The sequence below is a fragment of the Suncus etruscus genome, chromosome 11 (assembly GCF_024139225.1).
Source record: "Suncus etruscus isolate mSunEtr1 chromosome 11, mSunEtr1.pri.cur, whole genome shotgun sequence".
Taxonomy (NCBI): Eukaryota; Metazoa; Chordata; class Mammalia; order Eulipotyphla; family Soricidae; genus Suncus; species Suncus etruscus.
Genome location: NC_064858.1, coordinates 45,292,136 through 45,364,224, shown reverse-complemented (window position 1 = coordinate 45,364,224; position 72,089 = coordinate 45,292,136). Strand labels below are relative to the sequence as shown.

At 34.9% G+C, this 72,089-nt stretch overlaps 2 protein-coding genes across 2 annotated transcripts; both read left to right on the top strand.

The window, feature by feature from the left end:
• The first annotated feature begins 32,451 nt into the window (after positions 1-32,451).
• EPYC (epiphycan) lies at positions 32,452-60,227 on the top strand. The gene is made up of 6 exons (XM_049782933.1): positions 32,452-32,616; positions 46,955-47,123; positions 50,630-50,788; positions 51,689-51,891; positions 53,059-53,154; positions 59,878-60,227. The coding sequence occupies exons 1-6, from the start codon at positions 32,452-32,454 to the stop codon at positions 60,046-60,048; spliced, it is 963 nt and encodes a 320-aa protein (XP_049638890.1). The 3' UTR covers positions 60,049-60,227.
• Positions 60,228-68,643: 8,416 nt separating this feature from the next.
• Positions 68,644-69,897, top strand: CCER1 (coiled-coil glutamate rich protein 1). The gene has a single exon (XM_049782932.1). The coding sequence runs from the start codon at positions 68,644-68,646 to the stop codon at positions 69,895-69,897; it is 1,254 nt and encodes a 417-aa protein (XP_049638889.1).
• The last annotated feature ends 2,192 nt before the right edge of the window (positions 69,898-72,089 follow it).

The window sequence follows — 72,089 nt, the reverse complement described above, 5'->3', positions numbered from 1 at the left end:
GAGCAATTTCTAAGTGCATAGCCAGAAGTAACCCCTGAGTATCACCTGGTGTGGCGCAAAAGAAGGAAGGAAGGAAGGAAGGAAGGAAGGAAGGAAGGAAGGAAGGAAGGAAGGAAGGAAGGAAGGAAGGAAGGAAGGAAGGAAGGAAGGAAGGAAGGAAGGAAGGAAGGAAGGAAGGAAGGAAGGAAGGAAGGAAGGAAAGAAGGAAGGAAGGAAGGAAGGAGAGATAGAATGAAAGAAAGAAAAAGAGAGAAAGAAAGAAAAAGAGAGAGAAAGAGAGAAGGAAGGAAGGAAGGAAGGAAGAAGAAAGAGAGAAAGAAAGAAGGAAGGAAGGAAAGAAGGAAAGAAACTCACATTAAAGGTTTATTTTAACTTATTTCAAAAACTTATTTACAAAAGCAAAGATTCTAATTCAATAAAAGAATGTGAATAAATACAATTTGATCCATAACAGTTGTCAGTTTGAAACTTAGTATTTTATATTATTTAGTAGTTTGGTATTTTTAATAACATAAACTACAATAAAATAATAAAATACACCACAATAAATCTATGAGTAATTTTAAAATTTTAGTAGATGATTCCTGATGAAGATTGCACACAGATATTTCTTTTAAGAACATTTATTAATTAGTTTGAAATAATTACATTAATTCATATCAAATTATTCTATTCACACTGGTTCTTTTTCTTTTTTTCTTTTTTTCTTCTTCTTTTTTTTTTTTTTTTTGGTTTTTCGGGCCACACCTGTTTGATGCTTAGGGGTTACTCCTGGCTAAGTGCTCAGAAATTGCCCCTGGCTTGTGGGGACCATATGTGACGCCTGGGTATCGAACTGCCAGCCCCTCACACTGGTTCTTTAAAATGATTAAATGCAAAATATTATGTAGGAGGGAAACACAATGACTACTAGTTTCAATCTTCAATAACTAGTTTTATAAAATATATTGAATGTTAAATATTTATAATTTCATATAGAAATATAATTAATCAGTGAATATTATTTGTAACTTCTTGATTGCTTATAAAATGAAGTTTTCACTTTTAAATGACCAAAAATTAACATTATTAATGTGCAAGATTAATCTGAATCCTCAGCAATACTAAATAGCCAAGATGATTTCTAAGTTTCTATATAGAATCTTTTGAACCTAGGTAGGAATTCCAAGCGTTTAAGAAAAGATCTCAACAGAATAAAATGAGAATTGTCTCACTAAAGCTGTGTTTACAAAAGGAATGGCTGTGACTTCGGAGACTGAGGGTAATAATCAATATTCAGAATTATATTTCTGCAATGAAGGTATAAAGACTAGCCTGTTCAATCACAGGAAAATGAAATCAATCCGTACCTATTTAAAAGAAACTTTGTGGATGCTGGAGATTCTATTTAGCCTTGTAATTAAATAACAAAAAACCATGCCTGTCCTGAATACAAGCAGGGGTTGGGGAAGGAGGGAGGAAGATGGGGCCATTGGTAGTAGGAATGTTGCACTGGTAAAGAGGGATTTTCTTATGACTGAAACCCAACTATAATCATGTTTGTAATCACATGTTTAACTAAAGATATAATTTAAAAAATTGTTCAGGAAGATTGTGCTAAAGGTATACTGCAACATTATTACTCTGACATTAGGCACAGTGGCAAATAAGAATGAGTATTCCAAAATGATAGCTCATTTAGCATTTAGCATGAGCTCATGCATTCACATATATACAATCACATGCACACACACAAAAAATCTAACCACACAAATCTGGAAATAATTATATCGTTTCTTTATTGGCAAACCCAAAGGAAAAATTCACAAGAAAATTCACAAGTTTACTTTCTCATAGTTTAAACACATGTGGGGTAAAATGTCAAACTATGTATCTTTATTGTTAAATTTTCTATGAAAGTACTATCTACTCAAATGTTCTTTAAGTGCACATTATTTGCTACACTGTAAATTCTTTTCACAAATGATAAGTATTTTTAATGACTGTGGGTACTTATTACATAATATCATTTCATCAAAGTTTGTGTGAATCCAACACAGAAAAAGTCTTTTGCAAAAAAAGTAAGTGCTCTTAAGTTCTCTTTGTGTAGTTTCATTTTCTTTCTCTGTAAATTTTTGGTAAGGAATAATGGTACTAATCTAATAATGAAAACAAAGAATCTCATCTCAAGAATATTCTTACATGGAATCTATTATGCTGAGTGAAATAAGTCAGAGAGAAAGAGAAAGACGCAGAATGGTCTCCCTCATCTATGGGTTTTAAGAAAAATGAAAGACATTCTTGCAATAATAATTCTCAGACACAAAAGAGAAAAGAGCTGGAAGTTACAGCTCACCTCATGAAGCTCACCGCAAACAGGAGTGAGTTTAGTTAGGGAAATAACTATGTTTTGAACTATCCTAATAATGAGAACAACGAGGAAAATAGAAAGCCTGTCTAGAGTACATGCCGGGGTTGGGTGGGGAGGAGGGAGATTTGGGACATTGGTGATGGGAATGTTGCACTGGTGATGGGTGGTGTTCTTTACATGACTGAAACCCAAATAAAATCATGTATGTAATAAAGTTGTTTAAATAAAAAAAATCTAAAAAAAAAAAAACAAAACAAGACAAAAAAAATAAAGTGAAAAGTTAGACTTTATTTACAATTTTGATAGGTATTCATTGTATTTTGTAATCTGTCTAAAATTGTATAAAAGGCCTTACATTAAAATAACAAAATGTTATCAATTCCATGAAGAGAAAATAAATGAATAAGTCTACTTTGTGTAGAAAATAATACACCAAAGGCTGGAGCCACAGCACTGCATATAGTGTGGTTTGCCTTGTACCTGGCAAATCCGGGTTCAATCCCTAGCATTCCATACGGCCCCCTGAACCTGCCAGGAGCGATTTCTGGATACAGAGCCAGGAGTAACCCCTGAGCATCGCCAGATGTGGCCTGAAAACAAACAAACAAAAAAAAAAAAACAACAAAAACACCAGAAACTGCCAACTTCCTGACAGGCGTTTTATCAAGCTCAAAATAAAAATAAAAATAGCATGGCACATCGAAGTGACACCCCAGTAGGTTCACAAGAAATCTAATGAGACTATTATATAGTAATCTACCAAGCTCAGTTAGCCTGAAAGGCAACACAGAAGGCTCAACTAACAACAACCACATTAGTTTTTCAACTCCTTGAATGGGCTTCTTAACTTGGTTAAATTGTAAATAATTTTAGGTAGCATTCTTGAAAACCTTGAATTTACAGTATATGCTTGAGTAGTCTTTTAAACTCACCCTGGAAGTCAAAAGATATAAAGAATTTTATAAAAAGATTTGTATCCTGTCTGAACCTCCTTTTTTTCTCTAGCTAACAATAAAATGAAATAGACTCATTCCTGTTTTTTCTTTTCATCGTTTGAGAGATGATAAGCTTAAATTATTGAAGAAAGTATTTTTTCTGGTTCCAAGTACCAAGAGCCTTTGAGTAAAGATATGTCTTCTATGTTTACAATAACATTACTCTTTTGTCAGGTCTTAAAAACTTTAATTGTCATAGTTATCATTTGTCATTAAAGTTTATAATACCAGAAAGTCATCTGTGAAGTGAATGAATTAACATGATTACATCAAAATTATCTCTCAGGAGACTAAATTATCTGTTAAAGTAATTGGACATAGCTCATTCCAATTTTCATGTTACTTTATGTAGTAGAAGCAACATTTCTTCAAGATTGGGAAAGAAGTTAGTCAATGTTTAGTTTTGAATTTTAAATAGAGTGACAACATGTGTAAGTAATAAAACTGGAATTCCAAGCAAACCAAATCCTCAAAAAAAAAAAAACCCATATATTGAAATCATTTCCTAAGCAACCACCTTATTGATTCCAGATGTTAGTAAAATTTCAATAAATACAGAAGATAGAAAATTTACACAGAAGATATCACTGAAGCAATGCATGTTAATTTATAAAAATAAATCAATGACTTGCCAATAAGCCTGCTATAACATGTTAAAGTATTGGCAAGCATAGCTTGCATAGTCAGAATCTTTTTGAAACAAAAGTGCTAGAAGTTAGCATTTTATGTATAAGTGTACATTTAAAAGTTTTGGGAAAATTTTTTTGTTTTATCACCATGAAATCAGAGTCTAATCTATGATTTGTGGTTATTTATCTAATGTCACTAAGATTTCTTCTTATACCTCAATTGCATATTTTACAGTTTTTCTATTTTTCCCCTACTATTATTATACAAACCAAATTTAATATTATTAAACAGTTTATTTTCTAGAAGTTTTTCTTCAACTAATTTCTTTTCTTTAAAATTAATTATATTCAGATTGGAGCAGTGGCACAAGTGGTAAGGCATCTGCTTTGCCCTAGCTAGTCTAGGATGATCCATGGTTCAATCCCTTGGTGTCCCATATAGTTTCCCAAGCCAGGAGCAATTTCTGAGCACATAGCCAGGAGTAACTCCTGAGCATCACAGGGTGTGGCCAAAAGCCAAATAAATAAATAAATAAAATGAATTATATTACTTATTAATTCCTTTAGAGAACAACTTTTTATTCAATAAACATTTTAAGAATATCAGAAAGTATACATATCTATAGTTGTTGCGACAACTGCAAAGAACTATAAGATATACTGTCTTCTCTTGAGGTGCCTAGCTAAGGATTGCTATGTAAAGTAGTCATAATAAATTGGAATAATGTATTAAATTCTATGAATTAAGTGCAGGGCTCTAGGTTACGTGCAAATTTTTGGGACTCGGCCCCAGAATCAACTGGTTTAATTTTTGAAAAATAAGTGAAATTTTGGTGTGCAAAGGAAGTAGTATGGCTCAAGCAAAGTCAAAGAGGAGAAAAAAACTATGTGAACTATCTCAACATTTATGTTTATACATTTATATTTATATGTATTTATAAATATAATATACATTATATATAGACATTTATATTTAAAATCTATAGTTCTCAATAGTCTATTTTTATGATAATATTATTATTATTGCATGTGTTATGTATAGATAATTCTCATTAAGTATTTTTGCTTTAAATTTTGTAATTAATATTTTGAGGGGCACCTAACAATGGTTCCTTGGTCATAAGGACCCCTCCTGATCACAATACTTGGCAAACTAGGCTAGAAGTTTTAGTTCTTTGGCCCAACAATGTGGTTCTACTCTGCGCAATATTACTGAGGCCATTTGGTTATCCCAGTGATGCTTCTAAGTTGCCAGAAAATAAACCTAATGATTCTCAGGGTCCTAGGGATATGCTCTCTAATAATTATAGAACCATGAGGCTCCTAAGGACATAAATGTTTTTTTTAATATTAAATCAACATGTTTTTTCTTTATCATCTATCATCTATCATAAACGTTTCTCCAACTTTTTATTTTTTGTGTGTCTTGTCACTTTCTTCCCTTTTAGCACCAAGTTCTTGTCCATAGTGTTTAGTTCCATCTATTATTATCCTAGAAGATCCTTCTCTACTCTAACTATGCTCTTGACACTTAATTCTATTTTCTCTGAATATTGTTATTTACTATCTTTTTTTTATTATTTTTGTATCCCACAAATGAGTGAGATTATTCTATGTCTATATTTTTCCTGCTGACTAATTTCACTTAGCATAATATTCTCCATGTCCATCCATATATAGGCAAGTTTCATGACTTAATTTTTTTTCTATATAATGCATAGTATTCCATTGTTTAGACACACCACAGTTTTGTTAGCCACTAATCAGTTCTCAAGCACCTAGGTTGTTTCCATATTCTAGCAATTTTAAATAGTGCTGCGTGAAATATAATAGTGCAGAGGGCATGTTTGTATTGTGTGATTATTTCCCTGAGACATATCACTAGGTGTGGTATTTCTGAATTATATGGAAGTTCAATTTCTAGCTTATTGTTAAATATACATATTTTTCTTTTTTATTGTGAAGTCAGCTGTTATTTGACTTTTTATTAGTTAGATAACACATGATTTCTTTTTACTTAAAAATAAATCTTATTTAATTTAAAGATTATTTCAATGTGATAAAATGTTTCTATTTATCTTTTCTGTTTTTGTACTTTTTGGATACATTGCTTTATGTATCTTGTGATTTTATACTTAACTTGCTTAAGGTTTTATAGATATTGCTCAGAGTTTACTCCTAGCTCAGCACTCAGAAATTACTTCTGGGGGCCGGAGGAATAGCACAGCATAGGACATTTGCCTGCGTGCAGCCAATCCAGGAAGGAACTTGGTTCTATCTCCGGCATCCCATATGGTTCCCGAGCCAGGAGCGATTTCTGAGCGCACAACAAGAAGTAACCCTGAGCGTCACAGGGTGTGCCCCCCCCCAAAAAAAAATACTCCTGACACTCTTAAGGGACCAGATGAGATGTTGGGGATGAGACCCTGGTCAGCCATGTGCAAGGCAAAAACCTTACCTACTATGCTATCACTTTGACCCCATTAGTAGATTCTTGTCAACACATTTGGAAATATTCAAGGGGTTATTTCCCTTTTAAATACTAAGTTTTCCCTCAAAAATCTACATGAAAAGTCCTAATTCTTAATGAGATTACATATATGAATATCAGCCATATACAAGAAAATATAGCTGTATATTTTATATTGATAAGAATCTCTCTTCTCTCTCATTTTCTTCCTCACCTTCCTCCTGGTCTCTCTTTTATCTTTCTCATTCATTCTCTCATTCTTTCTTTCAAATTAATACTCACAAAAGTACTTAATACTTAAATATTTAATAAATATTGATTATTTATATATAATATAAATCATTAATAAATTATAAACACTTAAATACTCACAAAAACACTAATCCTAATTGATGTAATTTATTATTTGCCAATCTCTAGACAAATTTTTGTATTTTATCTATGCCAGTGGCTGCATAAAACCTTTGAGTACAACTGAATCAGGTCCAAAAAGTTTCTCATCTGTAAAATCTTTTCATTTCCAGAGAAAAAAATTTAAAAAATTTGGACACAAACTAAAAGTCTAATGAGCTCACAACGTCTAGCTACCTTTTGGACAATGATTATGTCATCACCACTATAATCTGCCATGAATAAGTTTTTTCTGGATTCATCATTAGTAATAGACTATTAAAAGGTGTTTTTAGAGTGTCATCACTTTATACAAAACTAGACATGAATAGAAAAATTCTTATGACAAAATCTTGGAGTAATTTTTCTTTTTTTACTTTTAAGCATATGTAGACTTGAAATACATAAAATTGGAATTGTTGCACTTGCCATGCCGTCCAGAATTTATAAGCAATGTGGCTTTTGTGGGTGTGTTTTTTGGCTGCCAGCACTATCCAAGGTACAAGAAAACAGGGGAAGGATGCCATATATTCACTCCCCCCCCCCCACTAAAAAAATAGCCTAATGTAGTCAAACCTAATGTTGGCATACTTGGAATTTCTGGCCAGAGTAGTGTTTCTGAAGAGCCAGAGATGAGTGGTGAGTCAGGGCCATTGGAACAACAGTGATTGTGGTTGTTGAGTGTGACTGCCATAACATTAGTAGGGCAGGGACATGGCTGGCTAAAGCTGCTTAGCTTTTGGCTAAATGGCCAATCTACCCATACTTTTTCACGTCTCCCTCAAGAATATATGGAAACTATGGAGCTGGATGGATGCAGACATGGTGGCTGCATTAAAACTGTACATTTTAAGTCCCTTTGACCTGGTCATAGTACTGCCCTTTAAGTAGAAGTAATATAAAAATTACAAAAGAATAAAATGTCTTTGAATAATAAATGAACTTAGAAGAAACAGTTCAAAGTGGCTTATGAAGCATGAAGAAAGAAGACCACTAACCCAGATATTACTCCTTTCCTGTATTAGTATTAAAGCAAGTTAGGGAAGAGTAATAATACAATGAGCAGCACATTTGCTTTGAATGAAAATTGCCCAAGTTCTATCTTTGTCAAGCCATATGGTTCCCCAAGCTCTGCCAGCAGTGATCCGGAAGCATTTAGGAAAAAGTGAGCCCTACCCCGTTAAACAACAGCTGTGGTCCCAAATAAAAAAGTGTAATATATATATTATATGTAAAGGAATATATATATATATTCTCTTTCAAGTCTAAATATAATACAAATGTTTTATTCTGAAAGTAACATATTAAATTGTCCTGTGATTGCACTGAAAGCAACATATTAAATTGTCCCATGATTGCACTGTCTTCCATCTTGCTCACATCAAAGTCTAGTATGAAATTAACGGTTTCGGGCCCAGAGAGACAGCACAGTGGCGTTTACCTTGCAAGCAGCCGATCCAGGACCAAAGATGGTTGGCTCGAATCCCGGTGTCCCATATGGTCCCCTGTGCCTGCCAGTAGCTATTTCTGAGCAGACAGCCAGGAGTAACCCCTGAGCACTGCCGGGTGTGGCCCAAAAACAAACAAACAAAAAAAAATTCTGGTTTCATTGTGTAATAGTTAGTTTAGTACTCTAGATTCTGAAATATTAAGAAATTTTATTCAAAGCTTGGGAGATATACAGTGGGGATGTAGCTTTCTTTGCACATGATAAACTTGATTTTGACTCTTGGCATCTTATGTGATTTCCCCAAGCAGCTGTGAGGTTCCCTGAACCTAGAATCAGGAGTAAGACCTTTGCAACACTGGGGAAAGAAAAGGAAGAAAGGAAGGAAGGAAGGAAGGAAAGGAGGAAGGAAGGAAAGGAGGAAGGAAGGAAAGAAGGGAGGGAGGGAGGAAAGAAAGGAGGAAAATAGGGAAGGAAGGAGGGAGGAAGGAAGGGATGAAGGAAGGAAGGAATTTAAGAAAAATAAAACACAGTATTGTAATGAACTACACTAACAACTATTATTAAAGAAGTGGTGAGTGAGAGATATAAAATGCCTGTCTCAAAACATTTTTTAAAAGATACTTGCACTTGGAAGTTTTTTTGAGCACCAATATAGTCAAATATGTAAATAATTCTTATTATATAAGAACTGATGACTGGATAAGAAAACTGGTGAGACAATGAATATTAATTGGTTATAATAAAAGATGAAACCATCTGCCAAAGCATGCAGCATAGATGTCTCTATATAGGGGAAGCTAGCCCACCAGACATGTCTATTGGCTTTCCTGCTGCAGTGAGCTGATATCTTCCCCAAGAAATCTTTAGTCAGCAGGCCCATTGCTGAAATTAATCATAAACACTGCGCGTGGATCACTGGCTATATTTTCTGTTAATATGAAATGGTGATATCTCTTTTCTTATCATTTGGCTTTGTCTTCCTTGCAAAACTACAGACCAAAATTCAGCCTCAGTTAATGTACAGTCAGAGTAATTTCAGTACCAAAAGCTGCTAAAGTTCCCCACTGGCAGGCTAAAAAATTAACACACAAAAATCAATGTCTTTTCTATACACCAGTAATAATAGGGAAGAAATGGACATTAAGAAAACAACCCCATTCACATTAGTGCCACACAAACTCAAATATCTTGGAGTCAACTTGATTAAAGATGTGGAGGACCTATACAAAGAAAACTATAAAACTCTGCTCCAAGAAATAAGAGAAGACACACGGAAATGGAAACACATACCCTGCTCATGAATTGGCAGGATTAACATCATTAAAATGGCAACACTCCCCAAAGTATTGTACAGATTTAATGGGAATCCCTCTAAAGATAAGCCATGGCAGTCCTTCAAAGTAGTGGATCAGGCACTTTTGAAATTAATTTGGAACTATAAACACCCTTGAATAGCCAAAGCAATTAATGGGAACAAGAATATGGGAGGAATTATGTTCCCCAACTTTAAACTGTATTACAAATGCAATAGTCATCAAAACAGCCCTGGTATTTAATATAAGACAGATCCTCAGATCAGTGGAATGGATTTGAGTACTCAGAGAATGCTCCCCAGACATACAATCATCTAATTTTTGATGAAGGAGCAAGAAGTCCTAAATGGAGCAAAGAAAGCCTCTTCAACAAGTGGTGTTGGCACAACTGGCTAGCCACTTGCAAAAATGTGAATTTAGACCCCCAGCTAAACATCATGTACGAAGGTAAATTCAAATGGATTAAAGACCTTGATATCAGACCTAAAACCATAAGGTATATAGAACAACACGTAGATATAACACTCCATGATATTGAGACTAAAGGCATCGTCAAGGGAGGAAACTGCACTCTCCAAGCAAGTCAAAGCAGAGATTAACAGATGGTAATATATTAAGCTGAGAAGCTTCTGCACCTCGAAGGAAATAGTGCCCAGGTTACAAGAGTCACCCACTGATTGGGAGAAACTATTCACCCAATACCCATCAGATAAGGGGCTAATATCCAAAATATAGAGGGCTGTGACAGAACTCTACAAGAAAAAAACATCTAACCCCATCAAAAAATGGGGAGAAGAAATGGACAGACACTTTGATTAGGAAGAAATACAAATGGCCAAAAGGCACATGAAAAAATGCTCCACATCACTAATCATCAGGGAGATGCAAATCAAAACAACTATGAGGTACCACCTCACACCACAGACAGGCACACATCACAAAGAATGAGAACAAGCAGTGTTGGTGGGGATGCGGTGAAAACAGGAACTCTTATCCACTGCTGGTGGGAATGTCAACTAGTTCAACCTTTCTAGAGAGTGATGTGGAGATTCCTCCAAAAACTGGAAGTTGAGCTCCCATATGATCCAGCTATACCAGTCTAGGAATATACCTTAGGAATACAAAAATACAATACAAAAATCCTTCCTTACACCTATATTTATTGCAGCACTATTTAGCATAGCAAGACTCTGGAAACAACCAAGATGCTCTTCAACAGATGAAGGGCTAAAGAAACTGTGGTACATATACACAATGGAATATTATGCAGCCCGTCAGGAGAGATGAAGTCATAAAATATTTCCTATACATGGTTGTACTGTAAGGTCTCAGTAGTCCAGATGCTGCTCCGACGCACAGAAATGAAAAGACAGTCACTCAGGCAGAAGCTCAAGTGGGTTCTTTATTCTGGCAGGCCAGGGTCCAGTGCCTATTCAGAAACGTACAGAGGCAAAGGACCATGTGACTTTCTTTGTTCATCCTTATATACCATAAGGGGAGAGAGACGGGGAGGTAGGGATGATTTTCTTATAAAGGCATAGCATCCACTAAGGTAGTACATAAGTAAGGGCATAACATCCGCTGAGACATTCTAAGGTAGTACAAGTTCCTTATAAGGGCATAACATTAACTGAGGTAGTACAAGTTATCACATGAGCTTAGGGTTGGTATAAACTTTCTTTTTAGAACAAAAAGGGTTATTATACAGAAAGCAGGTATAAGCATAGAAAATTACAGGAATTCTGGTTACAAAACCTGACCTTTAAGTTCCAGGAGTTACCGCAGTGGGGGCTGGTGTAACTAGTTGTTGACTTCCTTTTCAGTACATGGAATCTATTATGCTGAGTGAAATAAGTCAGAGAGAAAGAGAAAGATGGAGAATGGTCTCACTCATCTATGGGTTTTAAGAAAAATGAAAGACATTTCTCAACAATTTTCAGAGACATAAGAGAGAAGGGCTGGACATTATAGCCGACCTCATGAATCTCACCACAAAGAGTGATGAGTTTAGTTAGAGAAATAACCACATTACGAACTATCCTAACAATGAGAATATATGAGGGAAGTGAAAGCCTGTCCTAGAGTACAGGTAGGGGTGTGGAGGGGAGGAGGATATTTGGGTCATTGGTGATGGGAATGTTGCACTGGTGATGAGGGGTGTCATCTGATATGACTGAAACCCAACGACAAATCATGTTTGTAACCAAGGTTTTTAAATAAAAAATATTAAAAAATAAAAAAGTATATTTGCAACTCAAAGACGAGTCCAGCCAGCTACCTGCAACCTGTTTTTCTGTTTTCAGCTTTTAGGTGGTAAGCAAACAGTTCCTATCTTTCTTGCATTTTACTATTCCGGCAGGCTGCAACTTGTAGCAAAACCTTACTAGCCCGGGATTTTTTTTCACTTGTATCCGCTAGTTTTTGATATGTATATTCTAGGGTCTGGTACCATTGTTGTTGTTTCTCCTAAAGATTCTCTGCCCCTTTGTTTTAGTGGAAATACCTGTCATATCGAGTTGTGCTTAAATGTCATGAGACTGAAAAATAAAATTGTCTCAAGTCTATCGTAGACGGCAGGTCCCCATACAATGTATTTTGTGTGGTCTCATTATTTCATATTTTCATATTCGTACCGTTCGTGTGCCCGCTTTCCTTTCATGAAGGATTTCTTCCAACTAAAGATGCCTGCATCAACCATCCAATTTGCTACCCCAAAGATGAAACTTGAGGTAACATAGACATTTTCCTTCTATGTCTAAATCTGTCTTCTAGGGCATTTCTACCAACCTCCTTTATTCCCTAATATACCTTGTGAAATGCCTATAATAATCTTGCTAAATTCTTTCACAAACCCTCACCTCTATTTATCTTTCCAAACAATTTCAAATCTAGAATATCTTTGCCTGAATTCTTTTTTATTTTTTACTTTTTTTAATTTAATCAAAGTGGATTACAGATCTTTACAGTAATATTTTAGGTACATAGTGATAATGAATCAGGGGTGTTCCCACCACCAATGTTGTCCTCCCTCCACCCTTGTTCTCAGCATGCATCCCATATTCCCCTATTTAAATTCTATACAAAAAGATGGATATCACAGCAATGGCAATCGAAAAAAATTGTGATTAAAAATTAAAATAAAATAAAAACTTTTCAGTGTCCAGAATTTTAAATTGTTTTATTGTTTTTAAATTCTTTTATTGTTTAAATATTTGATGACTTAATTATATTGTTTTAGCCCATAGTTAGAATCTAAAATTCTTAAACTTGGTTAAAAATTTTATGGACTCTTTTATATAATCAAGTAACCATATATGTAATAAAACTCCACTGCAGTTTGAAACTAAACTGTTGCAGTTGAATTAACAGAAAATTTGAAACTCAGTTACAGACCAAAACTGAAGTGATGTGAATGAGTTGCTTACTCCATAAATGTTTTCTTATTTTGTTTGACTTTAGTCTTGGGGTCTCCAATTTTAAATATATGTCAAAATATAGGAAACTATTTTAACAACATCCTGGATATTGGTATTCACTGACATTAACTTCAAAAGTTGCAAATGTATATTTGCAACCATAATCCACCAAGCAAAATAGAAGTTATGAGTAGAATTTGGAACAAGTGAACTTGAATAGTGATCTAAGTGGCCTTTGATTATGACAAAGAAGATCAAAAAAAATCTCACAGAAAACTGTGATAAATTGTATTTGGAGTTAATTCTTTAAATTGTAATTCGGTTAAATTAAGAGTTTGATCAAAAGTGGGAAAGATTTGTTTTAAAAGTTAAATTGAATTGGAGGCCAAACAATACTACAATGGATTGAATTCCATTCTTGCTGACTGGATCAATCCCTGGCACCATATATTGTCCGTGGAGATGAATGAGAAGTGATCCCTAAATGTAGCACCATCTCAAATAACAACAACAAAATGAAAAAAAGAAAGATTGCACTAAAAATTATGTTGTTTATTCAGGATATATCAAGATTCAATACCATATATAATCAATTTTTGTCTCTATCAAAAAGGTATTTATAAAATAAACCAGGAATATGCTCATTTAAAATGAAATCAGGGTTTAAGACTGTTTAGATAGAGAGATACAATAATTCTTGCTTTACCCTGTTAAAAGTTTTTGTGGGTTCACTCCAATTAATATATCCACTGCCAAGAAATGTAGTTTTACATAAAATAATTATTTTATCTTACTAATGTTTTATATACAATCATCATCCTACCTGTAACATAAAGTTGTTTTGTATAAAATATTTTCTGATAACTTTGTATAGTAATTTTGAGCTAGATGTTCTTCTGGCAGATTTATGACTCATTCTGAAACGGACCCCAAAATTTTTTTGAGCTTAATTAAAAATTAAAAGCCAGCAACTCTCCAGGCAGAGATAGTTGTCTGATCTTGTTCTTCTCTCCACACCTAATGTAAAGACAGGATGAAACCTTTAGAAATCGTTATCTGGAGCATTTTTTCATGTGTCTTTTGGCCATTTTGTAAAATGAAAGACATTCTTTTTTTTTGTTTGTTTTGTTTTTTTTTGTTTGTTTTTGGGTCACACCCGGTGGTGCTCAGGGGTTACTCCTGGCTGTTCTGCTCAGAAATAGCTCCTGGCAGGCACAGGGGACCATACTGGGACACCGGGATTAGAACCAACCACCTTTGGTCCTGGAATAGGCCTGCTTGCAAGGCAAACACCGCTGTGCTATCTCTTCGGGCCCATGAAAGACATTCTTGCAATAATTTTAAGACACAAAAGAGTGAAGGGCTGGAAGTTACAGCTCACCTCATGAAGCTCACCACAAACAGGGATGAGTTTAGTTTAGAGAAATAACTACATCGTTGAACTATCCTAACAATGAGAATATATGAGGGAAATAGAAAGCCTGTCTGGAGTACAGGTGGGGGGTTGGATGGTAAGGAGGGTGATTTGGGACATTGGTGATGGGAATGTTGCACTGGTTATGGGTGTGTTCTTTACATGACTGAAACCCAAACACAATCATGTATGTAATCAAGATGTTTTAAATAAAAAATATATAAAATAAATCATTATCAATGTTTGAAAACTTAAATATACTTCAGAAAATGAGCTTTGGGAAAGAATTTATTGATTAATCTTGTCATATACTCTGTAGTCTGAAACTCAGCTTTATAAAATGTGTTTACCTATTCTCTTCTCTACAAAATCTGTTTTAAAGTGTTTAAGCAAGATGATGATATTAAAGACATGAGTATACCATATACAAGTTGCTAAGTTTTTGGCCAGTTCAGCTCATTTATTATCAGCCATCATGTGTTTGTCAATATATTTGCCTTCAAGAAACCATGAAATTCGGAGCCAGGGAGATAGCATGGAGGTAGGCATTAGCCTTTGCATGCAGAAGAAAGGTGTTTGAACTCCAGCATCCCATATGGTCCCTGAGCCCTGCCAGGAGCAATTTCTGAGCGTAGAGCCAGGAGTAATCCCTGAGCGCTGCCAGGTGTAATGCCCCCCCCCCAAAAAAAACACAAACAAAAAAGAAACCATGAAATATATGGTGTACACTGGGAAAAACAAAAATAGAAACCATGAAATTGTATCTTCATAGTTATTGTTTACAGTTTAGCATTCATAGTTATAGTATTCTCAACTCAATCTAAAAATTACTTTTATTTTGGGCCACACCCGGTGACACTCCAGAAGTAACCAGGTTACTCCTGCAATTGCTTAGAAAGAACTCTGTCTTGGGAGACCATATGCAATACCGGGGGATTGAACTGTTCTGGGTCAGCTGCATGCAAGGCATATGCACTACCACTGTGCCATCGCTCTGGCCCAGAATTTTTTAATTATAAAAATATTGAAATAATTGATAGGCAGTGGTCCCAACGAAAGTAATAGAATTTTCTAAATGCTTTAACAAAGATATTCTTATTTCTTTAGGCTGACTCACATATTATGTTGCAAAGAAATTGTCTTCCAATAATCTGACAAATTATATATATATGACTTGTGTGAAGCTGGGAGCAGAGAAACTAATAACCTTGAAGAAGAGTGTTTACTATCTTTCTGCTTGACTCATATCACACACAGAATTCTGAGAAATTAGGCCTGGTAAATTCTGCAATGAGTACCTATTGTTCAGGAACACTATTGTCCCAGTAGCTCACTGAATTAATAATTAAATTTTGCCTGAAGTCCCCTTGATATAAATGCCATAAAACTGGTTTCCAACAACCCCGCACTTCTTATTACTTAGCTCATTTACTCAGGTGGAAGGTGTACACTTCGGAAAAAAATCAGCATTAATTTCTGCATTAAATTGTCCAGTTGTTTTTAATGTTCCTCACAGAAAAGGATTTTTAAGAAGAACAATGTAGTGAGTCAAACAGTTTTATTTATAGGACTCTAGAGATAGAGATTTTCCAGATAGAACACATACTTCTTGATAGTGTTTAGATGCAAGAAATTTCCCAAGATGGAGAATATATTATTGCTTTTATAAATGTGCTTTATAGAAGGCCTTTATTCCAAACTGTCCCACTTGAGTCAGTGCTGTTTCCATATGAATTCTGGTGACTTATTACTATAATTTTATCCAAACAGTTTTTGTTCTTCTTGGAATTTTAGCTTTTCTGATGTGTTCACTCTTAATCTAGTTACCTGCTTGGTTTCTATCTGTGTGATACATTTACACTTCTAGGTTATTTCAGGTCTGGTAATCTGTCAACTTAAAAAAAAAACACTTCCTCACAAATTCATCTTTATCTACCTGCTTACAAAAATAACCCAGCTTAGGGCAGGACCAATGCCACACAACAGTAGGGCACTTGCCTTTTCTCCTGCTGACCTGGACAGACAGGGTAACAATCTTAGGTGTTCCATATGATACCCCCCAACCCCCACCCAACAGCCTGCCAGGAGCGATTTCTGAAACGATGGGCTTAGGAGTTCAGCCTTGAATACCTGCCAAGTGTGGCCCATCACAAACAAACAAAAAATAACTAAAAAACCCCACAACTAAGTACATAATTTTTCTTCAGATCTTTAAAACATTTTCAGAAAACAATAAGGCCATTATTTATTTTATTTTTTAATATCTTTATTTAAACACCTTGATTACAACATGATTGTGTGTTGGGTTTCGGTCATGTAAAAAACACCCCTCTTCACCAGTGCATCATTCCCATCACCAATGTCCCAAATCTCCCTCCCTCCCTACCACCACCCCTGCCTGTACTCTAGACAGGCTTTCTACTTCCCTCATTCATTCACATTGTTAGGTAAGTTCTCAATGTAGTTATTTCTCTACAATACACTCATCACTCTTTGTGGTGAGCTTCATGAAGTGCATTATTTTTTATTTAATTTATTTGGTTTTTGGTTTCTGGGCCATACCCAGAGGCACTCAGGACTTAGTCCTGTGTCTGCATCAGAAATCACTCCCGGCAGGCTCAGGAGACCATATGGGACACCTGGGATTGAACCCACGTCAGCAGCATAGAAAGCAAAAGCTCTACCCACTCTGCTATCACTCTAGTCCCAAGTTTTACTTTTTCTTTTTTCTTTTTTATTATTAAATATATTTTTTATTTAAGTAACATGATCATATTTGGGTTACAGTCATAACAGAATACCCCCCTCTCACCTGTGCGACATTACCCCCCTCCCTCCTTCCCATCCCCTGCCTGTTTTCGAGACAGGCATTCTACTACAGTAATTTTGTTTTTTAAGTTCCGTAAGTTTGATTATTTTCCTTAGAGCTAAAAAAACTAGAGTATAAAGGTGTGATAGTGGCAATCGCCAATGTTTGCATAGGTCCAGAAAAATTGGAGAAAATGGAAAAAAAAATCCTTGACCTGATTACAAAAAGGCCTCACCCCAGAAGTTTATTGGCATAAGACAGACTCTGGGTTCCAGGCATACCAGTCTATCCCAATTTTAGTTCATTCTCAACGAGTCCTAAGTGAAACTTTTTCACCACTTTAGCTATAGTTGGTATCAGACTTTAATATTTAACGACTCTGGATTCTGTGCATTTCTTTCGTTGATGTCAGGCTGATGTGGAGTATCCTCTAGTTTCAGCATATCATTAAATGTAGAGCGATCTGCTCTGCATGCAGACTGTTGCTGAGTCACCTGGGTGTTGGGAGTACCTCTTTCGAGTCAGTCAATGCAAAGCAGTGGTAGGTCTTCTCTGGTAGAGGCTTGGATCCTGGGAATGTTAAAGACAATTGTGGTTGTTTTCCATAGTTCAGGTGTGTGTGGGCGATGCCCATTCTTCTGAGGCCTGAGCCAAATCATTATGCCAATGTTCAGGATAAAAGGCCTAATTACTTTACCAAATTTGTGTTCCATCTCTATTAGATAAGAACCTTCGTTTGTATACGTATTATTTTCCCATTTTAATGTGCCTATGCAAAGGAGAAGCAATGCCACAAGATATTGTTGGTGCATCTGGGGGCCAACGAATAAAGTCCGACATTTCCCGTAACTTGGTATAAACGTGAAATCTATATAGAGTTACTCTTTTACCAGTATTGCTTATAAAACAGATCCCATAGGGGGAAAATCAAGCAATCAAATAACTCTTCCCCTTATTCAACCCTCCTTATCCTCAGTTCCTAATTTGGTAGACACCAAAACTGACCTTCTGCCCAACACCACCATCCAGCTCCTCATTGAATGACACTCTCTCGGTCCCCAGCTCATGCCTACACAAACAACTACGACCAACACACCTGTTGACCCATGCTTGGTGGCCCCTTATGTCCCCATCAAACTATGGACTGTTGCATGATACCAGAATCAGCTTCAGCATAACCCCTAGTCCAAGGACAATATAGGGTTCTGTAATGCTGCAAAACATGTCGCAAACTCAACTATCACCTGTTGTCTTCAAATACCCTTGTTTGCTTTTTTTTTCTTTTTAAAACATAAAAGGGTCACATGTATCTCTTTTGTATATCTCAGATGTATTCCCTTAACACCTATAACTCTTTTCAAATATCCTCATTTGTGACAATTTTGCCCACTAGATTAGTTATTTGATTGCTTGATTTTCCCCCAAGTCTTACTTTTTCTTTTCTATTCTAGTAGAATATTTATGTGTGTCTGTAAGTGCACGTACAAGTGTTTGTGTGTGTCTATGTCTGTATATGCTGTAATCTACCTACGAAGCCTTTTTTTATTGACTCTATTGTAAGTTATTGACTCTATGGTAAGTTATAGAACAATAATTATTATAAATCAAATTTATATCAATTTTATGTCCTATGTACATAAATTGTACAGTATTTTAGCATGAAATACATCACCAAAATATACATTCTAATTATATAGATATATTGTTCTTGGATTTTTTTTACAGGATAACTGATGTAGAAATAAAATACATCTCTAAAGTTTAAATGCTTGGTGAAACTCACCTCAGGGACCTTCTGATTTAAAGTGCCTATTAGTACTATTTTTTAAAATAGCTAAGTGATCAAAAAAAACCACCACCGGGAGAGTAAAGGCTCCTGAGCAAAGTCTAGTGTTGATCCCATGACAGTATGCTCCAAGGACGGAGAAACCCCATATCTCTTAGGCCAAGTGAATTCCTTTTCGAATGACCCCAATATTTACTGTGCCAGGGCAGGAGGGAAAAAATAAAAATACAAAAAGCACAAAACCTTGGTTATTATCTATATATTTTTTACCTCCATTTATTATTGTTGTTATTATTTTTATTCACCTATCTATTTTGGTCGATTTCTCTGTTTGGGAGTGATTATTGAAACTGTCCCCAACCATACTTATATTTTCTCTTCCTTTCTTTTCTTTCGTTATGTGCTATGCCATGTTTCTCATTTCAAGACCATGGTGTGTTTTTTTGTTTGTTTGTTTTTGCTTGTTTTGCTTTTTGTTGTTTGTTTGTTTGCCTGTTTTTTTTGTTTTGTTTTGTTTTTTTTTTTGTGGTGCTTATCGATACAGCTCAAGCCCTCACTAGATATTTGACACTTCTTTTGGTACTGGTGGAGTGTTTCACCTTCTTTTTCTCCATCTCTCAAAACGATGATGAGAGCCTCTAGAAGGATTCCGCCCAGTTTCGGGGTATTAGATCCTTACCCCAGTTTATTACTTTTCTCTTTTTCAAACAAAACCACGCAACTTGAACTAGCTAGTCCTGCCTCCAGTTAGAGGGGGAACTAAGGGAGGCATCAAGACCAAACAGGTGCAAGACTACTAAGTTGTGGGTTAGATAAAGAGGGGACCACATATTCAAGCCGACCTGGGATGAGGGAAGAGGAAATGGGAGGTAGGACAGAAATGGAGGTGTAGGGAGGACAATTTGGTGATGGGAATCCCCCCTGATTTTATGTAAATATGTACCTAAAATATTATTGTCAACACTATGTAAACCATTATGATCAAAATAAAAATTAAAAAAAAAATAGCTAAGTGATCACTTTTATGAAGAAATGTAAGAGTTAATTAAGTTGTACAGAATCTAATTGGCCTACCTCTTATTTTGAAAAATGTTAAAGCATTTTTTGGATGTGCTTAAGAACTACAATCATTTGACTTTACTTAAAGGAATTATCCTCAATGATGTGGATCAGGTTTATATAATTGGCTGAAAATCTTAAGAGAGAAATATTTTAGATACAGAGGGCTCAAGAATTAAGCACTGATGAAGTTCTGATATTCAGCTTTCAGTCCAATATTGAAAAAGAATATTATATTTGTAAACCAAAATGAGTTTATTAAGCTGTATCATGCAATTTAAATTTGGAGTAACAAGATTTAAGTATAAATTGGAATAAGTCCTTAAGAAAGATAATGTGTGCATTTGCAGTGAATGAAAAGACGGATGCAATTATAATAGATGAAGCAATGATGAGATCAGGGCCATTTTTCCAGTTAAACTTAGGTAAAGTAGAAGTTAAAGAGTAGTTTATTCCCTTTGTCTACCCATCTCAGTCATTTGAAGATGATCTGGGACATTCAGGACTGATAAAGTCTATGACAAAAACCTATATGCCATGAAAAGTTCCATGAGACAGTCATCCGATTGCATTCAAGTACTACTTGATCTGCATAACATAAGAATTATTTCTGATGAACTAATTTCTCAGGTGTAGAAAACAGGCAAAGTGAAGATATGCTCTTTTCAGAAAAAACAATATCTCTTCTCAGGCCTTCTTTTGCAAAGTTGATGCTCTAGGTTTTTACCTAAACTGCTCAAACACTTTCTATATAGATAAAGTTTGTTGGCAGAGCATAGTCAAAGAGAGAACTTTGAACTTTTGGTGATTCATCTTCATTTTCTATCACAGCCTTTTGTTCCTTCTAGAGTTTCTTTTCTCAGGAAAGAGTCCAGTCTTCCCTAGACTGTTGCTGGTTCTGGTTAGAGTCATATTGGCCTCAATGCCTGTGTGAATATGACCTTCATGCTTACTGTTATACTGTAGGGTTAATGACTAAGTAAGTTCTTTGCATCACCCCTTGTTTTTATTATTTCCTGAGAATTCATTTCCAGCTCTCTCCCACACACCTCTTACTTTCTGCTTCAGTTAAGATTCATGAGATAAAATGGATAAGTGAAAAGGTCACAAAATAAAAATAAGCTAAATAACCTCTTGATTCTTTCCAACAGGATATTTTCTCCTTCTTATTATAATGTTGGTTTGGTCTCAATCCAAGAGTCAGGTCCCGTTTAAACGCTGCAATAAAGAATCTTGTTTTCTCTGCAGTGTCTTTCTCTGGTTCTTTTAAAATGTAAATTTAGTAATACCTCTTTTGCACCTATATATATATATATATATATATATATATATATATATGGGTTTAATATGATTTACCACCTGAAATTTGATGCTTCTGGGCTTACCATAGAAATGTTGACCTTCTTATATATGTGCTTAATGGGGTATTGATCACAAACCTATTCATATTAGACTATTACAATAGAATCCAAAAAAAATCATGTCTTCTTATATTAGACTCCAACTAGCCTTTGACAGAGTTTTTTTTCATGTATTCTTATAGAAATACCAGGTTATGCTTTTAAATTTTATATGCCTAAGATTTCAGAAAACTTGGGTGAGAAATGTAATTCAGTAGTTGAGAATAGAGTACTTACCTGCTAGTGTGAGGCCCTAGACTCAATATCTATGACTGCCCCCCCCATATACACATATGCACACACATATTTCAGGCAACTTCTTAAATATCATCTTAGATTTCAAAGGAATAATAAAACTCCCCTGATTCCTCACATTGCACTGTGTTCACATGCATTCATCTACATTTCACTAATTGAGAGTGAGTCAGTAGTGCTTTCAAAAAAACTTCATTGAATATCTCCTGAGAAACAGTTAAAACTATTGTTTATTTTATTTTCCTAAATGATTTTGAATTTCACTGACATTCTAAGCATTTCGATTTTCAATGAGAAATTTTTCCAATAATGTGTTGGGGTTAAAAAAATTCACTCATACTTTTGCCTGTTCAAATAATAAACTAATTAAGGTTGACTGTAAAATAAAAGAACTGATACTTAATTTTAACTTAATTTTAAATATGGATAAATGATATGTAATCTTTTCAGTATAAATCTATTCTAAGTATGCTTGATACTAACACTTTATAAAAATTGTCCTTTATTTTAATTGAAGTTTACTCGATGTGTTGCTTGTTTATTTAGCAGTGACAACTATGCCTAATAATAAAGAAGACTATCCAAAGAAAACTAAATAAATCAATTACAGTTGACATTGATGCTATAACAACATTGATAAAATAAGTTGTCAGTTTGATAATTTTATATAAATGCTATGATAAATTATAACCCTAACAACATATATTAAATAGCTACACTTTTTTCCAAGTTAGTAAAAATAAAGAAACATTATACACAGAATTGTGATTAGTGAAGGCAACCTATTTTTTTTTTTAATTTTAGATTTATGGGCCACATCCAGTGGTGCTCAGGGTTAATCCTGGCTCTCCTCTCAAAAATCATGCCTGCCAGGTTTGGGGAATCATTTTGGAATGCCAAAATTGAATCTGAGTTGGCTACATGCAAGGCAAACACCCTAGCTGCTGTGTTATTGCTCCAGCCCCAAGACAATCCTGTATAACCTTAATAAGGAGACATTTGGAGCTAAGAATGTAGCTCAGCAATTATTGGTTGTCTTACATATATTTGAGGTCAGCTGACAGGAAGATTTCCAGAACAAAATTTAAATGAAAAATGTTTATTTCAAATAATCTGTAAAGTTACTAAGTATTTTCAAACTTTAAAAATTCAAATTAATTTTAATTATGTTTATGTATTAATATTGTGTAGTGCCATAAATCTAACCCAGACTCTCAAACATTCAAGGCAGGTGATCCACCTCTCCGTCACATGACAATTTTCTATATGCAATTATTAAATGTTTCTTTTTATAATATTTGGAGAATGACTGCAGGTAGATATGTGGGAAGCATGGTCCAAAACCTGGGACTCACACATGCAAAACAGCTCTTTCACACTTTAATTGCATTTAAATTACTTCTGTTTATTGTTTGGTGCATGAATAACAGAAACACAAAGCAAGAGATTCAATAGTATATTTGTCCTTTTTTTTTTTAGTTTTTGGGTCACAGCTGGCAGCACTCAGGGGTTGTTCCTGGCTCTGCACTCAGAAATCGCTCCTGGCAGGCTCAACGGACCATATGGGATGCTGGGATTTGAACCACCATCCTTCTGCATGCAAGGCAAACACCCTACCTCCATGCTATCTTTCCTGCCCTTTTGCTTTGCAGGGTAATGGCATAATTAGAAATATTTGAAAGAGAAATGTATGTTTTGAAGAATTGAGGAAGAACAATATAAAAACCAAAACACTTAATTTTTAAATAAAAGTATTTTAATTAAAACATTTAAAATGTAATTTACAAAATTTCATAACGTGGCTCTGGGTTTAAGCCAACTAGAGACTTGTAAAAAGGTTCTGATACAAAGTCATTATATCATACGTATACCCTTCCTATTAGACAGCTAAGTTAGAATATCAAGTTTTATATAGCATATAATAATATGTATTTCAGAATACAATATATGGTCCAAAGACATAAAGTAGAAATATTTAAAATTAAAGATATTGATTTCAGTGTTGTATTTAAAGATTAGCTTTTCAAGACTATTTTAGATTTGATTTTGGCTCTACTTCTTACTGACTGAAGTAATTTTTTTTCTCTCAGGACAAGTGTTTCCTGTCCCCCAAATAAAGATAATAAACAATGTGAGGCACAAAGTGAACATTTAAGATGTTTATTAGTGTTAAAATATTCTTGCTTTTGTTGTAATTGTAGTACAAAAAACAACTAGCCGTATTGCCAATGAGGAAAAAAAGAACATTGGAATAAAACTTGCGGCACCCCAAAATTTAGAGGGTCGAGAGAGAAAAAGGAGTAAGACATAATGCATTGCTAAAGAGGCCAGGGAAAAACTATACTAAATTCAAGGTAATCTACAAGAAGTATATCAGTGTAAATTCTTCATAGAATATATCAACATTAATATTTCTTGCCAGGGCTGAAGTTTATCTTTGAGAATTTAAAGACCTACTAGTCATAATTACACATGAGCTTCACAATCAATGTAGGGCTGCTCAGATGCAAGAGAAGATAATGAAAAGAATTGTTCTGGTGGTTTATTTGTTAGTTTATTTTTGTTTTTGGTCCACATCCTGTGCTGCTCAAGGCCTACATCTCACTCTGCACTCAGAGATCACTTCTGGTTGGCTCAAGGCACCACATACAGTACTGAGGATCACATCCACATTGGTTGGCCATATGAAAGGCAAACACACTACCTGCTATACTACCTGCTATCTCTACAACTCTATAGCCTCCTGCTACCTCTCTGAATCTAGGTAAGTTATTTTCAACTAAAGCTAAAGTTTTATCAAGAGATATAATATGTGGGAAAAGAAGTAAGAAAACAAATGTTTTTATCAAGGGAGAATTTATAATAATTGTTTTTGGGCCACACCTAGCAGTGCTCAGTGTTTACTCCTGGCTATTTGCTCAGATATCATTCTTTTGAAATTTGAGTGGCCATATGGAGTGTTTGGGATTGAACATTGGTAGCCTGCATACAAGGCAAGTGACTTACCCACTGTACTATTTCTCTGGTCCCCTAACTTATTATTGTTTATTGACTCTAAAGAAAAATTTAATTTGAAGATAAAGTTATTAATGATTAGTGAAAGGTATATAATAAAGTAATGAAGGTTTCAAATGGCAAAAAATAAGATACAAGAACTCCATAGTATGTTATATTTTTTTCTCGTGACAATATAGAGGCTTGATAATAGTGATCAATAAGAAAAGGTAAATTCATTATACATGATGGTAAAGTAACCGAGTCCATCATGGTAGAAAGATCAAGAACAAGGAATTTAAAATCAGGAAAGATTAAGAAAATGTGTGAAGAGTATATAAATGAAAAAAGAGTCAAAGCCATCAAAAAAAGAGAATTTTCTAGATCATATATTTGATGACAGAGCAGACTACTATGAATAATTAAGTCATGTGTCATGAGCTTCTAGATGGAAAATGAGTTGTTAGAAAAAGAGAATAGAAGGAATCATTTGGAAGGAAAAAATAAACATAGGGCAAGAAAATCTTTCCAACACTAACTCCAAGGACTGGGGAGAACAGACACTCTTTGAATGTGGATTCTATGAGAAATCTGGATTCTATTAAGAATAAAGAAAACAATGGGCTATTTTTTAAAACAACAAACCAGAATAAAAGAATTTTTTACTCTAAGCTAAAGGAGAGCTTGCATATTGCAAAGTATGTATTACAGGCAACATAAGGCAATGTACCAAGCTTTCTAGTGGTACCGGGAATTTGTAGTTTAGGTTTTTTACTGAAGACTAGAAATTCTGTGAGAATTCATCATAGGAAGAAAGAAAATCATTGGAGACATTGGTCTATTCTTTATAACCAGTGGTGTAGAATATCTGTCACAAAATTGAGAGAAGCCAATCAGTAAGATAAAGCATTTTGTTTATAATTAAATTCTATTTAAGATAACAGTATTTTATTTATTTATTTTCTAAAAGTAGTTGTAAATCAAAGAATTTATAAAAGCTTAAGAACTTAAGAGTCAATACAATGAGGCATCATGACTAAGCTCTGAATGGTTCTGAAAAGCAAATATAGACTATATTAAAAATGATACTGCAAATCAAAGATATTTACCTATGATAATAAATATAAGAACTAGTAGTCAATATTTCCTTACTCTTTAATAAAAATTGAGTCTTCAAGAGACAGTTACAAATTTGATCTCTCACATTAAATGGTGTTGAAATATTGTAGGACATCCAAATAATATGAAGAGAAAAACATTAAAATTATTTAGGAGATAAGGAGAGATAAAATAAGGAGATATGAATAATAAGAAGAGATAAATTGGAGAGATATAAGAAGGAGAGATAAAAATAATAATGAGAGTTAAAAATCTTACTTATTTTGAAGAAACAGATCTTCAGGAATAACCATTACTACTTTCAATCTGGTATAAAGCCAAGTATTGTATATTCAATTGTCACAATTTATGTTAGTGGATATTTGGGACATTGGTGGTGGGAATGTTGCACTGGTGAAGAGGTGTGTTCATTACATGACTGAAATCTAATCACAATCATATTTGTAATCAAGATATTTAAATAGGGGCCGGGCAGTGGCGCTAAAGGTAAGGTGCCTGCCTTGCCTGCGCTAGCCTTGGACGGACCGCGGTTCGATCCCCCGGTGTCCCATATGGTCCCCCAAGCCAGGAGCAACTTCTGAGCACATAGCCAGGAGTAACCCCTGAGCGTTACTGGGTGTGGCCCAAAAACCAAAAAAAAAAAAAGATATTTAAATAAAGACATTAATAAAAAAAGAATTATTCCTGAGTGCAAGCCAGGAGAAACCTCCAAGCTCTGCTTAGTGTAGCCAAAATTATCCACCCCCAAAAAAGAAGAAAATAAAGAAAAGTATTGTACTTTAGTGGTAAGTTTAATGCAATGTATTAAAATATGCATTTATTTATGATGAACCTGTGAAACTAATATGTAACACTACAATAATACTTGAATAAAAAATTTTAGTAACAAAAAAATGAAAGAAATCATTGTGATGCTGGTAGAGATTCTTGGGTAACTTATGTGAAGGAGGGAAGAGAGAGGTTATAGCCTCAGATGAGAAAATTCTGCTTTCTCTCTCTCCACCTCTGGTCATTGAGGAACAGCTGTGAATCTTGCTCTAGCAAGGAAAGTCATTTCTAGATCTTTTTTTTTTCTTTTTTTGTGGGCCACACCCGGTGACACTGAAGGGTTATTCCTGGTTATGTGCTCAGAAATTGCTCCTGGCTTGTGGGGCCATATGGGATGCCAGGAAATCGAAACAGGATCCATCCTAGGCTAGCATGGGCAAGGCAGATGCCTTACTGCTTGTGCCACTGCTCCGGCCCCTCATTTCTAGACCTTAACCAGTTTTTCTAGTCTGTTGCCTTACCTCACAGAAAAGAATTTCAGGAGATGAGCAGTGAAGTAGGATTTATTTGGAAATTCTGAGGAAGGGGAGGAAGAGAATAAAGAGTAGTGTGCTCGAGAGGGCTTCTTCAAAGGTTGAGATAGCCCCAGTACATGATCCAGCATGCAATTATGGAAGTTCAGATCTCAAGAGATGCTGTCACCATATGAATGAGCCTAAGGAACACATGTGCATGTCTTCTTTGTTCCAAGTTGGTTTATATAGGCTTTTTATCAACCTACTCAAGTGGGGCTTTTTACTTAGGTGCTTTTGTTAAAGTGGTTGAAAGAGGTTAGTTGTTTCTTGATTTTATTTTTCCTGGCTTTCATATTTCCAGATAGGGATCTAGAATTTTCTGGAGCTCTTCTGGTTCTAAATACCTTGTTAGACCTTGGTCATTAGCCACTTTTTAGATTAGCTAGTTTAACTGCTTCCATCCAAGAATTCATTGCTTCAGGCAGCTCTTTCCTATCTACCTGCCTGCATCAATTTCATCACCAATAATTTACCAAGAGTTAGAAAATAGTATTTCTGAAAATAGAATTTCAATAGTTCATTTAGTGTAATTTAGAAAGTAAAAAGGTGGATTCTTAAGCACTTTATATTCTGAGTACTATATAAAATAATGCGTAAGTAGGAAGCAAAATTAGATATAGTCCTGAAAATATTTGTGGATAATAATATTAATTATTATTATTAATAAAGTAATTAATTATATAAAATATAATTAGATATGTTCATGTTCAATACATTTGTTTTGATTCCCCCCCACCCAAAGAATCTCAAAGAGACCAGAAATAAATAATAGGTATCTGACCAAGACCCCTACCTTTTCAATTTACCCAGATTTCTCAAACAGCAACTATAATATTAGGAACTTAACTCAATTTGGTTTATTCTTTTGTATCAATTGTGGCACTGGTCAATATAAAATCCAAGTAGAATTTTCTCAGCAGGGTAATGACCACTCTGATTCTGGTTGTGCTGTGAGTTATAATCCTATATGAAATAATTTAATGCATTGTGGATCATTGCTACTAAAGACACTAGCATAGCAATTCAGGTGTATGCCACTTTCCAGGAATGCTTCCTTAGCCACTTCTATATGATGTGGTATGATAACAGGATACTAGAAAGAACTACCTTTTTCATGGCTTCCTTCCTGTTGTATCTTACTATCACTGCTTCTATTAAAAATAAAACCAATATCAAGAAAAGTAATGCATAGTAAAGAAAATCCCTTGGAAGCAGATATGTAAGATGGAGATAGTGGAATAGATTATATGGACAGCTGGTAAGGGTCAGCTTCCCTCCTTCTGGTGTGTCTGGGACCAAAATTCCCCTCTCAGGTGATGATGGAAAAGAACGGATCCCTGGCTAATGACCAAAGACACTTTATTCCATTCTAACAGTGCTCATATAAAACAAAAGGAACTGGGTGGCAGAGTCCAGAACACCAGAAATGGGTATCCAGGGCCAAAAGATGCCAGGGAAAAGTCTTATAAACATTGGTGATTAGGAATGTTTTAGGAGTAAAGCAACAGGTCATAAAAGAAAGTAGACTTAATTCTCTCAACCAGTGCTCTCTATGAGGTATGAGAGTTGGCCAGAGTCAAGTCTGTGAGTGACCTCTGATTATGCAGGGAGATTCGCTTCTCTTTGTGCTGTCTTGTCAATCTCTGGGGCCATCTGCCTCTGAAACTTCTGTCTCAAGAAGAATCCCAACAGCAGTGACTCTACAGAGTCCCTCTAGAATAATTCCTCTATGGGGTTCCATCTGCCAAGCTGTTCAGGGACAGTATCACATAGGGGAATCCAACAGACCAACAACTTTCTGTGAGGAAGAAAGAAAAGATTTTTTTAAGTAGTGATAGTCCTAAAGACAGAAACTTTTTGCACATTTTGTCCAGGTACAAACCTGCTTTTAAATATCAGTACAGCTATTCACTTCTGATTATTAGGAATACTTCCTCATACAAGATTAGTCCTAGAATCCTAGATATATGTACATAGCATATATTTCACATTTCTATAGAATTTTAAGTAAATAAAATAAAATAATGGAAATTTAATAGAATACATATGTTTTTATCCTCCTTGCCTTTAATAAAACTGTTTCACAAATTATATCAGGTACTTAGAGCCTAAAATAAATATTGTATTCTAGAGAAAAAATTTTAATGTAATTTGATTTGTTTGGCTATGATAGATAAAATAGAGCAAAGGGAGCTTTGTACAAAATACTGGGCTCATTTTTATTCATTATTTCTCAACAATTTATTTTTCTGATTTTTGTGTAAACAGTTCATTGCTCCATTTCTCTCAAAACATTAGAAACGATAAAAAAATTTGAATACATTTAAAAATATTCCCTTGTTAAACAGGTAAGTCTTTTGCATGCTTAAAATTTCAGTTAGTATTCATGAAGAGTGAAGTAAGCATTGTAGACATGTACTTCTTATTAGAATATTTCTGGACTACACAACTATAGCATCAACAATACATTCATTTATTATATTTGAAATTTTCTTTTAAAAAAGATTTGTTAAAGTGATGTTTTATTTTTAAATTTCATCAAGTTTTTATAATGATAATTATCCCTTCTTTTATCACAATTCTGATAATTTTATATACTATGGAACTTGGATTCTACTGCCTTGTTTGGATGGCTATAAAGTAATTTGAGGGTTTTAAAGACTGGAAAGCATTTTTCAAGGTTAGCTTTTCTGAACAAAAAATTGAGTGTTATAAATTCCACCTCCCACAGACCAGAATTCACAACCATTGGTCAGGGGCAAATACCACTGGCTCTGCATCCTCAGTTACTTCATGCCATTTCATCAAGTGAGAGCCAAAGGTAAGGTTTACACTTGCTTTCTTCTTAGGTTAGAGACTTCTTTTGTACTATAAAAACCTTTAAAACTAATTTATCTGACTTAACTATCTCATGCTTAACTCTAAAGTCAATAGATTCATTATAATTTTATAACTTTAATAATTAATCAAAATTTTCTACTACCATGGGAATAGCATAGATAAACAGCAAAATAATTGATTGCTAGTCATGATAAATGCTAGTCATGATAAAAGGCTTAGTTGATTCAGTGTGTGTAAAAAATTGTAATATTTTCCAATATATTCTTTAAATCAATTTACCTGACACAAACCACATTCTTTTCCAGGATATGCAGGCATTATTGATTGATATTGATTGAAAAATAATACCAAAAGAGAAATCACATTATTTAACATATTAAAATATGCCAAAGGCCACAAAGAATATGCATCTAGGCTATCTTTTTTTTAACTATTTTAAAGTTTAAGATAGCATATATTTAACAAATATAGAATGTTAAGTAGTCAATAAATTAAGCATTTCAGCAGATAAAATAAACACCAATATAATTATTTGAACAATGAATGCCTTGATTATACCTAGTACATTTTAATATGCATAGAGACATATTCATATTTCTAAGTCAAACATACATCTTATTATTGTTGATAGCTGTAGGGATTATGCCAAATAGAATTACATTATAAAATATAGACATTTATAATCAACTATAAAATATGCTTTGAGGAAAATAGTAAATATGTTTACATTTTCCTTGTACAATGAAAGTTACTAAATATGTATAAGGAAAATGTTAGGTTAGTTGTTATGACCAATGCTTAGTGTTTCCCACTTGAATATTGGAGCACAGTTTTTGGAAGATTTGCAAATCACACATCTATTAAGTAGGACCTAGTAAGTGGGTAGGACAGTCCAAATCTGCAGCCCAGTAAAGACCTCTGCAAAGGCAAGTAAAATAAAGGCTTAGTTGATTCAGTGTGTATAAAATTTTTATTTGAAGAAAGCATAGGAAGGGATAAAAATGAACTCCTTGTGCTGCTTTTTATTCTCAGAGGAATTCATGTCCTTCTGCCTAAACTTGCTTCATAAAGACTTTCTTTCAAGGAACTGAAGGTCAGTTTCTATGCCAGTGCATTCAAGTTTAAAAGTGATATTATGAATTCCCTTTTATATGTGTATGGATATAAACACCATGGACTGTTTCTAAAATAAACCAAAGAAGTATATCCAGAACACAAAATCTTTAAAATTAGACATGCTTGATAAAAAGTTTATACGTACTCACTTCCTTCAGTAAATGATGGAAATACTCCTGATGTTTAAAGTTAAGCATGATTATTTTGGTCTAACTAAATTTACATTCAAAGGAATGCATAAAAATTTAATTGAGATGTTGATTAAAGTTTAAAAAGGATCTTATTCTGAAAAATCAAGAACTATATTCATCAAAGAATTATAAAACAAAGAATGTTCTACTCCAACTTATTTCTGACTCTTCCTCTAGAGGAATATTGCCAAATAGTTCCTTTGAAATCTATATTTGCCACAATTCAGAATTTAAATATTAGTATTTTAAATAATTGAAATAAAATATATAGTACTAAAAAATGAATTTTCTTTTCATTTCTATTTAGTCAATAATCTGAAGTTATTGTACCATATATTAAATCATTTTACTCATATTTGTTTCCCATGAAGAAGTAAAAGGGAAAACAAACATTGTTTTCTCTGGGAAGAATCTAGGACTGACTAATAATAATAACTCTGAGCCCTAGTTGGATTACTAATTAATTAATTTAATCTTCAATAAAATGGTGTAACAGTTTCATCATTATCAGATAATAGTTATTCTTACATCCCAAAGGTGATGAAAGTATCTCAATACTAAGAAACAGATGGAACTCTTAAATAATTAAAAGACTTTTGTGAATGTTTTTACAAACTTTCTGCATTCTACTTTTTAAAATATTTTCCAATAAAATAAAATCAATTTCACTGTAATTACAATATATAACAAAAACATGTATACATTTGTGAATTAATTTGAGCAGTCGTAGCCATGGTCATCAGAAACTATAGAAATTCATGGGCCCAGAGAGATAGCACAGCAGCATTTGCCTTGCAAGCAGCCGATCCAGGACCAAAGGTGGTTGGTTCGAATCCTGGTGTCCCATATGATCCCCCGTGCCTGCCAGGAGCTATTTCTGAGCAGACAGCCAGGAGTAACCCCTGAGCACCGCAGAGTGTGGCCCAAAAAACAAAAAACAAAAAAAAGAAAGAAATTCATGTATCATGTTTATAAACTATCCATTAAAGAAAAACTACCATCTAGTTTCCGAATGTTGACGTAGAAGGATCATTCCTATTTAGTGCATGCTATTCTCAAGTAATTATCAATTAAATATTTATGAGTATTAATATTTTATTATTAGGAAAGCATGAACATGTTCACAAGACTCATTCTGGGACTCGTCATTTTTGATGCTGCTATAACCGCCCCAACTCTGGAAACCATCAATTATGACTCAGAAACCTACGATACCACCATGGAAGACATGGATGATTTATACAACTATAGAAACATACCTATTTACCACACTAAGGTAATTGATACCCCTTCGTGACTTTTAAAAATATTTTATGGGGGATAGAATCTATAGTACAGTAGGTTGGGTGCTTGTCTTGCACATCTCAGGCCCAAATTTAGACTTCAGTTCCATCCCCATTTAATCCCTGAGTGCAGTCATGACTAAGCTCTGAGGACTGACAGGTTTGGACCAAAACAAACAAGATTTATGTGTAGAATGTTAGGGTTTGTGATCTTGAAATAAGGTTCTATTAATTACAAGTAGAAATGTTCTACTTATAATAATTTTTATAACACCTTCCTCCTGAATCTCTTAGGAGCTAACAATAGAGAATTCTTTTCCTCCTTAGTTTCATCTAATTTTCTTTGTTTTTCCACAATTAAAAAAAAACAAGTTCCTATCTAAATAGAAATAGAACTATTATAGAACAAGTCAAGAAAAAGAAGAGTTAAAGTAATATAAACTTAAAAAAATGTTGGAAAAGAAAAATCCTTGATATAGGAAATTAAAAGAAAATAAGTAAATTAAAAGAGAAGCAGAGAATAGGAAAGAGATAAAGGTGAATAGAAGGACAAAGATAATTGTCTCACATGAAACAAACCCTGGTTCAATCCCTTGCACCACATGGTTCCCTGAGCATTGTCAGGTACAGACCTGGAGACCTAGAGACTTCAAGTACTATCTGTTCGCTTAGCCTGGATTATCCCCAGAAATACATCTGCATCTTCTGACCTCATAGTGAATTGCCTTTCATCATAAGGAGGGACCTTTGAGAATCCTGTTGAATGGGGGTAGAGGAAGAGAGGGAGAGAAGAAGGGAAAGAGAGAGGGAGAGAGAGAGAGAGAGGAGAGAGAGAGACAGAGAGAGAGACAGAGAGAGACAGAGAGAGAGAGAGAGAGAGAGAGAGAGAGAGAGAGAGAGAGAGAGAGAGAGAGAGAGAGAGGAGAGAGAATGAAAAAGGAAGGCAGAAAAAGAATATCAGTTTGGAACTCGTTTGTATTCCAACAAAGAATGTGTTTTCCTGAATGACTGATGATCTTTTAGCAGTAATGTAGGTCCCAGGCAAGGTGACAACCCATTATATAAATCTGAAATGACACGTTCTAATTAAAAGCCAAGCCTTTTGGATAATGAAAGGATACAGCTAATTTTCTGACTCAGAAAACACACAGGCCTTGAAATGCTGAAGTGTAATTAAAATACAATATTGTCCCCACCAAATAAACAAACACACACACACACACACACACACACACACACACACACACACACACACACACCACATGCACAAACAGGTCTATTAAGTACAAAAACACCAAAAGGGAAATTACATTGCTTTTTCATGTTTGAACTAGTCTTTATATATAAATGTTCATAAAAATTACTTTTGATAAATAAGTCAATCAAACTTTTTTAATCAATTAAGCTGATTTTTTAATTTCTTATTTTAAACACCAGGATTACAAACATGATTGTAGTTTTGTTTCAGTCATACAAAGAACACCAGTGCAAATTCCCACCGCCAATGCCCTCTATATCCCTCCTCCCTCACCCCATGCCTGTCACAAAGAGTGGTGAGTGCATTTAGGAAAATTACTACACTAACAACTACCATGACAATGTTAATGAGTAGGAGTGGTAGAAATGCCTGTCTTAAAGAAATAGAATATTTTAAAATCTTATATATAAATTTTATACAACATATATATTTTATGAGATATAAATATTCTCATTTTTATCTTAAAGCAACATAATCTAATCTCAAAATACAATATTTTGTTTTGTTTTGTTTTCGGTCCACAGTTGGTGATGCTCAGGGGTTACTCTTGGCTATGTGCTCAGAAATTTCTCCTGGCTTGGGGAACCATATGGGACTCTGGGAGATAGAACCTCGGTCCGCCCTAGGCTAGCGCAGGCAAGGCAGAAGCCTTTATTCCTTGGGCCCCAATCAAAGTACAATCATTTTGTTTTGTTTTGTCTATTTTGGGGGGGGGTCACCCCAGCAGCGCTCAGGGGTTACTCCTGGCTCTACGCTCAGAAATCGCTTCTGGCAGGCTCAGGGGATTATATGGGATGCAGGGATTCGAACCACCGTCCTTCTGCATGCAAGGCAAACACCTTCACCTCCATGCTATCTCTCTGGCCCTTAAAATACAATCGCTTTTAAATATTTTTTTTCTCCTCACTTCTCTCTGTCTCCTTTTAGTAGGAGTTCAGGGTTAAGATCAAAGATCTTTTATCTGCACATTTGATTGACTATATTTTCCAGTTGTTTTTAGTGTTTGCTTTCAGCATATGATTTCTGATAAGTTAAAGATGTTTTCTTTGAAAACATTTTGTCATTTATTAAATTTTACTGTGTAATCCTACATCTTCAACCTACTATAACACCAAAGACTATATGAAGAAATTTTCCAAGTATTTTACTATGTTCTGTTTCTTTCTCCATCTTGCAAAACTATAGTTTAAAAAATGAAAAGCAAAAATACTTGAGTTCACACTGACATCTATCAGATTTAATATTTGACATTTCTCTAAAAATTATTTTACATGATGTATGACGTTGGTAAAAATATATAAGTGAATTCTCTATATTGAGCAGTGCTGTGTGGGAATTCATGGAATTACTTTATCCCTCAAGAGAGGAAGTACACATTAGCAGGAATACAGCTTGAAAAAAATACTGCCACAGAGAGTTGTGACATAACTGTGTTTTACCTGCAGACACTTATTATAAACTATATTCTTCCTCATGTGAAGACGTGCTAATATAAAGATTATAAACTAAATTTAAGAGGCTTTACATATTCTGCAATATTATTTCTCTGATAAATCACCAAAATTATGACATTTTAACTTTACAAGTTCCAGACTATAATTTATCAAATGTTTCCAATTTCCAAGGAATTCTTTTACACCACTGTTTCCTTAAAAATAGAGTACTCCATGGAGTTCAGCACGACATTGCAGTGGTAGGGCGTTTGCCGTAAACTGGGCTGACCTAGGACAGACCTTGGTTTGATCCCTGGCATCCCATATGATTTCTCCAAGCCAGAAGTGATTTCTGAACACTTAGCAAGAGTAACTAACCCCTGAGCATCACCATGTGTGGCACAAAAACCAAAAAAAAAAAAAGAATATTTACAAGCATAAGAAATAGTAATATGACATGATAAAAATTCCAGACTTTAATTCCAAACCAAATAAATTAGCATAAACTATTATTATATAAACTGCATATATTATACAAATATATATACACTATAAATTATATAATATAGATTGTACTTAATAAATATATAATTGTATAAAATTATATAAATATAATATAAATTTATCATATAAATTGATTCACAAAAAAGTATATAGATTTTATGGGTTATCTGCAATAAAATAAATTCTGCCTTGTGAATAAAGCCTAGAGTATAAGTATTTACAGCATAAATTTTGTAAATGCATTTTGAAAATTTCAGCCTACAGTGATTCCAGGTAAACATTTACCTCATATTTATAAGTAAAGGTAAATTGCTCTAGCTGTTCTTGTTCTAATGTATCATTTTCTAAGTGGACTGTCATATATTAAAACAAACTTACAGTGAATTAGAAGTTAGAATTAGTGGAAATATCTAGTTTTGTATTATTTTGGTTTGGTTTCTGTTGTATACCAAGTTCTGTACTCAGGGATTTGGCAAAGCTCAGGGGACCATATATGATTGAATCTGGATGGTTTTCATCTTTACTGTACAATCTCTCCATCTTCATTTACTTTATTTTCTAATTTCAATGGCAATAATATAGTTCTGTCTGATCTAATCCAAACTTTCAACCATTAGTAGAATGGCAAAATATATTAAAAATTATAAATATATATGGTCATAGGGCTTCTGAAATACCCGTACACTTATTTCTAGAAAATTTTAAGAACAGAGATAATACAGAGGATGCGGAAGATGCTTGCCTTGCATGCTGATCTGATTACATAACTACTACTTCTTGTAGTCTCCCAATCCCTACTAGAGGAGTCCTTAAATGTAGGAAAACATCCTGAGAACTTCCGAGTGTGCCCCCTAAAATTACACAAAGCACATCATTAAAAACAGAAAAGAAAACTCTAAGACAAATTTAACATTTTTTGTGTGTTGGGCAAAATTCTTTCCTGTTTTGTCCTTTAGTATATTCATCTTCTATAACCATAAAACATCAAAAAGATATTGAAACATTCCTTCTATAATTGTAATTAGATTATACTGTTTTATAGAAAAATATTATATTGAGCATCTTAAGTAATTATCTGCAGGTAAGCAACAAATCTGAAGCATGAGTGAAAGTTAATGTAAGGGAAATTGCAGTTGAAATACATTAAGAGTTGTTAAGCACTGGGAATCAATCTTTTTTTATATAATTTTTATTTTGATCATAGTGGCTTACATATTGTTGACAATAATATTTTAGGTACATATTTACATAAAATCAGGGGGGATTCCCATCACCAAATTGTCCTCCCTACACCTCCGTTTTTGTCCTACCTCCCATTTCCTCTTCCCTCACCCCCAGGGCGGCTAGAATATGTGGTCCCCTTTGTATCTAACCTACTACTTAGTAGTCTTGCACCTGTTTGGTCTTGATGCCTCCCTTATTTCCCCCTCTAACTGGAGGCAAGACTAGCTAGTTCAAGTTGCGTGGTTTTGCCTTATACATAGGAGACTTGAGGTTCATATAAGTTTGCATCCCTAACCATTGTTTCATTTTGATTTTGTGAGAATTTGACAACAAAATTCACATCTCAACTTCTAAACCATAAAAAGTTGTGAGAAAAAATAGTTCATTGGGACAGGAGAGATAATATGGTGAACAGGCAATTACCTTGCATGCGACCAATAAAGGTTCTACCTCTGGCAGCTCACCTGGTCCTCCTATCTTCTTTAGGAGTTATCCCTGAGTGCAGATTTAAGATTAAGCCTGGAACACAGCTGGGTGTATCCAAAATATAAACCCAAACCAAACAAAATCTAACATTAGTATAGCTTTCAGTTAATATATTTATTATCCCATTTTATATCAATAGAAAATAAATACAACATAACATAATATTTATTTTATCATAAATATTTTGAAATATATTGCTGCAAAGCATTCATTTGTGAGTCCTTTGATTACCAACTCAATGAAATAAATAATATGTAGTTCCCAGAATTTTTAATATTAAAATCACAGTTTTTATTTCTTTTATTTCTCCAGATCTCAAAAAATATTGCCCTTTCCCTTTTGTTAATTTATTTTGCCTGGCTAATTACTCAATGACTGTATTGTTCTTTATAGATAGACTGAAAAAATATAAGACTTTCATTTCTTCAGTAAATTTCTTTGACTCTATTCAGATGATGACATAGTACTCTAGTCCTATATCAATGTATTTAAATGCAATGAAATGTTTCTTCATCTTCAGAAATGCAATTGTACCTCATAGCCATATGGAAGACTTGTTAAAATACTGTTGGATAGTGTGGAGGAATTTCATAATGACATCAGACAATGTTTCCATGAGGTTGAAGAGGAAAAACAAATTTTTCAGGTTTCAGAGCAAAAATCGGCTATAACTTTAGAGGAATTTATATATTTCATAAATCCTATATCTTATAGCAGTATGTTTGAAATTTTATTCAGAAACCTGAAAAACACTTGTGTCCTCTATTCACACTTCCATATTAGCCACTACCTTAATTTCCTGACATTCTAATCTCCTGAGTAGATACTTTGAAGTATTAATACACAGACTCCAAAATCAGTTTTGTATAAACTCTAAAATTAGTTTGATTGTATTGCAAAAGTAAATGACAAAAACAAAATACCACAAAACACCTGTAATAATTGACTAATAAAAAAATTATTGAATGAGAGCTAATTTACATACCATTATTCACCCCTGGATAACCCAAGTTCATATTCCAGGACTCAATATGGTCCCTGAGCCACATCATAAGTTATCTTTAAGTTCAGAGCCAAAAGTAGGCCTTGAGCACAGACAGCTGTATGTGACCCCAAAACAAACTAACAACAACAACAAAAAAGCCCAAACTTCAATCAATCTTCTTTGGAGGGTATAGGGAGAGGTTGAAAGAATTTGTGTTAATTAGCTTTTAGTATGACTGTTTTATACTCAGTTTAAATTTCAAACTATTTGGAAACTTTAACAATGAAACAACAGCAATTGCAGAGGTAGCTTAGTGATAGAGCACTTGCTTAACATAATGCAAGACCATGAGTTCGATGCCGAGAACCTGAGAAATATAGGGAAAAACAAAGTAAATATACAATCATGTATAATCTCCAGGAAATAGTAGAAATTATGAGAGTTCTAAATCAGAATGAAGTGTCCATATTTTAATATTCTATGAAGCCAAGTCCAGTTTATTATCACAAACATCCCTGAAATAAAATATCATTTCATTATGTTATACCTATTATCACTGTAATTATTAACAACAAAGAAGGATCAGCATTTTGCCCAAAGACTTTTCAGGTCAGAAGTTTGAGAATAAGATTTAAACTTGATTCTGTTAATACCAAACCAGAGATTTTGGCACTGAAAGAATCTATTAATTTTCTGCTGTTTTTCTTTCTTCTTTTATTTCTTTTATCTATGTCCAATTTGGAGCTTTCATTACTCTGAAATCCAGTAATTTGATTATGAGGAATGAAAGAGTCAAGAATTTCCAAGTGATTATAGTTTTCACAATACCTCAGCATCTATCATAGCTGTCAAGTATTTAAGGGAGCGAGAGGAAAGATGATCCTTCTACACTGAAAGCTGTTTTGTCAGAAATAGGAGGACTGACTAGTCATTGCCAAATACATTCCTTTCTCATCTATTTTCAAGATAAAATAGAAAATAAGATACAACTTTCATTGCCAGTATTCATGGTCACATTCTTTTAGATAATTAATATGGGTTACTTAAATCAATTGGAATACCAGGTTCATGTTTAAAGCACAGTTTCAGTACAACTAAAATATCATGTGAAATCTAGGATAGTTGAGTTCATTTTTAGTAAATCAGCTTAAGAACTCTTGACCTTTCACACCTTTGGAAACAAAGGTAAGTTTTCAGTTATTTTTCCTTTGACAACATATAATGATATAGAAATATTGATATATATTATATAGGTATATTAATATATAACATTTTATATATCATTATGTATTGATATATAATAGTATTGCTCATAGAGTAATATATGTTATTAAGGGTATTATAATATTATCCACAAAATACTATATTATATTTATATTACTAATTATAAATTATATTGCAAATGAAAAATAAAAACTGGTAACATAATTTGAAGTTAACTAAATGTCTTAAAAAGCATACTGTTTGGTAAATAGACAAATATAATACTGAGGTTTTTCTAGGCAGTATGTACTATTTTATAAATGTTCCTTTTATGTCCAACCTAAGTGAAGAATTAATGTAAAGAAATAGAACACAGAATAAAAACATGCCTCTTCTGACTGATACAGATGAGATTGACTTATATGTACTGCAATGATGGACTACTGGATACAAACATCTAATCATAACCATGTTGGATCTTATTAAAATTGTATCTACCAAGTGCTTTAGTTATGTCATTTCTCATGGCAATTTTCTAATTTTCTCTAATTTCTGACTTCTTTCTTCTTTGTACTATATATTTTTTAGCACTGATTTTATTCCAGTTCATTATACATTCGCAACCTGTGTTCTCTAAATTCTTATCTGGAAAGCTATTGAGCTGATTCATACTGGTCAAGTTCTTGAGGCTACTATCCTCACTCACTCAACTTGGTGGGATTCTGTGCTGTCCCTTCATTGCATCTGTTGCAGTGTGGGGTTAAGTCTTTATGATTCACCACTAATATTCCCACCATCCTAAGAGTTATTCCATGAGTGCTTCTCCCCTTTCTTTGCCATTAGAGCTGTGCCAATTGATTTTGTTGTTTCTACTTGTATAACATTTCATTTGAGGGTTCCAGGGTGACTTATAGTATCAGCCACCTTGTCTTTCCTCTGACCTTAATTTTGGAACTTATGATTTCTTACTACCATAACTAGCCTTGTAAACATTTGTGAAACCAGCTGATTGGAGCTAGGATAAAATAACTATTAGCATGATGTGGCTGAGGCAGCCTATCCACTCTAAAATCTGTGGGTTTTGCAGGATTCCTAAGTTTATTCTCTATGAGACATAAATAAAGGACGCATACTTATGGAAAACCAGAAGTACTGATCCTATTTTTCTCTAGGCAATAGAAGAAATGAGGTAGAATAAATTCAAGTAGGAGACCAGTATTGTTCATCTATGTTAGGTCAAGGAGACTGGTGCTTTAATGGGAACATTAGGTGCTCCTTTTCTAGGCATAAAGTTGGTGGACAGGGCACTTGCTGAGCCAGGCACTTCTTACAGAGAGCAGTGAGATATAGGTGTTCAGCTCACCTCTAGTTGTTTGCCAAAAATGACACTGGAGTGAGATTATACTAAGGTATTTTGCAGAAGTCCCCTCATTTCTGGCCATTTGTGCTAATGCCTGACATATTCTGCAATACAAGCACAAAAATCTGGGGCTGGAGGGAAGGCTTGGTTCATGTGTTTCTATGGCCTTCCATTACATTCATTGTTCCCTAACTTCATGTCACCATGTAAAAGATATTTTAATAAAAAGAGAGAAATATGAGACTAAATCACCCCTATGCAATATAAGTCAGGTTGACTGTGTCTGAGGCACACAGTAAGTTCTTAGTCATAGTACTTTGAGGTTTTATTTATATTAACTTACTGACCTTAAATGCATTCACTTCTCTTGGTTTCAAAACTTGGTCAGCTTCTGCATTCTATTAGCAAGTACAATTGAGCAAGTTTCTGATGAACACAAAATGTCCATTGCCCTCGTATGCTGGAAAACAAGTGAAATCTTACAGCTCACATCAAATTCATGCAAAAGTAATTATCTATAAAAAGTGTGCAAATATTTTTCCCTACAAAGCTGGGGATTCCAGGAATTGTGTGTGGAATGCATTTCTCCCTTTAGATTGACTCTTTCATGAAACATCTGTCTTCATTTCCTCTTTTCTTGAAGCCTACTTTTGGTACCTCTGAAAATCCATTCCTTCTAATATGCCTCATTCTGACTCTTTAGATGGGAACCGTATGTCTTTCTATTTAAAGAAGTTTGCCTAAGTGAAATTTCTAGCCAGTCTTCCTAATGTCTTCATATATGGCTTCTAAATATACCAAAGATAGTATTACTTTCTTTTAACTAGATTTCAGGCTATGCATATTTAAAAGTAAACATTTACATATTCATTGTTTCTTCTAATCAAAATTTCTGTAATTAAGCATAGAACTATGAATTAGATTTATTCAGAATAAGCAACTTGTATAATACTTCCATGAGATTCTACTGGTCATCTATGATATTATAGCATATAAATATATTGGTAAAAACAATAACTCAATATTTTGCATCTACTAGACTTGGATAAAGAAAAAACTGATGATGTTATGAAGTATTGGAAGAGCTAAAATGGAGAGAATATATGAGGGAAGGAGAAAAGTCAGAAAGGTGAAATGACAAAACAGAACTTAGTGTTCCTTTTAAAGCTCTTATTTTTCTTCAATGCAATTATATTTTTTTTCAAATTTTGTATCTTATCTTTTATCTTAAACAGGTGTTTGAATGTTAGGGGATGACATCCATATGTATTTTTATGTTATGTCATATTTTTTTCACTTCTATTGGTTAATGGATGTGAGTGAAGAGTTATGTTGAGAAATTGACCTTTTGAGTTTTTTAGAAGAAGTATGAGTTTTTTTTTCGGTTGTGGGTGGTGGTGGTGGTGGTGGTGGTCATGGTGGTGGTGGTGGTGGTGGTGGTGGAGTATGAGTTTTTAATATACAACACAGTGATTATAATGAATATAATAGCATATATTTAAGTAGTGTTAAAGGAGTGCATTCTAAATATTCATAGCACAAGAAATAAATAGGGTCATCAGATGACAGCTCAATTGATTTCTCAGGGTTTGTTTCCACTGGAAATTGTGTAATCCTTTGCTTTGTTTCTCTCCACATGACATGAGTGAAATCATCTGGTATTTGTCATTTTTCCTTCTGACTCATTTCACTTAAGAAGGCAAAGTGACCTAAAGATAATTCTGGTGGTATCTTGGCAGTTTGGTGAGGAGCAAAAATGGAGTGCAATGTTAAAAGTATAATACAATGCATGACAAAATAATAGATAGCAATTAAAAAGATAACTTAGAAGGGTTCAGGGTTCAGGACATCCCTAGCTTTTCTTAAGGATTATTTCTAAGTCTTTTCCCAGGAATGATACTGAAATGCTCAAAAGACACATGTAGTACCTGGGATCCAATCAGAGTAACTGGAAGTGTTACTTTCAAGAAAATTGTCTTACCTCCTGTATTTTCTTTTGAGTTCCTCCAATTTTTTTTAATTTAAGCTCTGTTTCGCACATCAGGGAAATAAAGCTTATGCCTTATTTTTACAAGGCCCTGAATCAAATCCCTGGTATCTCCTGCCTTTCTGAAATTCTCCAAAACACACATACACACCTTAGCATCACCAACCTCATCTGTTGGTATCCAGTACCAGGCAGACGAGCAGCAAGTACGTCCAGAACTCGGTACCAAACCATCAGCCTTGTAACCACCAGGCCTAGTATCACCAGAAGTTGCCCCTGCTCAAAACAGAACTAAATGAATCCTATATTGCACAGTTACATGTAATACATATTGATTGGATCTATTTGGAATTTTAGCAGGCCTATTGGAGCACCAAGAAGAGACAAGGGCTGAAGAGAGTGACCACTAGTTGTTTCTGGGGGCTCTCTATGTGCTATAGGAATAAAAATAAAGGTGTGACAAGATATTTTCTCTAAGTTATTGATATTTTAGCAACTAAAAGCCTATTTTATTTTAATGTATAATTTTCTTTAACTTCATAAAACATTTGCTTTTAACATTTAAAAAGTATAATAGGGGTTGAAGTGGTGGTGCAAGCAGTAGGGTGTTTGCCTTGCACTTGCTAACCTAGGATGAACCGTGGTTCTATTCCCCAGCGTCCCATATGGTCCCCCAAGCCAGTAGCAATTTCTGAGCATATAGGCAGAAGCCTGAGCATCACCAGGTGTGGCCCCAAAACAAACAAACAAAATAATAAAATAAAAAAATAAGAAGTATATTAAATAGGTGACAAGGTAAACAGGGTAGAGGATATTGGTAATTTATATATGTATCAAAAGATCATGTTTGGATATATTACATTTCCTCAGTTTTGTGTCAACTAAATATAACCTTAACTGGGAAAGATAAAAATAAAAAATTTAAAGCAATGAATTCATATTGATAAAAATTGACATTTAATTATGTTTAAAATGTTAAAGTTAAGCAGGGAGATACTTCAAGTAACAGAGCACAAGACTTTCATAGGTGAGGCCCAGAGCTCCTTCCAGAACTTCTTGCTCCAACCCAAGCATTCCCTTGTTTTGCTTTGGTACCCATAAGCACTGCCATAACTGCCCCACCATAACAATGAAACTACAAAACAAAGTAGGGGTCAGAAAGTACAAAGTTAGGGAACTTATCTTGCATGTGACTGATATGAATTCATAACTGGTACTGAATATGGTCCCCTAAACCCCTCTTGAAAGGTGATCTTTGAGATGAGAGCCATGAGTAAGTCATAAGCACTAACAACTGTAGCTTCCCAAAAATGATTTTTTAATTAAATGTGTATAGTTACGATTTAATAGGTACCCTTTTATATATAAAATAAAAAGTTTACGTATCATTTTGACATTAAACTGTAAAATGTAAATTGGAAGATTTTTATCATTTGGTCAAATAAAAAGAATACAAAGGATCAAAGGTTATAACAGGTAAATCATAAAGAAATCTGGATTTCTGATGATGTCATGAGAAACTCAGTTCCCAGTGGGAAGTACCTATCTTTACTCAGCAAAATCTTTTTTTTTCCAATAAAGCAAGATAGATTTTGATGAATGGAGCTTACTTAGAAAAATGTGAGGGGAGAGAAAAAGAGGTAATATGTATGTAAGATAAAATACAGGCTTATTTAGTATAGACAAAAGTCAACAAAAAGACATAGAGACAAACAAATGAAATATGTATTTAAGGAGAACATGGGCTTGAATATCAAATTCCAACAATGTTGTGTATAATTTCAGTCCCAGGTTTCTGAGTCATATGAAAGTTAGATATTTACTAAGTGATATAAAGAAATAAACATTGTGGGGGCCAGAGAGATAGCACAACACTAGGGCATTTGGCTTCATGCAGCCAATCCAGCAGAGATGGTGGTTCAAATCCCAGCATTCCATATAGTCCACGTGACTGCAAGTAGCAATTTCTGAGTGCAGAGCCAGGAGAACCCCTTCGTGCTGCCAGGTGTGACCCATAAACAAAAACAAAAACAGAAAAAGAAAGAAATCAACATTGAGATGAAGGAAGATAGTTGAGAATGAAGGATTAAATAAATTGTATATGTGTATGCATTTATGAAGTGTTGCTTTTACAAGTAGCTACTAATTACTTAAAATAAGAAAAAGTAAAAAACCAAATGTAATTTAAAATACAATTTCTTAAGAAACATCTATTCTTGCCTTTTTTATTAAATATTTTTATTTAAAGCTTTGTGATTTACAAAGTTATTTACATTTGCTTTATTCATAACTTCGTTGCAGCACCAATCCCACCATCAGTGTCAACCGCCCTATGGCAATTTTCCCAGAGTCCACTCCAAACCAACCCTTCTCCAGCTGCCATATTGATAGGCACCTTTTTAGTTTTGGTGGTTAAAGTTTGGGTCTTAGGATTTTGTGTGGTTAACTTTAAGATCTGGATATTTAGTTCTGTCAGTTTTTAACACCACCAATGTGTACCTGAGTACTTGAGAACCTTTTTATCTCTTTCACCATTATTTCACATCTCTCTATCTCCTCCTTCACTCAATTTCTTTCCTTCTCACTATACTCTGGGGCCAAGGATTAAAGAAAAAGCTCTTATTATATTTTCGGAGGGGTTTTTAGGGCACACTTTTTGGTGCTTTGAAACTATTCCCTAATTGTAAATATCTTGACTTTCTCAGCCTTTGCTTGAAAATTTCTCCCCCGTATTCTCCCTCATCTCATTCTGCCTCTCTCTCTGCTCTCTCTGTCCTCTCCTTCTTCTCTCTCTACCCCCAAATCTCTTATTCCCATAACATTTCTCTAAATTACTGTACCTGAAACTATTTGATTTTACTTAAAAGATAAGAAGGGGTGCCAGAGCCTTAGCACAGCCAGTAGGGCATTTGCCTTGCATGTGATGGACTGGAGTTTGATACCTGGCATCCCATATGGTCCCACCCGCCTGCCAGGAGTAATTTTTGAGTTCAGACCCTGAAGTAACCACTGAGTTCCGCAGGGTGTGGCCCAAAACTAAACAAACAAAACAAAATAGAGAATAAAGCAAGATGAAAAAAGAGTAATTAATTTTTTCAATTTTGATATATTTTATTTTAGATAGAAATCTTTTATTATTAATATCTTTATTTAAACACCTTGATTACAAATATGATTGTAGTTGGGTTTCAGTCATGTAAATTAATTTTAACCACTCAGGTATTGGCATACTTTTAATTCAAAAAATTTGAAAATAATTCAAAAAATTTGAAAGTAATCCCATATCATATCACTATATAATAGTTTTATAATTTATATATTTTATTTGAATATAAAAATCCTTTTAATTATGTTATTGCTAAACAGATTATTAAAATAATATATTTAATTAGAGGAAGTTATATATTGTAAATATCAAACAAAAAATATCAATATTCGAATCCAAATTAAAGGACTGAAATTTATGCATCAGCTTCTTACTGCTCATTAGTTTTAATACAACTTAAATATGTACTGAAAAACGAAGGAAACTTTTGGAGTTTACTCCGTACATTTTAGGATTAATTTTAATCTTTCACAATAATAATGTGTTCTTGTATTTAGAATTAGAGGTAATTTTAAACTTTAGACATTTACAAACCTTCACGGGTATTTAAAGAAGCAAAATGATGTTTAAAAGGCATTGGAAACTCTTACGAAGGTTTTTAGGAACAATTTAAAACAAATACTGGTAACTACCTCAGATGTGCTGCTCTCCCAGGCAAGCTAAGCAGGTATTGAACTTCAGAGCAAGGGTGCTATCTGGTGACCAAAACGTGTATTGCAAATTCATGTCACCTAACCGGATGCTCAAGAAAATTGTCTAATAATTAAGCTCTGTTTCTTTTTCAGGTTGAAATAGCTACGGTGATGCCTTTAGGAAACAGAGAGCTCCTTACCCCGCCCCCTTTGTCCGAGGAGGCCGAAGATGGAGAGGAGGAGTCCACCCCGAGGTTGATTGATGGTTCTTCCCCTCAGGAGCCCGAATTCACTGGGGTTCTAGGCCCTCACACCAGCGAAGGTCTGTCCTCCAAAGTTGAATTGATCAAATCTCACTTTGTCACTGCCCCAAACTGCCACACTTGGGCCCTACAAGATGATGAACAAAAAGAATATTTTAAAATAGGTTTGAAATAAAGGATACAGATGTACTTTAAATTCAAAGAAGAAGCAGTTTCAGGTAATCCAGCTTGGACTTGATGGGAAACTTTAGGGCCTGGACTAATCATTCATGAGTCTAGGTTTGGGAATGGAAATAGTTGTCTTTGTACCGGAGGAGAGATAGCACAGTGATAGACCTTTTGCCTTGCATGCAGCCAACCTGGTGTGGATCCCCAGCAGCCCATATGCTCTTCCGAGCCTGCCAGGAGGAATTTCCAAGTGCAGTCATGAATAACCCCTAAGTGCTGCTGGGTGTGACCCAATCAATTCTTCCTCTTCTTCTTCCTCTTTTCTTCTTGTTCTTGTTCTTGTTCTTGTTCTTGTTCTTGTTCTTCTTCTTGTTCTTCTTCTTCTTCTTGTTCTTGTTCTTCTTCTTGTTCTTGTTCTTGCTCTTCTTTTCTTGTTCTTGTTCTTCTTCTTGTTCTTGTTCTTGCTCTTCTTTTCTTCTTCTTCTTCTTCTTCTTCTTCTTCTTCTTCTTCTTCTTCTTCTTCTCTTCTTCTTCTTCTTCTTCTTCTTCTTCTTCTCTTCTTCTTCTTCTTTTTCTACTCCTCCTCCTCCTCCTCCTCCTTCCACTTTTCTCCTCCTCCTTCTTTTCTCCTTCTCCTCCTCCTTCTTCTTCCGTCCTTATTTCCTCCTCCTCCTTCTCCTTCTCTGTTCAAATACCCTCATTCTGATTATTGACCACTAAAATATAAGTTTCTCTTCAGTCTTGGAAATTGCAAAACAAGACAGAGAGGGTAAACACTCCTTACTGTGAGAATCCACCTGCAAGTGGATTCTGAACCAGTACTTCGGAGTGAATGAGAAAGCCCATGGCCATAATGCTGTTCTAAGATTGATTCTTTCTCTCTCTTTCTTTCTTTCTTCTTTCTTTCTTTTTTTCCTTCTTTCTTTCTTTCTTTTTCTTTCTTTCTTTCTTTCTTTTTTTTTCTTTCTTTCTTTCTTTCTTTCTCTTTCTTTCTTTCTTTCTTTCTTTCTTTCTCTTTCTTTCTTTCTTTCTTTCTTTCTTTCTTTCTTTCTTTCTTTCTTTCTTTCTTTCTTTCTTCTTCCTTCATTCTTCCTTCCTTTCCTTCCTCTTTCTCTTCTCTCTTCCTCCTTCCTTCCCTTCCTTTCTTTCTTTCTTTCTTTCTTTCTTTCTTTCTTTCTTTCTTTCTTTCTTTCTTTCTTTCTTTCTTTCTTTCTTTCTTTCTTTCTTTCTTTCTTTCTTTCTCTTCTTCCTTCCTTCCTTCCTTTCTTTCTTTCATCTTTCCCTTCTTCCTTCATTTCTTTCTTCTTTCATCTTTCTCTTCTTCCTTCCTTTCTTTCATCTTTCTCTTCTTCTTTCCTTCCTTCCTTTCTTTCTCTCTTTCTTTCTTCTTTCTCTTTCTTTCTTTCTCTTTCCTTTCTTTTCTTTCTTTCTTTCTTTCTTCTTTCTTCTTTCTTTCTTTCCTTCTCTCTCTTTCTCTTTCTTTCTTTCTCTCTTTCTCTTTCTTTCTTTCTTTCTCTCTTTCTTTCTTTCTTTCTTTCTATCTTTCTCTTCTTCCTTCCTTCCTTTCTTTCTTTCATCTTTCTCTTCTTCCTTCCTTTCTTTCTTCTTTCATCTTTCTCTTCTTCCTTCCTTCCTTTCTTTCATCTTTCTCTTCTTCCTTCCTTCCTTTCTTTCTCTCTTTCTTTCTTCTTTCTCTTTCTTTCTTTCTTTCTCTTTCCTTTCTTTTCTTTCTTTCTTTCTTTCTTTCTTTCTTTCTTCTTTCTTCTTTCTTTCTTTCTTTCTTTCTTTCTTTCTCTCTCTCTCTTTCTTTCTTTCTCTCTCTTTCTTTCTTTCTTTCTTTCTTTCTTTCTTTCTTTCTTTCTTTCTTTCTTTCTTTCTTTCTTTCTTTCTTTCTTTCTTTCTTTCTTTCTTTCTTTCTTTCTTTCTTTCTTTCTCTTTCATTTTGGCCCACACTGACTGTGCTCAAGTCTTACTTCTGGCTCTGCCCTCAAGAATAATTCCAGGCAGACAATGGGCAACACTTAGGATGCCGTGGATCAAACCCTGGTCAGATGCATGCAAAGCAAATTTTCTACCCATTTGTGCTATCACTGTGGACTCATGGCTCATATTTCTTATTACAATGATCATTGTAGAAAACTTTGACATAATGAGAGTAGCATAGCAAAGGGTCTGAGGAAATTAGTAACTTTCCTATTGCTGAAATTTTTTGTCAACCCTCATCTTTCTACTCTTAATTTTGGAGCTACAAAACTTATCTTAAAATGACTCGTCTCACAGACGTTGTATATGCTTTGGGAATGAGACACACAAGCTACCCAAAGGTCCTCAGGGATAGTTCTGTCTTTGATCAACATTGACCGCTAGTTGGTGCTTAGGAACTCTTGTGGTGCTAGGGATTTGACCCTCTGGCAACAGTTTTTTAAGACAAACACATTAATTCCTGTGCTATCTCTTCATCTCTTTTCACAGGTTTCTAGACACACTACTGTATTATAGCTGACATTAGCAAAATCTATACAGTACATTTTAAGAGAATATAATGAGGGGATATTCCCAAGTGGCGGCATTTGGATTTGATATACATTTTGAGCAAGGCTTACAATATATGTTGTTTTTATTTTCCCATAAAAATATGAAAATAAACAATAGTTATCACCGCACAATCATAATAAGGATTCACTTAATAAAAGAGCTCATTATAAGAATTTACTGAGCCATCATAAAGATTAAGTGCCTGGTCCATAGTGAACAAAAAATAGGCTCATTATTATCACTATGCTATTGTTGAGAAGAGATTATGTTCTGATTTCAAATTTCACATTTATTAGCATATAATAAATACTGTTAATCACAGGCCTCTTGTTATTGCAGATATCTAAAGATAACCCATCTTGCACCACTAAACTCTTAGAACAACCTATATTATCCCCTCCTCCCAGTTCCTATTTCTATGAATGTTGTAAATAATTTTTATCAAGAAAGTATTATTTTGTTTCTCAAGAAGCATACATGTTTTTACATATTAGCTGTGTAAAAATAACAAGACAGGGTTAGCATCAAAGAGCAAATAGGAGTTTTAAATTGATCAGCAATAAGTAATGTACAATAATGAATAAGTAATGTGTGAGGTATAAGCTATGCATGTTTAAAGTGTAGTGTCCTCCAAATTAAAAAGAATACCCATATTACAATCACCCAGCAATTAAAAATTCAAAAATTACAAATAATAAGCTAATTGTTAGGACAGTGAAACAGTACCAAAATTTCTTTACATAAACTGTATTAAAAATTGTGGAATTTGCCAGATGGTCTCAGTGAAGTGCTTGGTTAAAATATATTGTTATTTCTTAGAATTGCTTGTTATTTATATATTCTCATTTCCTCCACTTTTTAGACTTTCCAACCTGTCTTCTGTGTACTTGTATCAGTACCACCATCTACTGTGATGACCATGAACTTGATGCCATCCCTCCACTACCAAAGAGCACTGCTTATTTCTATTCCCGCTTTAACAAAATTAAGAAGATTAACAAAAATGACTTTGCAAGCCTAAGTATGGATGGCAGTATTGGTCTCCTTTTCTTAAGCTGTTTTAATGTAAAATGTTGTCATTGAACTGAAAAAAAAATGAATTTAAATGGATTTACTCATAAACTAATTTTCCTCATGCTAACATATTTGAAAGTTTAATTAGGATAGAACAAATATTGAAATTATAGGATTCTAGAGTTGCTAAATTGTTCAAGATTTTATTCTATTTTATTCTATTTATTCTATTTTAACGCTAAATTCAATATAATAGAGTTATATCATTGCTGGCAAAATGTCATGGATATAGAATAACTAAGTTTTGACTTCTTTGAATTAAATTTTGTTAAATAGATCTTTATGACTGACATATATAAGTCTCGTTCTCTTATTGCCATGTAAGAAGTATTTTGCTAGTTATCTTCATAATGTAAACATTTAGATGAGAAATCCTTTATAAAGCTTTTGTGTTCTTGTATGCTTTTTTCTGAGCCACACTGGTGGTGCTCACTGCTACTCCTGGCTTTGTTTTTATGTGAAAATCACTTAACATGATTTCTGGGGACTTGCAGTACAGGAGATCTTCAGTTTTAAAACTTTAAGTTTTAAAAATTACAACATAACATCACAGAGGAAGCTATCTTAAATGGTAAAATTCATTAAGCATTTGGAGTATAAGAAAAACAAGAGTGATTTTAAAGATAATCTGTCAATTTTTCTGCTAACGTGTGTGCTTTCTGATAAATATAAAGGATATTCAGTAGAAAATTACATTTTATAAAGTAATTAGAAATAATTGTTTCATTAGCTTCGAGTGTCAAAATTCTTATTTATATTATCTCACAGATGGGACCAATCATCGTATTTCTATGTGAGCAAAAAATGTTAAATACGACTTAACTGTTTTCTTCATTTTTTCTTCTAGATGATTTAAAAAGGATTGATTTAACTTCAAATCTAATATCTGAGATTGATGAGGATGCTTTTAGAAAGCTACCCCAGCTTCGGGAGCTTGTCTTGCGTGACAACAAAATAAGACAGCTCCCAGAATTGCCAACCACTTTGATGTTTATTGATATTAGCAACAATAGACTGGGGAGAAAAGGAATCAAGCAAGAAGCTTTTAAAGTAAGTTTTCAGTTTGGAAATAAAAAACTTGAATCTTTTCATTCCATTTGCTGTCAGTGACTAGTTTTTTTTTTTTTATTTCTATAAAGGGATTCAATTTGATGAAACTTTTAGGACCTACCATAAATTTTACATTATGACATTTTTGTTTGTTTTTTGGTGGGGTGTAGGCAATGTTTTGGTAAGTTCTGTGACTGGTCAGTCCCCAGAACAAAAAGTAGAGCCCAAATAATCAGCTGTCTGAATGCCATCCATCCATATAAAAGTCGCCGGATAGGATACAACAGGATAATTATTTCCTAAGAAAATCACTCAAGGAGCATTTTCTACACAGTTAAAGAAATAACTCCTTGTGTGGTGTGTGGGTGGTTCCCTGAAGATGACTTTGTAGGAAGATTGATTCACTTCATTTTAAGGAACGTTGTGTTCTGTGCTATAGAAGCAAGACAGAGGTGGAATGACCTGCTAAAATAATAGCTCCAAGTCTGAGAGCTTTCACTTAAACTTACACCATCTGATCTGCGTAGTGAAATGTTAAGTTGCAAAAATGCATTCAAAATACTAATTGATGGGGCACTTTGCCACTTGCAGAGAGAAAGCTGGGTGTGTTGTGAATCCTTTGACTCTGGACAATGGTGAGAGTCTACTTTCTACACCAGTTTTCTGGAAATAGCTATGGTCCGGTTCCCAGTGCTAGTTCCCAAGGGAAAATTTAATAAGTTTTTTTTTTCTGTTGTGTCTGACCTCAGTACCTCTGCATGCCTCTAAATGTTTTCTGACTTGCTAGGTTATTTTTTTTCTGGTTTTCTGAACTAGAGATTGAACTTTCCCTGAGGAGAAAGGAACATTTCTCTACACTATAACATGAAATAAATCTGTTCTACTTCCTCACGTTTCCCAATTCTATACTAAAATATCATTCATGAGAAGTAGTTGCCTTTATATTAGAAAAGGTTAGAGAAGATCATGAAAGATTCCTCCTAGAGTTTGAGAAGCACGTTTCATTTGAATTGTTGGTAGCAACTGTGAAGCGAATCTGCTTCCACTTTACAAAATGAGTCTTCTCCAGATAATCCATTTTGCAAAGAGTTGCATGGACAGGAAATGAAAAATGCAGCAGCAATCCTAAAAGTTTTGAGTAACGACTAACACCTGGAATGTTTACAGGACATGTATGATCTCCATCACCTCTACCTCACTGATAACAACTTGGATCATATCCCTTTGCCACTCCCAGAAAACCTCCGAGCCCTTCACCTCCAGGTAGGGTTTTCTGACCATGTGTGCCTAACAGCTCTAGGAGAGGAAAACATAAAAGCAAAGGAGGAAGTAGTAAAGGGAAAAAAAAACTATTTGTACAGACATGTTCAGACATTGATTATTTTAACCTTTCTTTTAGTTAGTCTTTTAACCTGAGAACAAAGTATGTATATATGTATAACACACACACACACACACACATATACATATATATGTTTGTTTATATAGATTTGTGTCCTTAGATGTTAATCTTTCTTCTCCCTCCTTGAGAAGTCACTATATATCTTATTTTTTGCCAAAGAGTGCAGGTTTTCAAAAAGATTTTTTAATTTTAAAAATCCCACCCCCAATAAAAGTGTACGTATTGGAAATTTTTTTAAAAAGGAAAATAAAGAAAATAAAATTTTATTACAAGCTTTCAGGGATAAAATGATACAGTCATTTAAATTTAGAATTTAGTAATTGAATTAAGTTTACTTAATCAGATAGGGTTCTTATCTGCTGAAAGATGAAAAACTTCAATTATTTAGGATTAAGAAAAGACAAGGTTTTAAAAACCGTGTGTGCAAGTTTGCCTTATTTTAATTCCCAATGAGCTACATTTTGGGATGAAAGGGTGGAAGCACATTTGGGTTGATATTCACTCAGTGCATGTTTTGCATGCAGGCAGTCCAGGTTTAGTTCTCAGCACTGCACATGGCTCCCCAAATACTGCCAAGAATGAATTCTGAGCACAGAGTCAAGAGTGAGTCCTAAACACAGAGCCAGGGGTGAGCCCTGAGCACAGTCAGGAGTGAGCCATGAATGCAGAGCCAGGGTTGAATCCTTAACACAGACCCAGGAATGAGCCCTCAAACAAAACTTAACAAAACACAATGGAGCAAATAAAAATTAATTATTCAAAATATTAGCAAATTGAAATACTATTAGACTGGCTAAAATAAAGGAAAGTATAAAATTATTATAATAAATTATAAATGGGAGGAGGTATAGTTCCATGAACTAGAGAACATATTTTTTAAGAAATATGCCCTGAGTTCAGTCCCTGGCATGTCAAGGTGACATCTGAATACTGCAGGGTACAGGTCTGATGGCCACTCAGTTCTGATTGGTCCTAGATATTTTTCACCCTCACAGAACCTGCACACTAAATGGTGAGACCTGTGTACCCAGGCTAAGGGTGGCTAGGGGTAAAAGTCCAACCCCAACCTGATTTGTTAATTTATTTTACTACATATTTAAAGAATATTTAAATTTAATTCTTCATCAACTATCACAAACTTTAAAAGAAGAGGTGATAGTGATGAATAGGACTTATAACCTTCGCTCTATTCCCCATACAAAGACATACAAGGAGATCATCTAAAAAATCCAAAACTCTTTTAAGAATGCAGATATCTTTACCAAAGCACAAGATGAACTATACTAGCAATTTAAAACTATTATTTTTTGAAAAGAAAATTTTATCTTAGAAATACAAGAATGGTTTAATATTAAAAAATCAGTCAATGAGGGACTGGAGAAACAGTATAGCTTCTATATTGCCTATAGAATATACTAGTATATGCTATAGTATAGGCAGTATAGTATAGAGATAGGGTGGTTGCCTTCCATAAGCCAGGAATAATCCTTAAATGCCACCAGGTGTGCCCCCCCCAAATAATTCAGCCAATGAAACATGTGATATTAATAGAATAATGGGTTAAAATGTACAGTTTTAAGCCAGAAGTAATATGGGGACATGACTGCCTTGCATACTGTTTGTCCCAGTTTGAACTCTAGCCCTGGATCCTATGAGCACTGCAAGAGTGGTTTTTATGCATAACGATAAAATGACCCCTAAACAATACCATGTGTAGTCTCCCCAAAATATTAAAAATAAAATAAAATTACATGATAATTTCAATTCAGACAGAAAAAATAGCATGGGATAAAACACAGAAGCTTTTTGGAAGGTAAAAATAAATTACTGAAAAAACTAGAAAAGATAGAAACTTCTTCAACCCATTGTAAGTATTCTTAGTAAAACTAAAAAATAAATAATAAATAAATAGTACTAAATAATAAATAGTACTAAATAATAGATAAAAAACAGTACTAAAAATAAAGAATAAATGGTAAATATTTAATAAATAATAATATACTAAATAATAAAATAGTAATAAATAATAAAATAACAGAAGGCTTTCTCCTTAAGATCATAAACAAGGAATGCTTGGCTCACAAGTCATTACATCTTTTCAATATTGCATATGGCAATTGCAGTTAGGGCAATTAAGCAATACTTAAATACTGAATTGAATGGTGCCTAAACTGGACATTAAGAATAACAATACCGGGGCCGGGCGGTGGCGCTAGAGGTAAGGTGCCTGCCTTGCCTGTGCTAGCCTAGGACGGACCGCGGTTCGATCCCCCGGCATCCCATATGGTCCCCCCAAGCCAGGAGTGACTTCTGAGCGCATAGCCAGGAGTAACCCCTGAGCGTCACCGGGTGTGGCCCAAAAACAAGCAAACAAACAAAAAAAAGAATAACAATACCACAGTTAGATGACATGATCCCTATATAGAAAATTCTAAGGAATCCTATAAAAATAAGTTCTGCATGTACCGGGTTTCAAAATCAATATGTACATAACAGTTGCAAAGATAGCTAAAATGAATATAGAAATTAAATTTAAAATCATATCCAATGTATTTAAATCATAACAAAATAACAAATTATCTAATAATTTTTACAAAATAAGTAACAAATTAGTACAATGCAAGCTGCAACCTATTGTGGAGGAAAGTAAAATCTGCACATTAAAGAAGTAACAGAAAGAGGAGCAATCAGAAAAATGTTTACAAGTCAAACATCTGATAAGGGTGTCTAAATAATTTCCAAAGGAAATAGATAAAATTAAATAACCCAATTTTAATATGGAAAAATATTTGAATAGACATGTTTTAAAACATTAAAATGTCGAACAGGCACATAAAAAGAGCTTAGCATCACAAAGCATTTGGGAACTGTTAAATAAGACCAAAATGAGATGTCACCTTATAACTATTATAGTTATTGTCTACAATGTGAGGACAAAAAGGGAATCCCTTCCTGGTAAAGGAAATAAAAATTATCATAGTCATTATGAAAAATAGTATGGGCATATTTTCAGAAGGTAAAAAGAGAACTGTCACTTGATGCATAAGTATACATTCAGAGATAAATAAATTCAGATTCACAAAGATATATCCGTACTTTCTTGCTCATTGTAGCAATATGTAAAAACGACAAGAATTGCTAACAGCAAAAACTGAGGGAGGAATAAGCAAAAACAAGTAACACAGGGGCCAGAGTGATAGTATTGCAGATAGGAATCTTGATTTGCACGCTGATGGCCTGGGTTTGATTCCCTGACATCCTATATGGTTCCTCAGGTAAACCCTTGGAATTGCTAGGTGTTGCCCCAAAACAACAAAAACATATGTATGATGAAACATTATCCAATATTATATATGAAGAAAGCCCTGACATGATGACATAGAAAAACAAATGCTGTATTATTATTTAGTCATCTAGTACCATATAATTAATATGAGGAACCTATAAACAGTTAAACTCATAAAATTAGTATAAACTGTTGGTTTTTAGTGTTTGATATGTAGAATAAAAATTAAGGGTTAAGTTATCAGAAGAAATAATTTCTGGAGAATTAATAAATAATATGTCTATAGTTAATAATATTATGTATTTGAAAGTATTTGAGTGTAGATAATAACTCCTATTGTCAAACATGCATAAAAAGTATGTCATGGGGCCGGGCGGTGGCGCTAGAGGTAAGGTGCCTGCCTTGCCTGCGCTAGCCTTGGATGGACCGCGGTTCGATCCCCCGGCGTCCCATATGGTCCCCCAAGCCAGGAGCAACTTCTGAGCGCATAGCCAGGAGTAACCCCTGAGCGTTACCGGGTGTGGCCCAAAAAACCAAAAAAAAAAAAAAAAAAAAAAAAAGTATGTCACAAGATAAATTGTCTATGCATGACTATAAAAACTAATTAGCTTTGGGGCCAGAGTGGTGGTGCAAGTGGTAGGGCATCTGCCTTGCACGTGCTAACATAGGACAGACCATGGTTCAATCCCCAGTGTCCCATATGGTCCCCCAAGGAATGATTTCTGAGTACATAACCAGGAGTAACCCCTGATCATCACTGGGTATGGCCCAAAAACAAAAAAACTAATTAGTTTTTATCATTTTATAAGTTCACATATATACATATGTCAAAACATGACTTCATCGTAATTATTTTTATTTGACTATTACACTTCTATATGATTAAGGGAAAGGAAAATGAAAACATAAAGATACATACATGTTCATGATTTGAAGATAAAAATATAATCTCCAAAATGCTCTACATATCACTTACTCAGAAAATTATAAGAATCCCACAAAACTAATAATAATTAGTTTTGAACTAATAAATTAATTCAGCAATGACACCAACATATTTTCCACACTAGCAATAAAAATAGCACTTTAACTTGCTCACATTCTTTGATAGTTTCATCCCTAGGCACAAGACAAAGATGTTATTCAATACTATCATTCAACATAATATTAGAAATACACAGACGTTAGCCAAGAAAGATATGCTATGGTTATTCAGATTGAAAAGAAGTCAAACTATAACTATTTTTGACATAATATTGTACTTAGAAATACCTAAAAACTCCAAGAAAAACTCCTAGAAGCAATTAACTTGTACTATATGCAACTTGTACAAACTACAAAATTGATACAAAAAATTCAGTGGCTTTTCTATATACAATGGTGATGAAATTGGCCGGCTGAAATTAAAAAAGGCAGATCATTTAACAAATGTAGGTTAGTATGTAGAGAAAACTAGATTTTTCATAAATTTCTGGTATGAGTATACAATTATGTAGTTTTGAAAAAATAGCTTTACATTTCCACAGACAACTTCTAGGTACACACTATGCCCAAGAAAATTAAAAATCTATGTTCTACAATACACGAACAGTGAAAAATTATATTGATGAGATACAGACAAATCAGTTCTTATTAACTCCTAAAAGCCTAAAAAACAACATCAAACCTTACTATGGAATATTATTAAGTAATAGAAAAAAATAAAAACGTTGAAATTTTAAGTAGAGGGGCCAGAGAGATAGCATAGTGGTAGGGCATTTGCCTTGCATGCAGATGATCCAGGACAGATGGTGGTTCGAATCCCAGCATCTCATATTGTCCCCCATGCCTGTCAAGATTGATTTCTGGTGCAGTGCCAGGAGTAACCCCTGAACACTGCCAGGTGTGACCCCCAAACCAAAAAAATATAAGGGAAAAAAAGAAAAAATAAATTTGTTTTAATTTTGTTTGTTGTTTTTGGTTTTTGGTTTTGGGCCACACCTGGTGACATTCAGAGGTTACTCCTGGCTATGCACTCAGAAATGGCTCCTGGCTTGGGGGACCATATGGGACATGGGGGATCAAACCATGGTCCATTCTAGGTTAATGTGTACAATACAAATACCCTACCACTTGAACCACTTTGGCCCCAATAAAAAAGAAATTTTAAATAGAAGAATAATTCACAAAAGATAAAAAATAATTTTATTTTTATGAATAGTCAAGAATGGTAAATTCCATAAAAATGTATATAGAGTATGAATTTCTAGAATCTAGATATAGGAAAATGAAAATAACTTATAAGTAATTATAAATATTTTTAAATTTTTCAAATATAAAATTGAATTGTAGAATGGAATGATTCAAAATATATTAAAAACTACTAAAGGTTATACTTACAATGGGTTAATTTTATTATATTTGAAATACAATCAGGGCCCAGAGAGATAGCACAGTGGCGTTTGCCTTGCAAGCAGCCAATCCAGGACCAAAGGTGGTTAGTTCGAATCCTGGTGTCCCATATGGTCCCCCGTGCCTGCCAGGAGCTATTTCTGAGCAGACAGCCAGGAGTAACCCCTGAGCATCGCCGGGTGTGGCCCAAACACCAAAAAAAAAAAAAAAAAAAAAGAAACACAATCAATATATTTTAAATCTAGTTTTGAATTCTGTCTTTTTGACATTTGCTCACTTGTTACCTTAAGTTCATTTCAACCTTATTGATTATATGTTTTATGATATATGCATAATAATATATGTATATATATTTGTTTCTGTACATGCTCTTGGGTATTCTGTACATGCTTGAGTATTTAGATTTTCAGGCAGGACGTCACACCATTTGAAATATGTCGTTCACCACTGAGTCACGTTGCTTGCTAGTTTGAATTTCTGTTCCATTCTGAATATACTAATTCCTCTGAATGTGAATCTGATCAACTCTGCCTGGACCTTTTTACTTTGACTCTTTCAAATTCCTGTTTTCTTGCTATTGCACTTGCAACTAACTACATGGTTATCTCAAGATAATCTTTTCTACCCATACTTATTCTTTCTTTGTACTACCCATCATTTTTAAAAACTCTTTCCTTTAAGCTTATTTTCTTACATATTTATCTTTTAATCTCTGAAATATACAAACAAGAATAAGAACATGCCTATTCTACTATTGACTACAAAGTGTGGGATGAATAATAAAATGTCTGCACCAGTCACTTAGTATGAAATTTTTGGCTGAGAATTAAAACATGCCCTATGACCACATATTAAGAATATGCTCTAACTTTTCTCTCTCTCTCCTTTTTTTTTTTATCATTTTTAGAACAACAACATTCTAGAGATGCATGAAGATACTTTCTGCAATGTGAAAAATCTGACCTATATTCGCAAGGCTCTAGAGGACATCAGACTGGATGGAAATCCTATTAACCTCAGTAAAACTCCCCAAGCATACATGTGCCTACCCCGTTTGCCTATTGGAAGTTTAATCTAATTTTAGATAATGCTAAGTCTAATATTGGCTATTCTAGAAAAATATTTTTTATTTCTCCTTTCAAAAACCAATTAGCTACTTTTAAAATGTCTGCATAATAGAAGTATACAAAATGTGACTACAATGTTTAAGATGTGGCAATTTAGAAAACATCAGGTGAATAAAGAATAAACCAAAATATGTACAGAAAAAAAAAGAACAGAATAGAGACAATTTCACACTCATACAGAATAACTAGTATGTTTTGGGGATTCATAGACAATATAGCAAACTGAGTATATGATAAAAATTAAAATAAATATTTTAGACTTTAGATTTTTTTTAAAAAATTGGTTATTTTAATCTTTTACTACACATTTATCTGTTGCCAAATTTATTAAAGTGATTAATAAAAATTTTAAAAATTACCATGACCAATGGATTTTGTTTTATTTTGTTTTTTATTTTGTGTTATATTTTGTTATTTTATTTTTATTTATTTTGTTTTATTTTGTTCTACATTTATCACATGTAAGATCATCATACCAATCACATACCCAGCTAGTTTTTAATATTAATATTTATCATCTTAAATACCTTAAAACTTGCACTTGTTTTTTTCTTTATTGACTAGGTTCTTGGAATTATTTGTCTATAAAACAAATAATATAAAAAGAAATAGATTAAAATCACACTAGGTAAATTAAGGGATAGCTTATTATTAATATAATTTCTATTAAGTCTATTATCATATTATAAATCTTTTCCTGTGGAAGATTGTCAGTGAGTCCTCACATAGATGCTAAATGTTCAAGGAACAGGTATAGCGCTAAGATGTTTTGATTTCTGTTGCTTAATTTCTGTGTCACATTCCTTAAGACAGAATTTTTTATTGCTCTGTCCTCTCAAGAATATATATGACCATTTACTACTCCAAGGCCTGATTTTTATAAGTGATATTCCTCTGACTAATCTGATCTTTTTCAGATGTTGATAACTTCAAACACAAACCAGTCAATTGCCAACACCTTCCTTAACAGCTAAGCTAGAGATATAGTTCACCCCTTTATGGGGGCTTCTGGGGGTTACTCCTGGCTCTGTACTTAGAGATCACACATGGCAGGCTCAGAAGAGAATATAGATGCTGGGGATCAAACCCGGGTTTGTCCCTGGTCAGCCACATGCAAAGCAAATGTCCTACCACTGTGTTATCACTCCAGCCCCCAAAGTTCACCCCTTCTTTTTTTGTGTGTTTGTTTTTGTCTTTTTGGTTTTGGACCACACCCATTTGATGCTCAGGGGTTACTCTTGGTTATGCGCTCAGAAATCGCTCCTGGCTTGGTGAACCATATGGGACATCAGGGGATTGAACCGCGGTCCATCCTAGGCTAGCGTTTGCAAGGCAGATGCCTTACCTCTAGCCCCACCGCTCCGGCCCCAAGTTCACCCCTTCTTATAAGAATATTCTAAAGTTTTTTGCCAGCCTGAAGATAAACCTTTGATCACATTCTCCTTGAGGTGGTAAAATCTCCAGGGAAAATGTAAAAGTCAGCAGGAAAGCTGCCAGAGGAGTAGAAACAAAGAGGCTACGGGAATTAACAGAAATTGAGCAGAAATTACAGCCTATTCTGAGAAGAATTAGCATCAGGTATGGAAGGGTTTTCTGTTAGACCCAGTGCAAGGAGGGCAACAACCCTTTCAGCCAGTCTCTCCAGGCAACTGAATTCTAGGGCTTTATGTTGTTGTCCTCCTCACTCCAACAGTCATTAAAGTTGCAGGATTGAAGAAGACACAAAAACCACTTTGTTCCTCCAAGTGAGGAGTCACCTGCTCAAAGAGGACACTTTCAAATTATTTTTTTGTAAATTTAATTAGCTAAGTTTTGTTTTCTAAGAGACTATGGAAGATAGCTAAAATTAATACACAATAAAAGACATTTGAGTAATAATTCTCAGAGACAAAATAGAGGAGGACTGGAAGATCCAACTCACAACATGAAGCTCACCACAGAGTGATGGGTGCAGTCACAGAAATAATTACACTAAGAATCATCATAACAAAATGTGACTGAATGTGGGAAGTAGAAAGCCTGTCTAGAGTACAGGCCAGTGTGGGATGGGGAGGAGGAACACTTGGGACATTGGTGATGAGAATGTTGCACTAGTGAAGGGTCTTTTTTTAATATATATATATATATATATATAAAGATTTTGGTGTTATCAATTCACGGGAGGCCAGGACAATTTTCTTTCCATTCTATCATAATACAGAACTATAAAGACAGTGCCCACTATGTAGGCCCTAGGGACCAGGGGAAAAAATAAATTAAATTAATACATAGGAAATAAATTGCACAAAACAGTGATAAATAATGAAACTGATAATGAGTTAGATATGGTATGATGATAAAATATTAAAATGTTCATAAGCTTGTTTTAGTGCTTTAGTATAGTGCTTAACTTGTTTCATAAACTCTTAAAGCTTGAATGAGTTACTACTGCCATCAAGTGTTAGAATTCATTCATTTCAAGTCAAAGAATGTCACATAAAACCCCACTACCACTGCATCTTTTCAATTTTTTAAATTTTTTTCTTTCCTACAGCATATTTTTTAAATATTACATAATTTTCTTCCTAAAATAAAATATGTAAGAACCTATGCTATCATATGGCATTTATAAGGACTTGTAATTAAACCTCCCAAGGACCTTGTAATTAAACCTTCCAAGTTGTCATTGCTAAATCATATAATATAAATAATTCATTGAATTTACATGATATATGTGGTGAAAAACTACAAGGTGATAACCCAATGATTTTTTTTAGCTATTCAATTTTGTGACTTTTATTAATCTGGACTATACTGGGTTCTGGGTCTTTCTTATAACAAACAGAATGTGATACAATGGATGGGTAAAATAAATGTAAATATCAAGCTAATGATAATTCACATATGCACATTATTAATCACTTTAATTTTTTGCAATTGATTATCTATGTATTAATTTTTAACAATCTTCTATATCTTTTAGAAAAAAACCTAGTTTAATTTATACAAGAAATAATTTGAAAGTGTTTTTCTCTATGGGCAGGTGACACCCCACCTCTAAGAAAAAGTGGTTTTTGTGTCTTCTTCAATCCTGCAACTTTAAAGTACTAAGGAGATCCTCTTAATTTATCATAGTGGCCATAATAAGGATGATTTGGGCAGAATTCCTCAAGAATAATTCCTCAAGAATAGTCTCTATGGGGCCGGGCGGTGGCGCTGGAGGTAAAGGTGCCTGCCTTGCCTGCGCTAGCCTAGGACACGGACCGCGGTTCGATCCCCCGGCGTCCCATATGGTCCCCCAAGAAGCCAGGAGCAACTTCTGAGCACATAGCCAGGAGTAACCCCTGAGCATCACAGGGTGTGGCCCAAAAACCAAAAAAAAAAAAAAAAAAAAAAAAAAAAAAAAAAAAAAGAGTGAGAAGAATAGTCTCTATGAACTACTGTTAGACTCCAGAACCTGAGTGTGGCCAGGGAATAAAATCTGCCAATAACATGTCTTGGGGAAAGTCTTTTCTGAATTTTTTTCTAGGTAAGAAACAAATATTTGTCTTTATCAGTCCCTGGTAAAACCCTGAGCAGAGACACAAAGAAGCTGTTCCTGAGCCCCTGCTATTTGAAGAGAACAGATGTGTACTGCTTTAAATAACATTAAATTTTAATAGGTTATTTTATGGGGCAACAGAAAACTAGTATGTTATAGAAAACATTTTAAGTGCATTTTATTTTAATGTTGAATTGCATTTCCCTTTGTAGCTTTAAAAGCTGATTAAAATGACTTAAAATAATTCATTAAATTACTAGTGGTTATACATATCATCCTCTCCTTGGTAATTTGGAAAGATAATTTGCCAGAAAATAAATTATAATTACATCCAATTATAATTGGATTATAATCTAAATAAATTATTTAAAAAATGTTGTTGGTGAGCTTACAAAATAAGAAAATAAAGACAAGCAAGGCAGTGAAGGTTGGGCCACTGCTGTGCCCTACCATTAATTTTTCATCATATATTATGTGTACATCATTGTTCAAAGCATATATGTAGGGCATTTCAGAAATTGCTGTTTCATATGTCAGTATCTTTAAAGACAAAGACTAAGAGATCAGTCATTTGCTTCGAGAGCACATCAAAACACTCTCACTTTGCTGCAAGTAAGGTGGTCTGCAGAGTCACAGAGTCTATTCTCTGTTATAGAAGTATGCCAAGCTCAGGAAAGTCAAGGATTTGTCCTCATCTACTCTTCTAAATTTTTCAAAGCTTATATCCCTAGAATAATACCAATCAACTATTGAAAAAAGGTGAAGAGAGGAGCCATAGATGAGTATGAGGAAGTCACAATAGAGTTTGTTCACTCATGGCCACAGTGTCAGTGGAGCCATTGCTCATAATAATGAGGTCAGGTAAAGTCTATGGGACTTCTTCATATCCTGAGCAGTTAATGTGTTACCAGCATTACTAAGGCTGCTGTCAAGTTATACCTGAGATGAACTTGATCTGCATAGTGTGTTACCTTGTTTCTGCCACCAGGATTTTCAGGGTGCTGTGGCATTCAGGTAAAGGAAAGAAGGTGTGCTCATCACAAGAGCTCATCACAAGTCAATCCCAACTTCACTGGGGTTTTTGACTCTTGTTTTTTTTCTCACGCAGATGACTTTCAGGACAAAATGGTTAAGGAGAATAGTTTTATTAAAGAAAAGTAGTCATTTTTTAGAAAGATTATGGAATTTTCCAAAGAGAGGATAAAGTCACTATATTCAAATTCTTTAGGGGTCACTATCTTTCGAAACTGCCTTATTTTCTCTGAGCAAATAAAGGTTATCAGGAGCCCATCGAACAACATTTCAGCTCATATCTCATCTCCAGATACTTATTAATCTTACATCATGACTGCCTATTTCATAGTATAATAGTTACTTCTCTTAAGAAGAATGTAATAGGGCCCAGAGAGATAGCACAGCGGCGTTTGCCTTGCAAGCAGCCGATCCAGGACCAAAGGTGGTTGGTTTGAATCCCGGTGTCCCATATGGTCCCCCGTGCCTGCCAGGAGCTATTTCTGAACAGACATCCAGGAGTAACCCCTGAACACCGCCGGGTGTGGCCCAAAAACCAAAAAAAAAAAAAGAAAACAAAAACAAAAAACAAAACAAAACAAAAAACAAGAAGAATGTAATAATACAATATAAGGTTAGTTTCAGTAGAAAATTTGAAAAGATATATATGAACATGGAAAATTGTGTTTGAATCCATCATTATTTACATAAAATTCACAATAAAATAAATATAATTTTCTTCATATCAATGGCTAGACATTTTTTTAAACTTAGAAATCTTTGGATATCACACTATAGCAACAAAATAGTCAACATTTTTTACAGAATTTCTGAAACTTATTTGGCTATGTTCTTCTTTAAAAACAAACTAACTTGGGGCCGGGTAGGTGGCGCTGGAAGTAAGGTGTCTGCCTTGCAAACGCTAGCCAAGGATCAGGACCGCGGTTCGATCCCCCGGCGTCCCATATGGTCCCCCCAAGCCAGGGGCGATTTCTGAGCACATAGCCAGGAGTAACCCCTGAGCGTCAAACGGGTGTGGCCCAAAAACCAAAAACAAAAAACAAAAACAAACAAACAAACAAACAAACTAACTAACTAACTTTTGCTTCCTAAAATTCTGCTTTTATGCCAACAAATGCAAGGGTCTCAACACACCTAACTACTAAAACAACTATGAATCATTCAATATCCTCCAGGGCAGTGGTCCTCAAACTATGGCCTGAGGGCCACATATTGTATTTGTATCTGTTTTGTTTCTTTATTGCAAAATAAGATATATGCAGTGTGCATAAGAATTCGTTCATCAGTTTTGTTTTTAGTATAGTCAGACCCTCCAATGGTCTGAGGGACAGTGAACTGGCCCCCTGTTTAAAAAGTTTGAGAACCGGGCCCGGAGAGATAGCACAGCGGTGTTTGCCTTGCAAGCAGCCAATCCAGGACCAAAGGTGGTTGGTTCGAATCCCGGTGTCCCATATGGTCCCCCGTGCCTGCCAGGAACTATTTCTGAGCAGACAGCCAGGAGTAACCCCTGAGCACTGCCGGGTGTGGCCCAAAAACCAAAAAAAAAAAAAAAAAAAAAAAAGTTTGAGAACCCCTGCGAGTCTAGGGGAACAATATTGCCAACTTTAAAAAGTATTGACCATTATAACTCAATATTCAATATATAATAAGATTCGTAAAACAAAGATGCCTTCAAGTCCAGATATTGCTTTGGTCTTTTACTATCCTTCTAGTGTTTGTTTATTTTGAGAATTAACTACCTTTGAGGCAACAAGCACCCAATTTATGAAAATTAAGAAAAACTAATGTAAATAAAGTAAGAAAGGAATAAAGCAAAAAATAGACTCTGGGAGTTTTATAATCCAGGAGTATCTTCCACTTGTGTAATCTAGAGCAACAAGGGACACCATAGCTAAAATATGCCACTATCCTTCACTTTAAATAAAATCAGCTTGTCTTCAATAACCTACAGAGAAAGGAACAATTAAGTGTGTGGAATCCAATATAATGGCTATAGTCCTGATCCAAGAACCCAACCCACATGCTGTTCTTGATCTGCTTCCAGACATATAAATGGCTCTTAGAGTCTTTAGGGATTCCCCACATTTTTCTTCTCTGTCACCTAGTAGTGGCTTGTAAAGATAAATTCCCAGTGAACAGGGTTGTATTTATCAGTTATCATAGGCAAGTAACAAAAATCGTGGTTCTAATGATTTTGTCTAGGATGAAGCTTCCTTGATGTTCCTAAAATGACCAAGAATAAAAGATCACATGAACAGTGATGCCTATTTTCAGTTATATGGTCATCTTTACATGTTAAGCATTATTTATTCAGAAAACCAAAATTAATTAAATTTTATAGTGTAGAAAGTTATTGAGTCACTAGGTGACTGCTAAGTACTTGTTTAACCCTCAATTTGGTATATTCTCTACATATGCATGCTAAAGAACTTCTGACTGATTTACAGCATTAATAATTGGTGAATTGAAGTTGCACTGATCCTATTTATTTTTTAAGGTTTTTAAAAATGTTTTTGTGAGAAACAGGAAAACAGACTTAAAGTTTATAAGGCTCCCATTATAAACATTCCCTCATCAGCTGGTTTTACTCTTGATATTTTCAGAAAAGTACATAGATTACATTGTGACCAATCTTGATGTCCCTTCTAAATATTTCTTGAAAATCCAAACTAAATATTCATATAATTTGCCACTTAATATTCAAAGTAAACAATTCTACTTAGCACATTCTTGACCATAAGGCATAAGCAGTAGAAAGCATATTCTACTTGGTTGATAAATATAAGAGGCACTATTGTATTGTTAAGAACACAAGGCCCTATAACATCTGCGAGGAATTCAACCTGCTGCTTACAAGAACAGCATTTCACTGTCAGCAAAGTGCCTTCTCATAGCTCCTGGGACTGACTCATCACAAGGTTCTCTTTGAGTAGGTGGATAGTAGAGTATCCCAAACTCATGAAGACTGCATGTTGGAGTCAAATTTGCCTAAACTTTACATGCTTGGCCTAAAGTTCATAAGCCCCCAGACCCCACCACACCAAGGAGAATTAATGTTCCACCCCTTCTAATCTATGTGAATAGGTAGCAATGTTCCCTTCACAGGGCAGAAGTAAGGATTGTGTACTAAAAGTCATCATTCCCAAAGGAGGAGCAGTAACCTGAGTTAGAGCAACTTTGGTCACAAGTTAAGGACACCCAATTTTGTGATTCTAGGAGCTTTTTATTTCAAGTCCTCAGACCGCCATTAAGGGATAAGTAGTTATATTTTTATATATGGGCAAGTTGGATCCCTTTCCCTGCAGCCCTACAAGCTTTCCTTGATAGCCCTTTTCTACATCCTGGCTGCTGTAAGTAGCCCCAAAAGATTCCAAGTGCTTCAAGCTTAAGCTTGGCCTGAAATGGACAGTGAGGCCTGGGCATTATATTGGCCAAAACTGGAAGTGAGGCCTAGGGATTACATCACAAGCCCTCCCAGTGAAACTTCTGTTTCCTGCTGGAGCCCCGCCTCTAGAAGACCTTGATGCTGATTGGTTGTTGCCTGGCAACTGAGGATGCTGCGAGACACTAGGTCCCGCACTGGCCAGTATATAAAAGGCCAGGCTGAGGTCGACGCCCCTTGACTCTATCCTGGACGGCACCAGTGGAATATCTGGGCTGCGAGGGAGCCGTGAGGTAACGCTCCCCGTGTCAGGCGGGGTGCGTGTGGCCCAGGGAGTGGGTCTCATTGAGGCGCCTACTACTACCTTCTTCTTCCCCTCCACAGCAACCTCGAGCCGCCCCACCTTCACCCGACCCAGCTGGGCCACACAACTGGGGTGAAAGCCAAAAGAGAGAGATGGAGTGAGTGAGAGAGGGAGCAAGCAAGCTGAACCCAGGGGTCTCGTGGCCTCGAAGACTCGTTTCCAGTATCAGACAGTTGGTGCCCTAAGGAGCAGTGACACCTTCCGGGAGGTGGCTCCTCTTTTGACACCTCTCAAAGCTCCCCCACATCATGCCTCCAACCCCAGGCCCATGGAAGAAGAACTCTTTACGCACGGGCAGCCACTGGGCATCGTCCAATCCATGTGCCAACTGGTCTTCATGTCGCCAAAGGTGCGGGGTCGCCCCGATGTATAAGTGTCACTGTAGCTGTGGCCCCAACCTTGGGTATGAGCCCCCCAGAAAGAAGGTCAAGCAGCAGCAACGCCCTTGGCATCCTCCTTACTGGGCTATGTACCCGCCCTGGGGCCGCTGGGCAGGGCCCTGGTACCCTCTTCCTGCCGCTGCCTTCCAGAAGGGCCCTGCCCGCCTGCCTGTCATCTGGCAGTGTGGTCCCCACCCATTCTGCTGTTGCCACTGCCCATGCTGGAGAGGGCCTGGCATTGGGGGCTGGAGACGAGCCCCTGGTAGGAAGAAGCGCTGGGGTCGTCGGGCACGGGGACTGAGCCATCCCCCACAACAACGCTGCCCGCCGAACCCGCCCATGGACCCCAGCAAGATGGTACTGCAGTCGGTCAACATGTGCGGGTGGCAGGTACCAGGCTTGCAGGCACCGCGCAATACCACCCAGTTCATCATGGACCAGATCTATGAAGACATGCGTGAGCAAGAGGAGCTGGAGAAGCAGCAGGAAGCTGAGCGGGCACAGCGGGGTGTAGAAGAAAGTCAGCTCCCTGCAGGAGACAGGGAGGAGAATGAGGAAGAGCTGGAAAGTTTGTTTGGCTTCCTACAAGAGCCTTCCCTTGTCTACAGCCCTGACCCCAACTGGGTTGCCCAGTCCCCCAAAGTACTGCAAGAGGAGGAAACAGAAGAGAAAGGAATGGAGGAAGAGCAGGGGGAGGGTGGTGATGAGCATAAACAGTACTGCGAAGATTGCAATGGGGAGGAAGATGAAATTGAAGAGGAGGAAGAGCAAGAGGAGGGTGGAGAAGCAGAGGAGGAGGTTGGAGAGGCAGAAGCTCAAGAACAAGATGAGGTTGGATATGGAGATGCTGACTTAATGGAAGAGGAGGAAGAGGAGTTTGAAGAGGAAGAGACTGAAGAAGAGGAGGATCTGGAGGAGGTAGAGGAGGAGAAGGAAGAGGATGAAGAGAAGAAGCTGACAGTGGAAGAGAATCATTTGCCTCTGGAAATGCCGTTATCAATCCTAGTTGGGTCTGAAGAAGAGAGAGATAACTATATAAACTGTACTTATTTTAGCCCAGAAAAAATGCTTCAAAAAGTGGCACAGGACCCATTTTTCACCGTACCGGACATTAACTTTTAGGCATCAGGAATGGAATTAAGGAAAGAAACGGTTGAAACTGATTTAAAACTTAATGAGCAACTTCTTAAAACATATTAAACATTGAGTCCAATAATAAACATCTCTAAACCTCTTATTTGGCCATTATAAAATGTTTGAACACTCGTCTTTTTGTGTATGACTATAGGGGTTAGATCTTTCCATTTTCAATAAATATTAATTCGAAACTATTAAGACCAATGTTAAAGTACAGTTTAAATATTTTCACTTGTAGTTTTTCCTCCCTAGACAATTAGAAATTTTTTTTTGCAGGTTGTTGGCCTTATTTTTAATCCTGGCAGTGATAAATACAGATTTTTTTAATAATGAATTTATTTTTTTCTACGTAATGAGCTTGAAAGCAAGATATTTTAACTATTTCCTTATATATCTGCAATCACTGCAGAATATACAGCATGTCTCTGAGCGTAATGGAAACCATTCTTAAATATCTTTTTATTTTTTCCTGTAGCCTTTACACCTTCTGAGTTCATGTTTGAAGGGATGTACTTTGGTAACCCCCTGTTACAGTTGCTTGAGGCTCCTCTCATTGATATTCCTTGTTCCACAGAGCTATGGATCTTCCTCAGAAGAACAGGAAGTTGTTTCTGTGGAACTGGTTCTCTGCCATGGCCTCAACAATCCATAAATCCATGCATGGAGAGGATTTCCCCATGGCCAGACGGCAACTTGCACATCTAGTTAATATCCAAGGTAACTGCAAGTCATGGAACATAGCTTAGATTCTGCAGCTTTGTTCCCAGATAATTCCTTGCCAGGTTTATAAGAATCATAAAACATCATTTTTGCAGACTGGATTTTTCAAAGAACTCATGGGCCTTTTGGGGGTGAAATATCTTATTTTCCAGTAGGTTCTCATAAAGGATAGTAAAGGAAAGATGTGTAAGAGTAAACATACATGAACTGGTTTCTAATTTTTTTTTGTTTCTAATTTTTAAGCACTTACAGAAACTACCTAATTTGAAAAATAAGAGCTTTGGTTTTCTTCTAGAACGTTAGGATATTTCTTCTTAGGAACTTAATTCTAACTGAAAGGTTTGATTCATAGCCTGTTTCCAGAAGGTCCCTATATAAGGACATCTTTGAAAAACTATACTTATAAGTATAGTATTAAACACAATTTATAATTTATTTGTTGCAGAGTGATATCTAACCTGTATATTGATATTTTACTTATATATTCTAATATATTGCAGCAATACATTTATATTGTTAATAAACCTTAAAAGAAAAAATAAATGAGTAAAAGTATCCTGAATTTTAATTCTTGTCATTTAAATATCAGAAATCTATTAATAATTCAGTGACCAGAAGGACAAACATCTGCAGTTAATTCATGATGACTCCCAACTACATCAGTGATCAGCCAAACATTTAATCATAGTCTAAGCAGTGGTCCTCAAAGTACGGCCTGCCGGCCACATATTGTATTTGTTCCCATTTTGTTTCTTCACTTCAAAATAAGATATATGCAGTGTGCTTAGGAATTTGTTCATAGTTTTTGTTTTTACTATAGTCCGGCCCTCAAATGGTCTGAGGAACAGTGAACTGGCCCTCTGTTTAGAAAGTTTGAGGACCACTGGGAAGCATTATTTTCTACTAAATGGAATTTTTGGTGACCTATAAAATGCAAAATGTTGAGGCTGGAGCTATATAGCACAGTAGGTAGAGCGTTTGCTTTGCACAGAGTAATTTCTGAGCACAGAGCCAGTAGTAACCCCTAAGCACTGCTGGGTGTAGCCCCCAAACAAAGCAAAAAAGTAATGAATTCCTATGTTATTCATGTGGGGGATGCAAACTAAGAATATCACTCATGATGATGGTTAATAAACACTACAAATTATGAGCATTAGATCTTTTATTTATGACATTCCAGTGTTGTGAGTTGCCAATGAAGACTGGATTTTCCACAATCACATTTAAACAAGTGTATTCTTAAAATACTGTAATGTAATACTTGACCCATTCATAAGGTTTTACATGCTAAGGCATATTAACATTTACAATACTTAAGGAGTATATGGAAAATCAATATTGAATTTATTGGAATCAATATTCAATAAGCTTTCACTGTTCCACTTGGGACCAATATATGTGAATTAGGGATAAGCATAAGCAATGAATAAACTCTCAACTCATGTTGCTTTGACTAG

Bases quoted from the DNA above. Each gene is read 5' to 3' on its own strand.
- EPYC (XM_049782933.1), top strand. From the start codon at position 32,452: ATGAACATGTTCACAAGACTCATTCTGGGACTCGTCATTTTTGATGCT. The intron at 32,617-46,954 runs GTAATTGATACC...TTTCTTTTTCAG, and splicing joins TACCTATTTACCACACTAAG to GTTGAAATAGCTACGGTGAT. The intron at 47,124-50,629 runs GTCTGTCCTCCA...TCCACTTTTTAG, and splicing joins AGGCCCTCACACCAGCGAAG to ACTTTCCAACCTGTCTTCTG.
- CCER1 (XM_049782932.1), top strand. From the start codon at position 68,644: ATGCCTCCAACCCCAGGCCCATGGAAGAAGAACTCTTTACGCACGGGC.